The sequence below is a fragment of the Sinohyriopsis cumingii genome, chromosome 9 (genome assembly GCF_028554795.1).
Source record: "Sinohyriopsis cumingii isolate HCF-2022 chromosome 9, ASM2855479v2, whole genome shotgun sequence".
Taxonomy (NCBI): Eukaryota; Metazoa; Mollusca; class Bivalvia; order Unionida; family Unionidae; genus Sinohyriopsis; species Sinohyriopsis cumingii.
Window position 1 is genome coordinate 102,712,746 of NC_142969.1, and position 72,089 is coordinate 102,784,834.

At 36.0% G+C, this 72,089-nt stretch overlaps 1 protein-coding gene across 1 annotated transcript; it reads left to right on the forward strand.

The window, feature by feature from the left end:
* The first annotated feature begins 14,781 nt into the window (after window positions 1-14,781).
* Window positions 14,782-56,355, forward strand: LOC149792359 (mitochondrial glutathione transporter SLC25A40-like). Its single transcript, XM_089970936.1, has 9 exons — window positions 14,782-15,017; window positions 19,516-19,709; window positions 22,533-22,600; window positions 25,953-26,086; window positions 34,785-34,958; window positions 37,401-37,510; window positions 47,569-47,650; window positions 50,482-50,559; window positions 53,332-56,355. Exons 1-9 carry the CDS (start codon window positions 14,912-14,914, stop codon window positions 53,520-53,522), a joined length of 1,137 nt encoding a protein of 378 aa, XP_089827062.1. The 5' UTR covers window positions 14,782-14,911; the 3' UTR covers window positions 53,523-56,355.
* The last annotated feature ends 15,734 nt before the right edge of the window (window positions 56,356-72,089 follow it).

Consider the following 72,089-nt stretch of genomic DNA (forward strand, 5'->3'; position numbering starts at 1 on the left):
TTCAACACGCCCGCAACGGAGGAGGTCTATTCCCACTCGTGTCAGTCTACCACTAAGCTAGCATGAAACATTATGTTTCGCTAAATTATAAGCACTCTTTGGGGGGATGAGGCACTGCAGGAATAAACCAGAGGCACATGCACATTTGTGCGCAAGCCTCTTTAATGTAACTAAGCAAGCAAGCAAGCAAAGATGACCATCATTCGTTCCTCATTTAGCCAGGGAACGTCGTTCAGTGAACATCGCAGAGCAGTGCAGCGGAGCGTCCACGTCCAGGCTATGAAGATACCACTAAGACTGGAGATAATTATGAACACCAGCCAGACACGGACAAGTTGTTAGCATTGGATAGCAAAGGACATTGCCGAATAAACTTCGCTGGAAGACAAATATAAAGTTACAGGGGAAACACTCCGGAGCGCCCGTCACTAAAGAAAAGGAGGGAGGAGAGTGTGGATAAAGCATGCAGCACGTGGGCCGTGACTAACCATTAAAATAGAAGAAAAAAGGATAAAATAGCAGTGAAGACCATTGCCGGACCTACCTGGATCACGTTCAAGATTCGATTTGAACAATTTGTATTTGTTATTGTCTATTAGCATAACTAGACTGGATTTGAAATTAGTACGGGCTGGCGTTTTGGAGAGTACACGACATCCATGGATGGCTTTCCAAGTCCCTTGCTTCCTGTCCTCTCTCGGACATCGTACCTTGACGAAATGTGGGACCATTTCCATCCGTCAAAAAGCCAGGTGTCATAATGTGACGTTATTGCTGCCGACCAATCGTATCCGACTTTACATACTGTTTGGATTGACACCTGGTGCGTTAAGTCGTAACTGAATTCCAGCTTTTAATTATGAGGCCGTGTTGGGTTCATTCGCACTCAAGACGACCCTACATTCAGGTCGTTAGGGTCTAATTAGTTCCACGATCTGATAGCCAAATTAATCAGTGTTCCTTGAATACATAAATGCCTGGAGAATGAGGTACCAATTCCTTCTCCCGCGAGTAATTAAACATCCAGCTATGCTGGAATAAACCGTCGAACATGCCCTAACGGGCGAAATCGACGTTAATTTAACTTACATACCTACCAACCTAGTCTAACCATCCATTGTTGACTCATCCTCCTATGAAGAAGTGCTCAAGACTAGCCCTGCGGCGGTTCGAGTCTAAGATTCAGCCAATGTGGGTATGTGAGAAAGCTTGCCAGTAGCTTCTCGAGGGTCGGTGGTTCTTTCCGGGGTTTTCCCGGGTTCTTCCTCCACCATTAATACTGGCCGCCATGTATAGCCTATCGTGTGCTGAAAAATGGCGTTAAACCCCACAACAACAAAAAAATCAAGACTAGCCAAGCTGAACGAAGCTTACGTGAATTTACATCGTGTCAGGCAAAGCCTGATGCCTGATACCGAAGCCTGAAGAGATAGAGAATGTCAGAATGTTGAAAGTGACTGAAGACCAGATAGAAGAGCTCTTCAGAGAGGAAATCAAGAAAGAAAATGAAGAATGGACTTCAGAAACAGCAGAGAGAGCAGAAACAGCAGCAACCGCAGCAGCAGGAACCAGACAGAGGTTTTAGGTTTTGTCGACTGCCGTGTAGGCACCAAAGAGTGCTCCTTCTCTTTCCGAAGAAGCAGATCCTGACCTGTGGGAAAGCGTGCCGCCAGATGGGGACGCAATCTTAGACAATAAAGATTGCCTTCACTCCTCGTCCACAAAAAATAGCCCTTTTCAGGGCTACCCAATACTCTAGAAAAGAGATACTAATTTAATTGCCAATGGTACGTTAGTAAGTTAAAAAATAGAAGTGTGTCTATAAGCAATTCATTTTTTTATCTTTCTTAGAAGTGTGTCCAAACCACTTTGTTTCCGTTTCTTGTCAAAACATTAGTGAGTTTTTTATATATAATAGTTAGGGTTTGTAAGTAAAAGGTGAATCAGTGTTTATTTTATGTCCGCGCGATCCATGGTATTTGGGGTAATGATATGGGCCACGCTCGTCAGTCTGGCTACCCATTGTCAACGAAACAAAAATAGATGAGCAGACTCACCAAACTTATTGAACTCCAGATGCACCTGGAGCATGCCTGGCGCCTCCTGGATGAGCTTACCATGGAGGCAGTCCAGGAAAAGGATAGGATAGAAGAGGAGGAGGGGAAAAAGAAGAAAGAAGAGCAGAAAGAAAGGAAAAGACTATCCTACCACACCTCATGCTGAGACCTCTATGTGAGGTCAAGCACCAGTACTACAGCTACTGCCACAAAACACAGCCTTTACAACCAGTATCAAGAATCGTAATCCCACAAATGCATGAGCAACCACATCAACAACAACATCATCCCCGTGTCTGACACAGAAGACGACAGAGGGAACAAATCTTCAGAAACTCAGAAACTGAAGATTGGGGTAGTCAGGCCACTAAAGAGGCCTCTGCACTTCCAGCCACAAAAATAAATTGAGACAATGACTGGAGTAGGCGATGTGTGTGTGTGTGTGGGGGGGGGAATCGGCTTGGGAGATGTCACCATTATCCAGGTGCATCTGGAGTTTTAAAAAAAAAAAACCTTCTCACGGACTGCCCCACAGACTATTCAAATTGACAATTTGAGAGAATGAGGAGTAGTGTGATTATAAATACTCACTAATTTACTGATGTGTGTGTGTGTGTGTGTGTGTGTGTGTGTGTGTGTGTGTGTGTGTTTGTATGAGCTCACGTACGTTGGTGTGGATAGTAGTGTGTTTGCATAAGCAAACATAAGCTTGTGTGGATAGTAGATTTTTGGGGTTTATAAGCGTTCGCGTACGTTTGTGTCGATAGATAGTAGAGTGTGTGTTTTTTCCCCTTTCCTTCTGATTGGATGGTATAATTGGGTTGTTTTTTTTTTTCTTCATCGCGTGTGTGGATAGTATATTTTGTGGTGGGTTTTTTTTCTCTCATTCCCGTGTGTGGATGGTAATTTGAGGTTTGGTTTTTTGCTCCTTCCCGTGTGTGGATTGTAATTTGAAGTTTTTTGTTTTGTGCTCCTTCCCGTGTGTGGATAGTAATTTGCGGTTTGTTTTTGTTTTCTCCTCAGCCCGTGTGTGGATAGTATATTTGTGGGGTTTTTTTCTTTCTTTCTTCCTGTGTGTGGATAGTAAATTTGGGGTTTGTTGTTTCTTCTTCCCGTGTGTGGATAGTAAATTTCGGGTTTGTGGATAGTATATAATAGTTTTTATCTTTCCTTCTTAATCATTCAATTAAAGGATTTAAGTCGCCTACGCAGCTGGTGCTTTCGCAACTGGTTAAGTCTCGAAGATCGAGATTTTCAATTGATCGGGACTGTATAAATGGAGCCACTATAATCCCGCTTTTATGGGCGAATGTCGAACTTCTTAATTTATGAACATGTCCGGCCGGGGAAAGGAGGCAAGGGCCACGCGGGACAGGAAAGCTGTACGCCCAGAAACGGCAAAGCTCGTAAGATCAAATCAAGTCCAGCTGTACTAGTGGACAGAAATCTATTCCAATGGTGTGTAAGCCACTCGTGTAATTTTTATAATCCTCTGAGTTGTGTAATTTCATTGCTATTTTTAATTAAAGTTGGAATTTGGTGTACATGGTGTACTTTTGATTTTCCGAAATGTTTTCAATCAGCTGGGTGTCAGGCACCCTTATACTTGTTTGGGTCACGCTATGTTTACTTTCGGTTTTCACTTTTGATGATGGTTTACAAAGGATCGAGTTAGGGTTGTGGGGATAAAGCTTTCATCGAAAGAGATCGTCATAAGCCAAAGGAAGAACCTCATAAATTGGCAATTTTAAGTCGATGTCCGTTTTCTTCTTTACTCCTTCTTCATTCTGTGTTACCCTCTTTCTTTCTTCTTAGTGCTGTTGTAGTGTTGGACTGTTTTGCTTAGAGTTTGTTGTTCTACTTCGACTCGACTTCCATTGCCATGGATATTGATGTATGCGACTGGTCTTTTATTGCCACGATTCTTTGTTTAATAGCTATATTGAATTTGGAAGGTATACTGTGCCCCTTTTTGTTGTATAAATTAATTTGTTTGGTCTGAGTATCAGTGCTGGATTTACATGTCGTGTTAATAATTGGGGATTGTGCTGTTGTTGCTTATTTAGTTCAGCCTTGTGTGTGGGGTCTGATGACTGGGCTTAGGTCACCTTATAGTCTTAAGATGGTTGGGGCCTAAGAACTTTTTGTGCTTATTTATATCTTACCACTCTTGTTGTCGTGTGTATATGGGCCTGATGGCGGAGGTTTGCCACCTTTATAATATGTATACATAGTTATGGGAATATATGTGCTGTTTGTCTCAGACCATGGCGGTTAGTATGGTGTTAGCTGAAAGCCTACATGCGGGGGGAAAAACCACGCACACCACAACAACAGCCATGGGTGTGCGCTTCAGATAACAGTCTTACCTTATTGGTTTAGCCCTTCTATTAATTGTTATTATAATCACTTGTGGTTGTATTTGTATGTTGCCATATTTGTTAATTTGTTTGAGGTACCTTATTATGTTCATTTATGTGGTATCGATGTTTCTGTTGCGTACCTTGTCCAAACATTTAGGGTATGTTGTATGGGAATTAATTTTATTTTGGTAATCTTGGAAACCAACTCGTTGATTATGATATCTGAGACAGGTGTTGAATACGTGGTCCAGTGTTTCTGCAGCAGGGCAATGTGGACAGTTAGTAGTTTGATTCAATTCCTTCCTGAGATGTCTCCCAAAGCTGTTTCGGGGTAAAGTTTTTCCTGTTTTGATCCTATTGATAATTCGGATGTCCACATTTTCCAGGATTTTAGGTGTCTTGATTGCCCTTGTGGCCTCTTTTTGCAGTTGGCATAAATGTCTGCCCTTGTTGGTGTTGTCCCAGAGCTGCTTCCATTTCTTGTTCATTTTGCTTCTTATCTGGCTTTTTATCTCGTACACTCTGTAATTAAGTGTTTCTGTTGCATTGTCTGGGAGATTGTATTTCGCCCTTCGGTCAGCTTTATCGTTGCCAGTCAGATTGATGTGAGAAGGTACCCATAGAAATTCGATGGTTTCTGTTTATCTTCGATCTCCCTGATGGATAACATAGTGTCTTCTAGCATATTTGCTCTACTTTTTAATGTGCCAGTCTCTAAGGATTTGAGTACGCTTAGAGAGTCTGTTATAATGACGTACTGGCTGTGGTTTTTGGTCTTAATCCATCTGAGGGCTTCATTTATTGCCCAGACGTCTGCTGTGTAGATGGAGCGGCCATCCGGAAGTCTTGCACCAAATTCAACTTCTTGTTGCGGCACCACTATTTCATCAGCAGTTCTGTTTAATTATTTCGATTTAGATCCGTCTGTGTAGATTTTAAGAAATCCAGAGTAAGTTTCGTCGATGATTTTCTGGATTTCTGTTAGTATTTTTGGTGGGTTTTGTAGTTTGGATCCTAAGTTCTGGGCAGACAGGTTTATTTTGGGCGATCAGTTTTTCCAAGGGGTAGGATCTTTGATTTTGTATTGTTCTGCTTGAATTCCGGATAGTTGAATTTCATCACAGAGGGTGTGTACGTTCTTACCTGCTTGGTGGTTTAGAGATCGTTTTTGCCTGAACGGAATGTTGTACTTTTTAATCATCATTTTGGTTGGGTTGGTGTCTTGATGTATTGAGTTTCTGGTAGCATATCTCAATATATGCTCTTCTCGTCTGAGGTGCAGCTGTAGATCTCCCGTCAGTATTTGTAGCTCCTCAAGTGAGATGTTAGGTAGAGTCCCCGTACATAGTCTAAATGCTTTATATTGTATGCTGTCCAGTTTCTTAAGCAGGTCCTTGTTTGCCGAGGCATACAACTGACAACCGTAGTCCAGTTTAGCCCTGATTAATGATTTGTACAGCATGAGCATAGTTTGTTGGTCAGCTCCCCACGTTGTCCCCTTGATATTTTTAGGAGGTTGATGTCTTGTTGGCATATTTTTTATTAGGGTTGTTATGTGCGTTTTCCAAATAAGTGTTTCGTTAAGTAGCATTCCCAAAAAAGTATGTTTCTTTTACGAATGGGATTGGTGTATTCTGGATGTAGAGTTGTGGGTATGTAGTAGGTTTCCTGTTTGTTGGTGAAAAAAGCATTCCTACTGTTTTAGTATCATATATTTTGAATCCATAGTTGTCTGCCCATTTGCCGATGGCGTCTAGGCTTTGCTGTAGTTGCTTGATGTGTTTTGGCTGTTGGGGTTGCCTGCCTTCCATATTCCACTATCGTCAGCAAATTGGGACAGTTCGACTAGTTTGTTGGTAATATTGTTGCAGAGGTTGTTGATCATGAGGTTGAACATTGTTGGACTTTATACGCTTCCCTGGGGAGTTCCGTTGTCCAAAGTGTAAGTCGCGGAGAGTGCATCGCCTACTCTGGTTTGGAATTGCCTGCCCGTTAGGAAGTTTGAGCTCCAACGGTGCATTCTTCCTGTTATGTTGAATTGATTGAGCTTTGAAATGAGGCCTTTAGTCCAGACCATATCAAACGCTTTTTCGAGGTCTAGGAATACCGCAATTAAGTATCTTTTTCCGTTTGGCATTGAAGGCAAGTTTAATGCTGGCTTTTAGTCGAATGAGATGATCAATGGTGGAGCGTTTGGTTCTCAATCCACTTTGATTTTCAGTAAGTAGGTGGTTTTGTTCCAGGTGGTGCCTTAGCCGGTTGTTGATCATTGTTTCCATGACTTTGTAGATGGTGTTAGTCAATGAGATGCGTCTATATGATGTTATGTTTTGGGGGTCTTTTTCTGGTTTAGGTATGGCTATGACCACTGCTTGTTTCCATAATGTGGGTATTTTTCCAGGGTGCCATATTGGGTTTATCATGTCAAGTATAAATATTTGCATATTTATCGGGAGATGTTTATATATGTCGTAGCCGAGGTGGTCTTCACCTGGGGATGTGGGTTTTTTGTTAAGTAGTGCTCTTCTCCATTCATCGAGGTTGAATGGGTCATTTAGTGGTGAGTCATTGTTGGTTTGGTTCGTGAATATGTGAGGGAATTCTTCTTCGATTGCCCGTCTTCGCTCCATAAATATTTGGGTATGATTATTATTACTGTTGCAATTAGCAAAATGTCGTACCAGCTGTTCTGCTTTGTTCTGTTGGTGTCGGTTCCTGATATTTTTGGTGATGTTGCTGGGACCTTCCCTTTCATGGCTTTGACTTTTGCCCAGACTTCTTTAGAGGTAGTATGATGGTTGAGTGTGGAATAGTATGCTCGCCATGACTTAGTTTTGCTTCCTTTATTACTGTTCCTGTGTTGTTTTCTTTTTGCTTATATATTATACACTCCGAAGCTAGTTTTGTGTGTTTAAAACGGTTGAGAGCTTACTTTGTTTCCTTGATGGCTATGCGGCAATTGTATCTTTCCTTCCGTATGAATAATAGACGATATGAAAAGTGAGTGTAAGGGATGTTTTCCTTCACGTCCGTGCTTGAAGAATATAAAGGGAAGAGTTCATCATTCTCGTCATAACCATAATAACTACAATAAACCCAATAATAACTAAGCGTTTCAAATCCACACTTGCAAGTACTCCCCTGACCATCAATATAGCAGAAAAAAACTAACACCAACAATGGATAATACAACCAAAAAAGAACTTATAATCTGGCAATGGAAATCTATGGGGTTAATTAAAAAACTCCGAGAGCTACTTTTTTTAAATTAATAAATCAATCAACAAACTGGATATCATTTGCCTCCAAGAAACACACCTATCAGAAAACCTAAAACGTTTACCTAAGATCTCAGGTACTCACCAGGCATATTCAAACACCGTAACAGTGGACAAAGGGGATGATGCCTGGCAATATTTTTATTAGAAACGTTAACAAACTGAGAAACCCTACCAGTTCAAATTGCCAATGAACCCAAGAACAGCCTTGAAATACAATCTATCCTAATAAGTACTGGAACAACTACTATTCAAATTACAAACATATCTGACCCAGGAGGTAATAACCAACAAGTAACCTACCACCAAATCCCCCCAAAACCAACAAACAACTTAATCATCTGTGGTGACTTCAACGCGCACAATGAGCTATGGGAGAAAAGAGGAATGACAAAAGAGAAAAGTTGTTGAAGATTGGATAACAAAATATAATCTAGTCATCCTCAACGACGGATCAAAAACCAGATCAAGTCCTGAGGATGGTTCCCTCCCTCTCTGCCATTGACCTAACCATATGCACACCCAAACTTGCACAAATAACACAACATAACCCCATTGAAGCCCCCCCCCCCCTCATGGAAATATGACAAAGCAGACTGGGATAAATTCAAAAATATTTTGTCAACCATAGACACTAAAGATCTAGAAAACCCAGATGCCAACATCTTCCACGACAAGATAATTAAATCCATCCACAATACAGCTAGTTTATGCATACCAAAAACTGTAAGATACCCAACTAAAAAATCAATACCCTGGTGGAGTGACCTATGCAGCACAGCAAATAAGGAAAAAAACAAGAGCACTCAATAAATATAAACACACAGGAAACTCCTTAGACTTCGCCCAATACAAAGATAGGGGAAAAATTTTAAACACATCATATAATTAGCAAAAGAAAAATCCTTTTTGTTCTAAATTAAACCTAAAATCAAATTCCAAACAAGTATGGGATACAAAGAATATATTAGAGGAAAATCAACGTACTGGACACCCCCCCCCCCCAACTAATAGGTGCTACCACCAATCAATAAAAGGCAGATATGCTTGCTAGTCACTTTTCCGACATGAGCAGCGACAAGAACCATTCAAAAACTTTCTAAGACCAAATAAATAGGGCAGAAAACACCCTTCAACACCTATTTCAAGAAAGGGAAACCAAGATTCGGACTTAAACAGCGAAATCACCTTATGCGAATGGGAAATAGCGTTAGGGTCAAAGAAAGAAATGTCACCTGGAAAAGATCAAATCGGGCATATAATATATATATATATATATATATATATATATATATATATATATATATATATATATATATATATATATATATATATAAATCTCCACAGCAATATAACAACAACCATTATTAACCTACTCAACCAAATCTGGAATAATGGAAAACTACCAATAGCTGCACACAAGCCATCATTTTTCCCATCCCCAAACCAGGCAAAGACCTTACAACATAACATCATATCGATCCATCTCCCTCACCAATAATATATGTGAACTTATGGAAACTATACTCTCAAACAGATTAAAACGTCACCTCGAATGTAACAATTTGCTATCAGAAAACCAATGTGGCTTTCGTAACAAGCGTTCCACCACTGACCAACTACTACGATTAGAAACGGACATTAAACTAGCATTCAAATACATGAGAAAAACAGACCGAAACCTCATAACGGTCTTTCTTGACCTAGAAAAAGTTTTTGACCTAGTCTGGACAAACGGATTGATTGTAAAAGTCAACAACTTCGGAATTACTGGATGCATGTTTAACTGAATTGCAAACTTTCTAGCAGGTCGTAAATTGTAACCAGAGGAGAAAACACCCACTCCAAAAGAATTCTCCCTTGAAAATGGAACACCACAAGGGAGTGTACTCAGCCCAATACTCTTCAACCTTATGATTAACGACCTTGACCTTAACATATCCTCCATTAAAGTTAATATCTCACAATTCGCCGACAACAGTGGCATCTGGAGAGCTGGAAACCCCCCATCAGACATATCATTACAGAAATACAAAAAGTTTAGATAACATAGGGAGATGGGCGGATAAATGGGGTTTTAAAATATCACGAGAAAACTGTAGCAATAATATTTACCCCCGACACGAAATAACAAATTAGCCTACCCTAACCTCTATCTACAAAACCAACTGATCAAATACGTTAAGGTTGTAAGATTTCTAGGAATGTATTTCGACAGCCACCTAACCTGGAAACACCATACAGATATCCTTATACAAAGCTGCAGTAAAGGCTTAAACCTCTTAAGAAACCTCAAAGGTACCACATGGGGATCCAACCAAGAAACCTTACTTACCATCTGCAAAGCCCTTGTAAGATCCAAATTAGACAACGGCTGTGAAGTGCTTAACTCACAAAACAACCACTCCTAAACAAACTAGATGCCATCCAAAGAAAAGCTTTAATCGTTTGCACAAGCACACAGGGGCCCCGAGTGGCCGAGTGGTCTAAAGCGCTCTCCGTTACGGATCACTGCCATCTCACTTCTGTCTGCGGCGGTTCGAGTCTAGGATTCAGCCAATGTGGGTATGTGAGAAAGCTTGCCAGTAACTTCTCGTGCGTCGGTGGTTCTTTCCGGGGTTTTCCCGGGTTCTTCCTCCACCATTAATACTGGCCGCCATGTATAGCCTATCGTGTGCTGAAAAATGGCGTTAAGCCCCAAAACAACAACAACAACACAAGCACACTCCCCTCCACCTCATCGTACGAGCTTCAAGTCTTCGCTGAGGAACTACCGTTAAAACTGAGACGACAAGAAATGTTATTTAGATACTCCATTCGATTAGCCAACCATCCAAACACGCATCCCACTAATATTGCCATTAGCAAATGTAACACCACCTTTAGCCACAAACTAGTTCCAAACAAACTGGATAAAGATACAGGAGAAATTAAGATCGATGGGCCATCCTGACTGGATGCCAGAGACGGAAATGAAGAAGAAGAAAGGAATCATTGAAAAAGTGAGAAAATAGTGGAATACCTGGAGAAAAAAGAAGAACCCAAAGGCCCTTTTCAGGGCCACTCATATGCCTCGAAAAGATTTGCTTTCGTGCCTAAAATAATTTTAGTTGTATAGTTGTTTGTCTGTTGTCTATTCTCTGCTGTCTGTGTTAACTCCGTGTCTGTCCCGCCAGTTCCGTTCCCGCCAAGCGTTCTATGTCCCCCTCCCCCGCTGTTTGGTCAATTGAGGTCAGCTCCTTGCAACATTGTTGCTAATCGTTAGTACCGTGGCGTCACCTTCCCTGTTCCATTCCTCTTGTCCGTATACAGCCCCAATACTTTTGTTCGTATATAGTCCCAAGGTGTTTTTATCCGTGTCCGTATATCGTCCCCGGGGGGGGGGGGGGGCTGTAATGTATTTTCCCATTGTCCGTATATCATCCCCCTTCACTATTTATATTGCACTTTTCCTTATATGATATGATAAGATGCTCGCATAATATTTAAGTTACTCAGAACATGTGGACGCCATTTACCTAATGTACCCACTGTTATTAAAAAAAAAAACGTATTTTTTAAGTAAAGAAAATGAAGAAGAAAAAAAAATCGAACAAAAAATCGAACGAAGTCAAAAGTAATTTCTCAAAGTGTGTGAATCGATTGCAGGGTACTTCGCCCACTACACACTTAATGTTATTTCAAATAGATAAGTTTTAAAGATGTTATTGAAAAACGGGGTGTCTTGCACAATTATAAAAAAGAACATATTCTACGACCCGTAAAAGTCAGCTGACGATAACCTTGTTATTATGCAACATTATTAATAATAAAGGCTGACCCAAACTATAGGAGAACAAAAAGAAGAAATAAAAGAAGAAACAAAACTGTTACAAAAGTTATCGCCCGACGTTCGTCTTGTTCTAATTGAGTACATTTGAAGTTTGCAGGGATTGGCACCTCACGGTATTAAAAAATTATATAAAAAAATAAAATGAAAAATATCAACGTAATCTGCAATTGTAATGGATGGAATATTGCAGCTAATTAAATCACATGAATTCAATACAATTGTCAATAAAGTGAAGAAAACAAATGACGTTTTCTCAGCTCCAAGAAGCATGCATCAAGTTAATAATATTAAAAATACAGAATGGAAAATTAAAGGTTTTCACATTTTACTATGATATGAAACAATATATCAGTAACTGAAAATATGGCAAGCCAGATTCGCGCTTCTTAAAATCATTCAGATGAATGTTGTTAGAACACCCGTTCAAGTCTTATATTAGTAGGAACAGTTGACCGATATTGTCCAGAAAGACATATTTTAGTGGAGCTGAAACATTTAATCTATGCGATATGCACCAGACAATTTACCTCATACAAACAAATGACAGTTGGAAGAGCAAAAACTGGCGGACCATCTTCAGGACCCATTTTCATTCATGATAATAGTTACTTTGAGTCACTTTCTCAGTTCTTCCTGCATCTAAAAATTAAATTGACGTGAACATTAATAATTTGCTATGGTAAGATTTGTTAAGTTAGTATTCATTACGCTTCGCATGTTTTAAGTTCGTGGCATCTGCATTAAAACGCAAAACAAAACCTCACCGACGATGCCGCAGTCAAAAAAAAAAAAAAAAAAAAAAAAATAGGAGGCTTATTCTGAATACGGTATTCGGAGACAACGGACTAATCAATGCAGAAGACAGCGCCTGTTTTGATTTCATGTCTGAATACATCAAGAGTATCAATGAATACAAAAATAAAATATAAATATTAATCATATCGTGAATATACTGAGGATATTTTCTTTTCCAACGTTAATACCAGATACATTTCATCTTGTGGTACCCAAAACGTATTTGAACGAGTCGTTTAATAGACGAGCTAAGATATCGTTTTTGGTACCACAAGATGAAATATATCCGGTATTAAAATGGGGGGGGGGACGTTCGTTTTATTATATACTAGACTTGCTCTATAATCGAAGAATTTTAAACTCACTCTTCGGCACAACACGCTCACCCCCACCCCCTTTTCGTAAATCCACCTCAATTTCACAGCTTGATCATATAAATATACGTGACTTAAGAAAGTAGTTTGATTGGGTTGAGCTAATCTGTTGCAGTCAATTCCATTTTTGTCATTTGTAAAATATTTCACCCTAGGTGGAAACAATACAAGTTCGATTCAGCTTGGCATAGCAGATGGTTTGTCCTTTTTGTCAAGAAAGTAAGGAAAAATAACTTCAGAGAGATGCGAATGGCGTCTGGTCAAACTAATTTATCACACAGTAATTTCCATGTCTGAAATGCAAGGCAGTTTCTATTTATTTGTTCCAGGTCACAAATTACTCATTTTTGTTGTTGCATGTGCGACGTTTGTAGGCACACAAAAGCAAGAGTGGCATGGCGTGATGGGAAATCTTATAGTTTCATATGAGAAAATACAAGGATATATTTTTTTCACGTTTGAACAAATAGGAGTGAAAAAGTGATAATTATTTCGCCATAAGTCTCTATATACCACATTTAAGTCTATAATGAAACTTATTCTTAAATCTTTTATATTGTTACTGCCTTACAACATAATGTTTTTACCCAAATGAATTGACTTTACGCAAGATGATAGATTCCACCATCCAAATCACGTGACATGCCGCCCTGCCAACCTCCGACAAACATGCAGTATTTGTCAAAGAAATATGTTTCAGCTAAAGTGATATGTTTATTGAAAATGATATGTATTATTCTTAAAAATTTAAAATTCGCATAAATTATACTGCAGTAGACAATATTTATATTCGTAGTTCCAGTTTGTTATAGTCATAACCCAAGTGTTTTATTTCAGTAAATAATAAAAATCAATTTCAAAGCTGCTCGAGAACTTATTAATGTACAAGGAAATTCGCTCCAAAAGATGCAGATGTATTTAATATATACTATTATCCTTATTAATTTTATCTGGCTTGCGTTCATGCTGCCTTGGAAGTAAATGAATTAAAAATTAATAATAAAATCGTAAATAATTACTGTTAAGAAGTATACCGTTGTACATGATAATTTTAAAGTGCTACTATATTCGTCAGATGGAATTTTGATCAATGATGTCTGTTAATGTAAGCATATAAATGCATCCTTAATACATCGGACGATATTTATCTAAAATCATTGTTTTTTTTATTAATTTATTATTACATGTTTGTATCACAACCCCTCATTCAGCCCACTGAGAAAGTAAAGAGTCGCTCAAGTGTCTGAAAGATCGAGACGATAAATCATTGTTTTTGGGACAAGCCAACATTAAAGTGTAAGTTTTCAAACTTTAAAATAATGCAGTCTGGGGTACAGTGCTCCCTATTCAAGAAAAATAATATAAATCAAAGCCCGAAAGTTGGGGGGTTCTCCGCCCATATTCTGTACATTTTTAATATTAAATACATTTTTCAGTTTTAATTCCTTTCTTTCCTTCAAGCTTATGATGAGACATGCTTTTCTACATACGTTTATGCAAATAAACATGTCATAATGGCCATCAATTGTTTCTATATTCAGCTGATCGTACACGCGACCACAAAATATCTTTATCCATCCAAGTGTTGTCTATGTTCCGGGAAAGGAATAAATCTAATTCCTCCATTTAGACGATCTGGATATCGACAGTCAGAATTACAAGGCTCCCACTGCTTTCTTTCTACCCTTAAACAAATCACTGCAAATTTTTTTAATACTTATCATAATCAATTCATTATTGCCACAAGCAGCTTGTCTTAGAGAAATGGCGGACGTAAAGAATTCTTGGAGGTGTGTCTAATTTACGCTTGCTGGTTGGTCAATTCATCAGCATGATTGGCACGTGGAGAAAGGTCAATTATATAACCGGGGATTTTCATTAAAGGAGTTAGTCCCCCTTCACCTTGTTCGTTAAAAAGCCAAAAATTCACTAAAAATATAACAACTGTTTATAATTATTATTATTATTATTATTATTATTATTATTATTATTTCCTTTGTTCCCGTAATCTCATCTTTGTTCCGATAATTCTCTTTGTTTTGGTTTATTCCGTTAAATCTTGCTACCCCATACCACGTTATGTATAAACCATCCAAGTCACGTTCAAGGACTGCATGGAAGCGCAAATGAGTTGAAATAGGCCATAAGAAGAAAACCAAGACTTAGACTGGATAGTATAGTTGGACATGTTGAGTCAAAGGTGCACATAAATATGGGGGACAGAAAGAAAGAAATAGATGGACTGTCCACTTTCGCCATTTCTCCTGTACAGCAGATGGCATCGTCATGCTCAGGAGCGATACTGACGTCCCTTTTTGGTAAATCTGCCAACTATGGTGGAAATGTTACGTCATCTGGTTTCATTCGTAAAACATTATCCACACGATTTTAGTGGAAATTTTACATCAACTGAGAGAGAGAGAGAGCATTTTGTAAAACATTATCCACAATATTTTAGTGGAAATGTTACATCAACTGAGAGAGAGAGAGAGAGAGAGCGTTTTGTAAAACATATCCACAAGCTTTTAGTGGAAATGTTACATCATCTCAGAGTGACAGTATCGTGTGACCGTAGTCCTACAATGTAAGACATAGCACATGTTGGTTTTGTTTAAGTGATATGTCTTACTTTCCAAATAACGGCCTTGTATAGCGTGTTCCGATGTCAGTGACATTGGAATGATTAATCCAAGTTTCAGGAATATCTCACACATTTGGCAACATATATCAACACTCTTCCACTAATTTATTTGTAATTAATATACTTAAGATGCTGTCTTTATCCTGACAGAATGAAAATATGACACTAGCAAATGGACGCATCTTCATGTTCCGTTGACATAACATTTGAATTTGTTGCAATACGATGGTAGTTGAGGTATGTCGAAGTATGTTTCAGTAGGTTCATGTGGCAGAAATGTTTCTTGAATGAAACAAACTTTACTTTATAGTTCCAATAGGCATAATATATTTTTATTCATTTCGTACAAAAATCATATTTCAACTTAACCCGATTTCGGCATTCATGGCTTTCATCGCTTTCCAGTCAACTGTGAGAATCTGAATTTATTAGAGAAAGAAATCAAAAGTAAGTAAAGTCTGACTAAAACATTATGACTTTACTTTTTTAGAAAAGCGCCATTATTTTAGTTGCCAGTTTTGTGAAATATTCGTGAAAATTTGACTTTCGTTATGATGTTAGTCGACATCAAAACACACTACACAGTGCTGTTAGTTAGGCAGTAGACCCTGACACTCAAAACATAAATATCAGCATCAAGGTCTTACCTGTAGGACTATATCTGACCGATTTTTCTAGGACTTTAAAACTTATTTTTGGTGGTTGTGTAGACCAACAAGTAGGTCTTTGCTTTTTTTTCTGACAGTGGAGACCAACATTGTTGGGTCGTATTCCCATCAGTTCTGACTTAATAAATTTATTTCGACTGACCTTGGTATGTGGATGCTAAATAAAAACCCTCTTCTTTTGACCCGTGGCATTGAATCCTTCTGAGCACTCACTTTTTAGTAATAATCCCTGCTAGAACAAAACATCTTTATGTACATCTATTATTGACCTTATTTTTAAATTGCTGACACATGTGGAAAACAGCATCACCCCTAAGGCAAGAACGTGTGGAAACATTCTATGGGGAGTATATCACTAGGAACTGACTATTGCTTGGGACAGAACTCTGGTTAGGTCTGGCCGTCACTGCAGAATTTTTGCAAGTAAATGTCTGTCACTGTTGTTGTATACTTATTCTTTGGAGTATGTATCACCACTTTGATGATGTGGTATTGGCTGGCAAACACATGCAACATTTACTCTGAACAACTGTATGAATGACTTTAATCCATTTCGATCACTGATAAATACCATAAGAGGACTTGTGATCAGTTCCACAATGCATATCCCTCAGTAATTGTTTAATAACATTTTGGTAGTTTCAGCAGACTAATCTTTTAGGTAGATATAATGACCTGGACGTAATGTCAGCAATCCAGCATTAATTTTTACTCTTTAACTCTTTATCATTGTTACTGGTATGCATATTTAATTTATATTGTGTGTTTGACATTTTTCTGTGATGGAGGTTTGAAAATGGAGTTTTGTAATACCTGACTTTTGTCATGTTTTTAGTAGTAAGCAAGATATTTATTAGAATTTGAGTTTAAGAGCCTCACTTTGTTTAAGAATTTGATGGAATTTTCCATTAGAATGATACGTTTTCCAGAATATTCTGTTATGTCTTGGGTCAAGAGGGGATGAGTCTAAATAGTGACTTCGTAAATAATTCCTGTTTTAAGATCAGTCTGGAATCATTTAGAGCTGTGTTCATATATAATTTGAGAGGAATTTATTTATTTAAATTATTCATTTGAATTACAAAGGTTTAATTGACTTCTGGATTAAACACAATACTTTAGGATTATTGTGGACTCATTTAAAGATATTGTGGATTGCATCATCATAGTACACAAGGACATTTAAGATAATTAGAATTCAGTCAGAACATTCTGTACTTTTAGGCTTGCGATAGGTCACTGGGGATTATTTGGGATTTAACTCACAAATTTGTAAGTGTTGCTTAAATTTTAAAATTTGTAACTTAGAAAAATTGTTGATTTTACTTAAAATGTTGGTTTCACTCCCTTTCTTTTACATATTTTAAGACCTGGGGTCTTAACACAAATTGGGGGCTCATCCTGGATCTTAATTTCTTTAAAACAATTCAGAGACAATAAAATTTGTCTTTTAAATTTTTTAATTTACTTTGTTTTGGAAATTTCATTATCCATGGTAAAGATTTTAATCTCATTCTTTTGAAAAATCCCTAGTAAAACCAGTGATCTTTGTTTTAAGCCCTAACCCAGGAAGGGTTAGAGTCTATATAAAAGTATAAATTGCTTGAGCTTGCCAGACAGGATCTTCTTAGGCAAATGCATCCTTGAAAAGAAAAAGAAATAAAGAATATTTTGATTCTTTATTTGGTGAGAAATTAAATTTGGGAGATAGTGCTTTGGTTTTGATGGTAAGAGTGTCTCTGCATTTGATAGGAAATTAAAGGAATTACTGTAAAAAAAACAACCACATCTCATATTGGAATTTTTAAAAAAAGCTGCTTCAGAAAACAAATGATTAAAATGCAAATTCAGAAAGAGGAAAAGGAGAGGTTTATACAAATGCAGGGAGAGGAAAGGGAACTAGCAGGCAAGGCACATCCCCCCCCCCCCAATGTTACAGTTAAGTTCATATTTTGATGTTACCAGAAACATTAGATTAGTACCCCATTTTCAGGAAAAAAATAAGTAATAATACTTTCTTCACTTGCTGAAAATTGCTGAAACTTTATATGGCAAAGAAAGCATCAGACTTCATTATTATAAAGTGTACTGATTGACAAACTTGCGAAATCTACACTTCACTGTCGGTACAATAAAAGTGCTGATTATGAAGTATGTATCTGAAGCATATTGACAGGTTTAGAGAATTGCTGAAAAGAAACTAGAAAAATAATGTTGAATTTGCAAGGTTAAGAACAATTATTTGATTGGTGTATGGTGGCGCTTAGCTAGGAAGGTTTATTAAGATTACAGTAACCTCAGACAACTCATTAATTGAAGAGTTCAAGGATTGCATCCATAGCAACATAGTATCCATAGCAACATAGTATCCATAGCATACATAGTGATGTTAAGACTTATCTTGATGAGCAAAACAAGAGGAAACTTTAAAAAATACTGTTTACACAGGTTATGATTATTTCTGGACTTGCAAAGTTTCATTTGGTACTGATCATTCATTCTGAATTTCAACATAACTGTGCATACTTGTTGTAGAAATGTGGTGGAATAACATAAACAAGACAGCCCTTCACTGTAACAAATATGTCAGTCTTCAGCAAAGAAAATCACATGACATCACATCACATGACAACAATACTGATCAGTATGGACAATCATGTAATATTCTAGTTATTTGTTACAGGTGTGTAGGTGTTAAAGAGCATAAATATAAATGGATATTTGCATTATACAGATATTTATTTTTGGGTGATTTGAAGTAAATAAGCTACGGAAAATAACCAAACATATCCATCCAAAGTGGCAACCATATACCCAGTGGGTATAGAATGAAGGAATCACTTGATGGTACCCTTACATTGGAAGCTGTAATGTTGATGACAGTAAATTGAGTAAAATAATCTTAGACAGTGTCTGGTTGTCATTTATTACAAGCCAGCAACCATTCATTCTTTCATTTCTTGAATTCATCTTCTAATTTAGGCCTATGTATGTATGCTGTTTATGTTTACAATTTAAGTTTATGTGCTGGGGATATCAAAGACAGTTTTGATGCTTCAGTTTGCAAACAAGTAACACATGTTTACTCCTTCTCCAGTATTGCAAGTGAATCATTAAAATGTTATAAAGATACATGTATCAACAAGTTTTAGAGGATTAAGGTAGAAGGTAGATGTAGTAAAAAGCATGTGGATTTGTCATAGCAAACCATCAAGGTTTGTTTCATTCAATTTATCATCTAGATTTCTTCGTAAATAAAATTGTCTTGTCTGTTTTCCATGTATTTAATTTGGATTTACTAGGTTATCAAATATATTTAGATGAACACTACCTATTATTTAAAAAGTAACAACCTATTTATGGTATTTGTTGAGCCTGCATTTTATCAATGGCAAAACTTGGGTGTTCCACATATGCAGCAACAGAGTTGCTATCAGGGGCAGTATTTTGTATTGCCTGTTTTGAAAGTCTTCATCAGGCATCATCAGATCATTTGTAATTTTTCAGTGACTCCATTTGATGTGGTGAAGATTCGCATCCAAGCCCAACAGAAGCCCCAAAGTTTTCACAAGGGAGCATGCTTCCTATATTGTAATGGTCTTATGGACCATATCTGTCCTTGCCTCAATGGAAATGGGAATGGTAGCACTACAACAGCTCAACAGTGGTACCGGCGGCCTGGTCATTTCACTGGGATGAAAGTAAGTTTCCATTGAGGTACTGATGATTTAACTTTGTGTGATGAGGTGCAGTGGGAGGGTTTATTTTATATAAAGCTATAATAATTTGTTTTGTTCGTTTCTTATGAAGGTAAAGAAAGGATAATGCCATCTTTGCAGACATTCTCAACATTGTAACATTTATTTCTTTTTGCTTCTGCATACATTTTTGGAAGGTCCATGTCACTGAAAGTGGTTGTGTCAATAATCCCGGTTATGGCCTGCATGGAGAACTGTTATGCACAGAATGGGAGTATAATGTGATGATCAGTGTACTTTTAATATAATTTTTTCAGGGTACCACTTATGTGCATCATTCTGTAAGATGTTTAGGCATTTGGAAAACATCATAAGAAAAACTCCTTTTGTCTATTTACTTGATCTGTAAAAAGGAATACACATCTCTTACCAGCTTAAAACTGCTACTTATTCAGTTCCAGCTCCATTTGATATAATTGTCAGGTAGTAGAGAAAATTTGAGGACTTGTTTCCCCTTTGCTTTTTCTCTCTCTCTCTCTCTCTCTCTCCACAAAAGGTTCAAAGACAAAATACTGAAGTCACGTTAGTCTGTGTCATAAAAGTGCAGTCAGAAGAAACACTCCATGTTAGAGAAATACTTTTGTATACATGACAGAGAGATCTGAAACCTCATTGTAATTTGGAACTAACATGATAATTTTTCTTGAAAATCATAAATCTGTCTTAAATTTAGCCCCAGATTGTGAAACTCAGTTTGATGTGACAGTTTTGAGTTGTACTTCATCCAAATCTCACTTATTGAAAATAATCACAACTAGATGGTGCTCAGTATAGGTAATTGTAAATATAAAAAATGTACTCGTATTAATCAAAAAGTGTATTATTAACCACATAAATATATTTACAGCATAAGAGAGATAAAAAATGTAAGACTTGTAAAGAATAGCCCAACCGAAGGAATTATTTTCTCATTTAAGAAAATTTAAGGGTAGAAGAGTTTTAAAATAATAAATAATGCCTTTTTTATGTGTGTGTTGTGAGGTGATTTGGATTTGTAACGTAGCTTTAACAATGCAGGAGGTCGGAGGTTTTGGGTTTGATCCCCAGCTGAGTCATACCAAAGACTTATAAAAATGGTACTAACATCTGCCTTGCTTGGCGCTCAGCATTAAGAGGTTAGTGTTAGGACTGGTCAGCCTGGTGTCAGGATAATGTGACTGGGTGGGACATCATGCTACATGTCTGGGGCATTATGCCTTAGTGCTAGACATCACTATAAACTGCCACAATGCTGACATCATAGCAATATAACTATTTTTTTAAAAAGCTACATTAAAAATCCAAATCACACACACACACACACATATGTACTGCTTAACTGCATGCTGGGTCAAGGGTCAGAATTATAGGTTAGTCAAAACACTTCAGACAAATCCAGTATGATTAATTAGTAGTGTTTTAAATGGCCTTGTTTTCTTTCCTCAAGGGAGATACTGATGAGCAGGATCACACATTGATTTCAAGCAAGTGAGTCAATGCTATTAAATTAATGAAAGACACTTTATGGAATAGTTCTAGTTACCTTTTATGAACTGATTACATGACAGTAATCATTCTTTAATATTTTAATTGATAATACAGAAGATTAACTTACACTTTTGATATTTTATTTTTCTTAAAGTGAAAACAACAACAGTTACTATGGACCTGTCTCTGTTCATATTTAAATGAAAAAATCTGTTATATTCACTTGAGAAGTGCTTGTCAAGTTTCCTAAATTACTTCTACAAGCAAGGTAACATTTATGATTCAGAGAAGGAGATTTTATATGAAAGTGAAGGAATAAAACTTTAGACTGCCACTGAATCTGAGGTATATGTTGTTCTAAAGAAACATACCAGATTCGGTTGCAAGAAAGAAAGATCAAATATGAGCCAGATATCTATGGCTTGAATTCATTGACTCTAAAGGAGATATGTTTTGCAGTTATATAAGGCAATATCCTAGATTGGCACAGCGTATTTGTCAGTGGAACTGACAAATTCAAGATCAGTCAAATCAAGCCGCGTAAAATTTTTGAACCTCATAAAGCCAGTGCTGCACAGTACATGCATGACACTAGCCAGTACATGCATGACACTAGCCAGCATGTGCATGACACTAGCCAGTACATGCATGACAATAGCCGATATGTGCAGAAAATCACTGACTTTATAGTTGCCGTCACACACTTGGAAAGGTCATTTCAAAGCTAAATAATGACGAAATGAAGAAAAACAAATGAGAACTCTCTTTAATACAGAAACCAATGTAATCTTTAATGGAAAATCATTTTCTGATATTGAAATGTTGTGTGCACTCCAGGAGGATAATGGTATTGAACTTGATGCTTATTATACGAATAGACTCAGGGCAAGAAGCTTGTTCTGTCAGTTGATCAAGTCTTGGGAGAAGAAGTTAAGGATTCCTTTTCCATTCTTGTTGATGGAAGTACTGATTTTACCATTCTAGTCCAGAGCATATGTGACTAGAGAGCAAATAATATCTACCTATGTTATAGAAAATTAAGCCATTTGAAAAAAATGAAGACGTTATACTTTATATTTTTATGTTTTTCTTATGGGTTAAAGAGCATGCATCTCATTGAATCTCAGTAAGTCATTGAAATTTTGAGACAAGTGGAACGTCTGAAACTTTGTTTTGGAAAAGTGGATCAAAAAAATTATTTATCAGCTCTGAGCAGACAAGATCAGTTGTTTTGTCTTGCTATTTTTAAAAGGAAAATTACATGAATGTCAGTGCTAATGTACATGTTTTCCATTTTAGGATGCCTTCCTCCAAATTACAAGAAATGAAGGTATTACCTCCCTTTGGAGTGGTTTACCACCAACACTGTAAGTTCACTTTTGCTTTGTTTTCCACGTTACATGGAGATTTCTTATGTCTATCATATGCAACTAAAAATCTTCTTCACTGCCAAAATCATATGCAGTCTTAGAAATTAATATCAGAACATACCTTAACTGACAAGAAAGTATTTGATTTATTATAATGATAATAATAATTGTTATTATTATGATTATTATTATTATTACTATTAGAACACCAAGCTATAAAGTCAGTTTAACTTTGGTATGACCCATTGTCCATCACCAGCACTTTGTCATCTGTCAGTATCACTTGTTCCCATCCTGGATGCGATATTTCTCATCCATTTGTGATACATCATTGCCTTGATAACTCGCGAACCCACTTATAACGTTGGGTCAGGTGTGGATCCCATTTTTTAAAACCAGAAAATACAAAAATTGATCCCTTCTTCTTAAAACTTGAAGAAAATCGCAATCAAAATTGGTAACTGAAATGTTGATATATTACTTGTTTTATAGTCGAAAACAGTATATAGGATGTGAAAATTTTAATCAACATTTTGAAATTATCGGCTTTTAATAAGAAGTCATATAAGTGGTTACTTTTTCTTTCCAAACGACATTCTTAGTACACTGCAATTAAAGATATTCAAGGAAATTTTGATCAGTGAAAATGTCACGCCTAGTGTAGGCAATACATTAATGCTTAAATACCAATTCAATAATTTTTGTCAAGTGAAGTTTGTGAGCTTATGGTATGTCCCTGCATCTGTCATGCATTGTGTGTTGTCTATCAGCTGTTGCTTGTTAACACTCTGGGGTTCATATTTCTGATCCAATTTCTGTCATACTTGGAACATGGGCTTGTAGCATCAAAACCTTGGAGGAGTTCAGTAATGAGTGAGATCCATGTATATTTGTGAGGTGATCTTTTGCGTTAGTCTGACTGATCTTCTTGCCTCACAGTAGGCCAGGTTTGACAAAACTTGGAATGTTTGCCTAGTTCATGAAGAGCGTGTGCAAATTTGATAATGAAAGAGGTTCAAGCCAAGCTTGTTACCACCGTGGTAGCCATATTTCTATTCCCTTTTTTTTATATCAAATTTGAAATATAGGCTTATATAATGATGACTTTGGCCTGTTTTGATAATGTGCTAAATCAACACATATTAACAAGTGTCATGAGTCTGGTCATAAACTCAGTAACAGGCAAAAGTGAAAACAATCAAATTTAGTAAAATTCAACAGATAATTTATTTCTCTAGAATACAAACAAGTGAAAATTTTAAAAGAACTTACTGCGTTGTGAATTAAATACTAAATAATCCTAAAAGTTCTATCACATGTCCAAAAGTATAGAGTGTTCTGAATGAATTCCTGCGGTGTTCAGAATGAATACTAATCTTGAATGTGATGATATGCCAGCATAGTCTTGAATGTGATGATATGCCAGCATAGTCTTGAATGTGATGATATGCCAGCATAGTCTTGAATGTGATGATATGCCAGCATAGTCTTAAATGTGATGATATGCCAGCATAGTCTTAAATGTGCAGATAATCTTGCTGTATCACTGATATAATCTAGAATGTCCTTGGATGAATTCACATTAATCCCAAAATAGTGATTTAATCAAAAAGTCAATAAGTACTGTATAATTGCAGTGAATAATTTTAATAAATAAATGCTATCAAATGATAACTGAACACAACTAAACACTGATTCCACTAGACAGATGTTAAAATAGGGATATATAATTCTTTTAATCAAGATCTGTATATAAATTCCTGAGACACAATAATATAACCAGGATGTGGGTCATTTTCCCGCCAGATTCATAAAAGCCAAGTTTGTTTACTTAAATTTTAGCAAACTGGCTGGCAAAGGTTAGGTAGACTATGTTTTACCAATGTCTTGAACTCAAATCCAAATAAACATGTTTACAAATATTATCTTTAAGCTTAGTCTACAATCAATTAGTTATGTAATGTTTTTTATTTTACAAAATGACCCTTGCATTCTACAATCATGGACAAAAATTTAGCACACAATATAGCTATACATAACATGAAGTAGTCTTAAATCTGATTGGCTGAGCTTGTTGCCTCTCTGATCTAATTTTGGACAACCTCTGAAACTTGCTTACATTGTAGATCATTAACATCTTGCATGAGTTTGATAATGATTGAAATTCTCGCGTTCTTTGAGTTTATTTTTTACCCGATTTCCAGAGCTTGTTACTGTTCTGACAGTTATAGTACATATCTATTTAGATTGAACTTGGGATATTTATTTATCAAGTTTGATAAAGAGTGAAGTCTGTTCATATTAATGAGGTTATCTTGTTACTGATTGGTCGAGCTTGTTACAATTCTGCAAGCTATATTCCTGATTCGGTTTCAGTCAAACTTGAAATATGGAGTAATTACAATATCATCAAGATCTTGAATGAGTTTGATAATGAGCAAGGTTCATGCATATTAATGAGGTAATCTCACTTTTGATTGGCTGAGCTTGTTACCAATCTTGAAGCCATTTTTCTTATCCCTTTTTAAATAAATTTGAATTAATAAATAAGGTCATGGACACTTTTGAAAATGAATAAAATCCATGCATGTTAATGAGGTAATATTGCATTTGATTGGCTTTTGAAGCAATATTTTTTTTATTGAATTTCATAGCACATCGGATTCACACATTAGTGAGGTGATATTGTACATGAGCAGCGGAACTTGTTAGCACTGGAAGAGTACAGATATGATCAAGGTCCATGCATGTTCATGAGTTGACATTGTATTATGATTGGTTGAGCTTGTCAGCACCTTAGGGTTTCGATCATATTTTTATCAAACTTGTTCAGTAGGTTTATATTATCAAGATACAGACTGTGTTTTATTATCAGGAAGATTGTCATGTAATAATGAGGTACCTTGCATACAATTGGCTAAGCTTGTTACATTTGTAGAATTACAAAACTTGGCAAATGGATTTATATAATCAAGATTTTGGGTGACATGGATTACATAGAGTTCGATCTGCATATTAATTATTCTTTCATTTTAAAATTATTTTTTAGAAATTCAGAATATAGTAAAATAAGTAAACCAACATGATATTAAGTTTGTGAGGTTGTATTATTACATAAGCCTGCTTAGTGAAATGCTCAGCTGGATGTTATTTAAGCCAGGTGAGTAACATTTGGCCCAATTGGGCCTCTTGTTAAAACTGTCTCTCCACTTATCTGAGATACATCTAGACTGTACAGAGCATATGTTGTACATGATTGTAGCCAACTGTATAAGAAAGTAAGATCTTATTCTGTGCTCAGTGGAACCATATCACTATACTTGTATCCAGTTTTTAATTTGTTTTGCAGAGCAATGGCAGTGCCAGCCACAGTGATATACTTTACTTGTTATGAGCAACTGAAACTCTTCTTTGGACATAACTATTCTAAGACCTATTCTAGTCAGTGGTGGATACCAAGTATTGCAGGAGCCATTGCCAGAGGTAGGTCTTCTGTTTCTTTATTGACTGTGTTTGAATTGTATAACTCATAAAGTTATCATTTAGTAACACTGGTCAACAGTGAAATCATTACTGACTTGAAAAGGCCCTAATCTGTAGTATTTTGGTGTGCCGAACACGAATATAACCGTGAAAAATTTGTATTGGCTCTCGTTTTGAAGATATTCATATACCTCATTTTCTATGTTTCACTGTGTAAATTTCTCCAGTAGGACTGCAGCAACATCTGGAATAATGATGTAACATTGCATAATACCATCATGCTCACATCATCCACAGTTGATTGCATCATTTTCTGATGCAATGCAATACTAATGCCATGCGGCTGCTGAAGTAAGTTGACGTCAGCAGTGTACTATACATGTGTAGGCCTATTATACTAATGCCAGGCGGCTGCTGAAGCTGACGTAAGCAGTGTACTATATAAAGCCCAATCAGATAGGTTCAGCATTTAAAATATTTTAGACGTTGTGCGAGACAGTTCAAGCTACTGTTACATAAAACTTATTATTTTATCCATTTACGTACAATAAAGAACAGTAATGCCTCGAAAGTGTGTTAATACCGCGGACAATTTTTGCTATATTTGTGGGGAAGTGACATTTGCCAACCAGAAGAAAAGTATCAATTCTCAAGTGAAGAAGGCATATCATCTTTACTTCGGATGCAAGGTTGGTGACCAAGACAAGCCTTGGGCTCCGCATATATGCTGTGCTACATGTACAACACAGCTTTCACAGTGGTTGAATTGCAAAAGGTCATCAATGCCGTTTGCAGTCCCAATGGTGTGGAGAGAGCCAAGCAACCACCTAAATGACTGTTACTTCTGCTTGGTTCCTCCTCTTTCCGGCGGAATAACGAAGCGAAAGAAGTCGAGAATAGTCTACCCAAACATTCCGTCTGCATTGAGACCAGTTCCACATGGTGAGGGACTTCCTATTCCAGAACCTCCAGCAGAATATTCTCTTGATTCATCTGACGAAGACAAAGGTGAGTCGACCTGTTCTTCTCCTGGTCCATCAGCATGCAGTGATCCAGATTTTCACTGTGGTGCATCATCAACCCCACACAGAATAAGACAGGAAGAACTAAATGACCTGATTCGTGATTTGGACTTATCAAAGAACAAGGCAGAATTGCTAGGATCAAGACTCCAACAATGGAATCTTCTAGAAGAAGATGTCACAATTACTGCATATCGAAAGCGCCACCAGCAATTGGAGCCTTTCTTCAGAAAGGAAAGTAATCTGATATTCTGTTCCGATATTGAGGGCCTCATGAATGCTTTAAAAATCACTCATGACCCACAAGAATGGAGACTATTTGTGGACTCTTCGAAACTGAGTCTCAAGGCTGTGCTTTTGCACAATGGAAACATTCTTCCATCTATTCCAGTAGCGTATGCTGTCCACATGAAAGAGACATACGATAACTTAAGGCAGCTACTGAATTCCATTGAGTATAACAAGTACAGCTGGCACCTCTGTGGTGATTTGAAGGTAGTTGCCCTTTTAATGGGACTGCAGCAAGGATATACAAAATACATGTGTTTCTTATGCGAGTGGGATAGCCGAGCAAGGGAAATGCACTACATGAGGAAGGAATGGACTCACAGGCAGAATGTAGCCATTGGAGAGAAGAATATCCAACACCCAGCTCTGGTTGAGGCTCAGAAAATCTTGCTACCACCCCTTCACATCAAACTAGGTTTGATGAAGAACTTCGTGAAAGCCATTGACCGGACTTTGCCAGCATTCCGATACCTGCATGAAAAATTCCCTCGACTCAGCGAAGCAAAGATTAAAGAGGGAGTTTTTGTGGGTCCTCAGATTCGAGAGCTTTTCAAAGATGACCGGTTCAACAACTTGCTGGAAGGTGACGCGAAACAAGCATGGAATGCTTTTCGCCTAGTTTCTACAAACTTCCTCGGAAATGTTAGGGCAGAAAACTATAAGGAACTAGTAGAAGACATGTTGATGAAGTATAAGAAACTTGGCTGCAATATGTCTCTAAAGATTCACTTCCTTCATTCCCATTTGGATTTCTTTCCTAGCAACTGTGGTATTGTTAGTGATGAACACGGCGAACGTTTTCATCAAGATATCGCAACAGTGGAACAAAGATACCAGGGAAAATGGTCCACTACAATGCTGGCTGACTACTGCTGGACACTCCTCAGAGATGCTCCCGAACAGCTGTACAAGAGACAGGCGAAGAAATCTAAGATGTAGTCAATGACTTGATTTTTTATAGGTAGGCTATTACAGTTGACCTTTTACTATTGGAATGCATTTCGTTATGTAAACATTAATTTCTTGCAGATTACAAAAAAACTAGAGCCAATTTTGCAATTTGACTGTCATATTCGTGTTCAGCACATAAAAATTGATAAGAATTGACTAATTTTATTTCAGTAACATGACTTTTGTAAAAATTTGTTGTCCAGTGTAATCAGTTTACCAACCTTTTCTTGTTTCATTCTTAATTTTTTTTAACCAGTTCTGCTCAGCAAACCACTTAATGCCATTCATTATGTGAAACTTGACTGCTGTAGTCCACTGTAAATCAGCCCATATTATCATTCCAGTTCCATTCCAAACCCACCCCTGCTACCATTTCAGAGCCAGATTTAGTTCCATCTGGGTTATGCAGTGAAATATGTCTTTAAAAGAACTTCAGTAACTTCACATTTTTGTCCTCAATGGAAATATTTCCTTTGTATCGACCCTAAAATATGTAAATGAAACTATAAAAAAAATTTGGTTTATAAATAGCTATTATTGGTTGGTGTCCACTAAGACAAGTTGCATTGAAAATGAAAATTTGACAAGTTCCTTCTTTTGAGCTCAGTTTCTGACAGATACAGCCAGTTTTCAAGAAATACATATACAGTCATTTTTCGATTATATATCTATATTTATTATTTATATATTTTTTTATATTTTAATAACTTTTATGCTCACTATGGAGATAATCTTATAACTGCTTTGTGTCTTGAACCTCAAATTTTTTTAATACCTTGAAAAACAACTCTTAAAAATCCCTCTAATTTAAAATTTTTATTTCATTTCTAACCCTGTGTTGACTCATCATTTGTCAGCTCCCACAAATCAGTATCAGGCACATAATGAGATCAACAACACTTTTATCTCTTAAATATCTTAGGGAATTATGGAATTGGATTCATGAAAATTTAGACATTAAAAAGTGGAAAGTAGAGCCTCAAATAAATTTATAAAAGTCACATCCTGGTTGCTTTAACCTTCAAGAGGAAAACTGAATTGCTGGGATTTACATAGTTAGCTTTGAGAGACTTTGACATTTGATAATGCATTTATATTAACTTGAAACAAGTGCCGACCAGCAACAACTGAAACTTTATTAATCATGGGATCACTGAAATTAAGCACTGAATGTTGGGCCCTGGACCATATGAGAATATTTCCTTATACCGCAATCGGGGTTTGCTACTGAAGTGAGAAAACAGTTCTAAAGCCAAAATCTATAAACTGTGAGATGAAATGAATGCAGTATCTTAACAGAAACTATAAAGAACGAATACAATTTATATACAGTGATTGTTGGTATTGTTTCATCTAAAGCTGTACCAATGCCACTTTTTGCAGATTATGCCGATACCGATTATGAGACCAAATAATTCAAGAAACTGCCTGTTCTACAGTTAGTGAAAGCACTAGCATATGATTGACAAGTAAACCATGCCCTATTTTTTGTTATAACTAACAATGCCTAAAATGGGTGCAGATTTATGTTAACAGTTCAAATATGATCTCAAGCTACCATAAATGTGATAACTATTTCCCACATTGTATATCCCTCCTTATTTCTTATTGTTAATTTGTATATGCAAATAAAACTCTTTACTAAATAACATATTTATTCCAAATTAGTTTTTTGGGGGTACATATGCTCTGTAATATGTTTCTTCATTCCTTTTAATTTAATGATGGTAGTCAATAGTTATATATACGGTACAGTAATGCCAGGTCAAGTTGACTCGTATAAGTTTCATTGGTGGAAATGGAGATCATAATTTGCTTGTCGAGATAAAATGTACAGCATTCAGTGATCATTCCTGGGATTTAGGAAGCAGTTCACTAACAAGTAAAGCATGTAAAGCATGACAAAAATAAATTTCTGAACTCCTGGTTGATGGAGATGTACTTTGTGAAGCTAGCCATTGGAGGGGGGGGGCATTTAATTCCTGAATGTGTGAAATCGACAGTCACATTATACGTCACTTATCTTACATTGCAAAGTATGGTCATAGGGTTTTATTATTAAAATGTCATTATCTAAATAAAATTTCTTACAAAACTATTATTTGGAAAGTAATATACATAATATAGATTTGCTCAATACCTGATGTTTCTATTAAAATAAGAGAGACTGTATGAAAGTAGATATTTTACATTTGATAATGCATTTATTTCAGGTGACAACAGTTATACTTATGCACTAACGGTGCTGCGCAATGCAAAGACTATGGAAGTAGTGCAAAACAGTCATGTAATGATTTATTTTGTAATATTATGGCTGTATTGCTTGTTGTCAATAAAGTAATAACTATCTTTTTCAGTTTTCATTGCCTATTACATTATCAGTCTTGGAAAAATATCACTACTTATTCTGGCAACATTTTTTGAAAATTGGCAACAAAATATTGAGATTGGCTTTTTTTTGGCGATAACTTTTTAAAAGCCAGGACCATCCCTGTAATGTGTATGCTGGAAGTTCAACGGTCACATAAGGCCTCAGTGGCTGGTTGGCTGCTGTGATTGGGATGAGTGCATGCATGGTATTGATAATTTGTTGTGAGCAGACAATCAGTGGTAGTTTACAGCAAGCGTATTAAAAAGTATTTACTTTTAAGAATATACTGTCTTTGAATTAACCCCCAAATCAGATGTTTATTCCTTAATTTCCACTATTTAATTCTGATTTAAAATTCAAGCCATGTCAAGATGAATGTTATGGTTAAATTTATATTTAGGAAATTTGTTTACATCGGCACCGACTATTTCTGTGGATACTGATTATACCGATTGTTCCAACAATCGGTCCGATTATGAGTATGGCCAATTAATCAGTACAGCTTCTGAAGCCACATTGAACTTTGACTTCAAAAACTGATCATCTTGCACAAACCTATCATGAGAGACCACCTGTCTTGAGAGACTGCTTTTTGTGGAAAGAAGTGATGGTCTCTCAAGGCAGGTTTTATTGTATAACAACTTAGTTCTCTATTATAAACATTGTACAAAAAAGTGAAACAGATTTACCATTAAATATGGCTACCAATAGAAATACCCAGAAAGTCCTTTGAATGCCTTCTCAGAAACCACTCAACAGATTTTGAACAAAATCAAAAGAAAGCACCTTGGCATGAATTGTTTTTTAAATTTATATAAATGATGCCAGTGTACCATCAAATATGGCTGCTGCTACAATATATAAGTGTGATCATCCATATCTTTTTCTTTTATGCTTACATGTGTGTTAATCTGTCAAATGTAGACATGTAGTTTATTTATTTTACCAGTTTTCAAAATATATTTTAAAATATTTCATGATTTAACTCTCATCCATTCCCTATTATTATGAACATTGAATAGTCCAGGTTTAATCTTGGCTTCTGTGTTAAATATTTGTGTTGTGGATGCAAGTTGTTTCTACCCCTGTCAGTGAAATTGATTAGCTCAGAATGTTGGGAAACTATTGTAATCGCACTGTTACATACACAAACACACATACACACAGCTTTATCGCTACAGAAAGATTACTTACTTGCGTTACATGCTATGAACTTCATTACATCACTGTCAAGAAGTTTAGAGAATTATTGACAGGAGTAAATACACATGCAACTTCTGAAGCCACATTGAACTTTGACTTCAAAAAGTTTAATAAATAAATAATCCGTTGTAGGTTTTCAAATTAAATAATGTTTTGTAGAAATGGACTATTTTCTTTTTCATGCTGAATGGCAATGCAGGTTGACTGTTGCAAAATGAAAATTGCATGAATTTAAGATGTACTTTCTGGGAGACTTCATCAATTGATTACCATCTCACTAAAGTTTATTGTGCTGCAGTGCTTTAAAATCTTTCTGTTTTTGTGATAAAGGTTTTTTATAAAGAATGATAACTGTTTATCATGGGAAAAGTACTGTCATTCTTTGATAATTTTTAACCAACTCTAATTCTTCCTACTTGGACATATATTTTCATAAAAAGTACCGATATCAATATTGCTTTATTAAATGAAATATTTTACTCATTACAAAGTTTGCTACATGACATGTACATACTTTTATCCAAATTAGTTCCTAAAAACTTCAGCAAAATTACTTTGCTTCTTTTGCAGATAATTAATTCTGTGTTCATTTAAATTACTCTGTAAGAATACTATTAAGTAATAATGTTTTATTTAGTAAATTTATTACTCAGCAATATTTAAAAAAAATAATTACTAAAAATAATAATACATTTATTTAATAATATAATTATGAAGTAGTAATAGAAATTCATGTATTTTACATGTTGACTTTTACTTAAAATTGTTATTTGTAGTTACTAGCAACTACTTATCCATTCAATAATATTTTTGCTTTTTACAGTAGTTTTGAGCAATTGTCAATTTTTGTTTTTGTATGCACATCTAGTAGTTTTTAGGGATTGAATTGTGATATAGGCCCTTGATGTATCGGTGTCCACTGGGGATTGAATTGTGATACAGGCCCTTGATGTATCTGTGTCCGTTCTTGTATGCATATATAGATGATGTAAGAGACTTGGCCTTGTCTGGATATGTGACCTTGACATGTTTATGTATGTTTTTACATGCATATCTAGTGGATGTCAGGAATTGCATCTTGATATGTGGCCTTGACTGTCATTGTCTGTTGGTTGCATATGTATTGGCTGTCAGGGACTGCATCTTGATATATGGCCTTGACTCTCATTGTCTGTTGGATGCATATCTAGTGGATGTCAGGGACTGGATCTTGATATATGGCCTTGACTGTCAATGTATGTTGGTTGCATATCTAGTTGATGTCAGGGACTGGATCTTGATATGTGGCCTTGACTGTCAGTGTCTGTTGGATGCACATCTAGTGGATGTCAGGGACTGGATCTTGATATGTGGCCTTGACTGTCAGTGTCTGTTGGATGCACATCTAGTGGATGTTAGGGACTGCATCTTGATATGTGGCCTTGACAGAAAGCCAAAATCCATGCTTAATAACATTACAGTAACATTGGTACATATCGTGAAACTAACAAACACGTTACTGCATTAAACTTGCAATTTATTTATGGGGAAGGTAAACTCGGTTCTTTATTCAGTATCTCAAAATAAAACCCCAAATTTGATATTTCTTTGAGACTCCATAGTGAGCAGTGCTTCATGGACTCTGTGATTTACTGAGGCAATGTACACTAGCAAAAAGCTTTGATGCACTAAGCACAGGCCCAATGCATTGTGCAGGTAAATTTGCAATTTGCTTTCATTTGTTTGGAAAACAAACTTTGTTCTTCATTTTATTTCTCCTTTTATGTTATTTCTTCTCAACATCATGGTATTTAATACTTTTTTCTGGTTATACACTGACGAGTACATTATGGTGTTTTGAGGTAATCAGCACTGGCAAATTCTTTCATGCACAAAGCAACCAAACAATGTATTGTTGCTGTAAATTTGCAGTCTGCTTTTCCTTTAAAATTAATTTGGTACTTAGTTTTATTTTTCATCTTCAATCACAGTATCTGATACTTTGTCACTGCACAATGATCAGTGCTTCTTTGACTAACTGGTCTTTAAAAAAAGTAATCAGTACTGGTTAAGTTTTGATGTTCCCAGTGTAATTGTAATAAATTGGGCACATTGTTAGCCTTGACACATATTTTACATTCTATCATAGTCCATATAAATATAATATTGGACTTTCACTTGTGCATGAAACAGAATGAATCCAGTCAGACATGATGTCATCCTTGACAGCTTAAGAATCTCCTACCTTGAAAAATGTTTTAAGCACTATCAGAAAAGAATGGAAAACAGTTGGGTACTGTTTCATTGTAAACCAGTCAAACATCATGTAACAAATGATAATGTGTTTCATGATGAAAGCTGAGCAAAACTATTAGGATTTTGAACTGTAAGGTATTACATTATACACTGAAACTAAGCTTTTCACTTCATTCTGTATTGAAAGTCTGGATGCATGTTGTACAATATGTGTGCATTATACACACCAAAATACATTAGTTAATTTCATTAAGCCAGTTATTGTGGCTAATGCTTTGGATTTGTAAACTAAAGCTGCATTTTTAAGGTCAAAATCATTCGCTTAAGCTAAATATGTGTCCTCGGCATTGTGAGAGGCTGTGCATAGTTGAAGGATTGGAAGTGGTTTGACTGGTTGCCAAGGACTGTGGCTTTAGGTGGTTCATAGGTATTGTCATGAGCTGTAGCTAGATGTGGTTCATTAGGTTGCCAAGGGCTGTGGCAGTATTGGTATCCTGTTTAAGTCGAGAGATGAAGTCCTGTGGAGTTCCACAACATGCTTTTTGACATTAAGTTTGATGTGCTTCACAAGTAGTTGAAGTCCAGCACCTAATACATAAAGATGTGCATATTATGTTATAACTTTCAGTATGGGCAGTGACTCTGATTAGTCCCCTAGAGCTTATCAGAACCAAGATGCAGTCGAAGCAGCTGACATACGCTGACTTGGGTAGGGATGTGAAAAATACTGTGAAGCAAAATGGAGTGCTCTCCCTTTGGAGAGGTTTGGGGCCGACCTTACTCAGGGATGTACCATTTTCAGGTATAGTGCCTGTGCATGATTTAAACAAATTTTAAATGTTTGGATGTTCATTGTTCTTTTTTTTTTTTAAATATTGCTGCATGTTCTACATTTTAACCTGTAGTTTCTTATTATTAATTAGAAGAAAGCTCTCCTTCCATGTCCCTTCAGGCTGGCAACATCATTGTGTGACAATCATGTTTGCCGTGCCTACCTCTCCCCCAATTTTGGACAAGTACTTTCTGAGCAGATTCAGTGTGCGCTTGGCACATGTCGATTTTTTTGTTGAATGAAATAATAGAAAAAAGTCAAATCATTCTCATGCATGTTCTGTTGACCATTCACAATTGCTACTTTCAACTTAACAATAACCACAGTTTACGGCACTAGCATTAAGAGGGTTCCAGAGTGGCTGAGTAGTCTAAAGTGGTCACCATTCCGGATCACTGATGTCACCTCTGTTGGTATGGGCTCAGCTGACATGGGTACGTGAAAAAGTTTGCCAGTAATTCTCGTAGGTTATTGGTTCTTCCTTTTCAGATTTATATAAATGGATCTTGTCTCTATCAAGTTTGGCCACCACTACAATAACTAGAAAATTCTTTAAACAACCTCATGAAAACTAATCAACAGAATTTGACAGATAACATCTAGGCATGGAGGGCTTTGAAATTTATAGAAAACGATGCCATTCTGCCATCAGTTATGGCTGCCATTACTAAAAATATTTCAATGACTTCTCAAGAACCACTCAACAAAATTTTACCAAATTTGACACAAAGCATCCTGGCTAAAGACCTTTTCACGTTTGTTCAAATAACTTATAAAAACTTGTAATGATTTCTTAGAAACTGCTTATGTGAATTAAACAGACAGAAAAGTCTGGCATAAAGGGCTTTCAGATTGTACAAAAAAGTGAAACAGATTTACCATTAAAAATGGCTACCAATAAAAAGATGCAGAAAGTCCTTTGAATGGCTTCTCAAAAACCACTCCACAGATTTTGAACAAAATCAACAGAAAGCACCTTGGCATTAATTGTTTTTAAATTTATGTAAATGATGCCAGTGTGCCATCAGATATGGCTGCTGCTACAATCAATATATTGGGCTAATGTGGGTATGTGAGAAAGCTTGCCAGTAGCTTTTCGTGGGTCGGTGGTTCTTTTCGGGGTTTTCCCGGGTTCTTCCTCCACCATTAATACTGGCCGCCATGTATAGCCTATCATGTGCTGAAAAATGGCGTTAAACCCTACAACAACAACAATCAATATATATATATATTTATATATGTAACTTTTTTCAAATGAGCTGCTTAACAGAAGGTGACAAAAGCTTGAGCACTATTCACATGTATCGAAATGATGATCCAACATGAAAAAAAACACTTAATAGAAATTTACCAGCTCAGTAGAAAGCATCCTGGCTTAGAGGCCTGTCACTGTATGTTGTTGTTGTTGTAGGGTTTAATGCCTTTTTTCAGCACATGATAGGCTATACATGGCGGCCAGTATAAATGGTGGAGGAAGAACCAGGGAAAAACCCATAAAGAAACACAGACCCACGAGAAGCTACTGGCAAGCTTTCTCACATACCCAGACTGGCCAAACCCAAGACTCAAACCCACACACAGAGCTGAAAGTCACTATTTGACAAATGATGTTGATTTGCCAGCAGATGTGGAGAAACCATGTTTTCCTGACATGTGCGATCAACAGATATTTTTTTTTACCAACTGCTCTTACTTGTGATTTGTTAGGCATATGGATGTCAGGTTAGTGATTTGTTAGGCAGATGGCTGTCAAGTTAGTGATCTCAGGTCCACATTGGCCTTTTGTTCCAGGAATAATTTTTTAAGTCATGTTATGATTTTGTTTAACATGTCTGTTCTAGAAATTAAAATTTAGTGGGGAAATTCCCTCTTGTTTTTTAGGTAAAGGGGATCAATTTTCTAATAATTGATGGATTCAGTGAGGACATATAAAGGTTAGGCTTGAAAATATGATTAACAACTGTTTGATTTTTCAGTGTGAATTTTGAGAAATTGGGATGAATCCAGCAGTCATACAGCCAGGATATTGACCCAGGCTTGTATCTGAATTATCTAAAGGTGTGAAATTGGTCTTGGTATACATTTCACATTTGCATTAAAATTGTCAGCAAGACAACTTTTACTAAGGCAGAGGAAAATGACGAAGAGTTGTTAAATCACAGCATTGGGAATATAATTTAGTAAATTATATGCTGCACAGAATGCAGCAATTAATTTTGCAGATATGATTTATTTCATTATTTCAGATTGGGGCATAATTATCAGATAAAATTGTGTAGCAATCTGGTATTGTGACTCACCATTAAAAGTCTGTAAACATGTATATATGTCTTGTTGTGACTTGAAATCAAAAGACTCTAAATACATAATCCTTGGCTTAAAAACCAGTAAAATAATTTTTCACTTTTCCAGTAATCTATTGGCTGGGTTACGAGACAGTGAAAATAACGGTGTTGAAACAGAAGAAGTCATCTGAGCTGTCGTTTGTTGAGGCATTTTTAGCTGGAGCTTTTGCTGGGACGGTAAGGGAGATAATTTTTACATGTTGAGCAGTAGAAGAATAATATCCTTTGTCGACTGTTTTTTAATTTTTAGCCGAAATTCTAAAAAATTGAATTTCAGCTGCAATGATATCCTTTATACTGCACAAACTTTTTGTTTTGGGTCACTGGAATGTGTCATTAGCTCCTTAAGGTGATGTCAGTTTGCATTCTTTTCATAGCTTACGGGTGAGCAACACCAGTACTCACACTTGTGGCAATCATAGCCACTCTTATGAGAGTGTTCCTGCATTCTTTCCATCATATTGTTTTTATTTCTCTTATTTTCATGCTGTGCATAGTGTTTGTTGGTCAGGAGTTCTGCAGTTTGCCAAAAACAGTAATCTATCAAAAACAGTATACATTTTACTGATATAACTGGCTTTTAAAAAATTGGAGGTTGTTGGACAAATTTACTGTTGACTCAACCCAGTAGGCGTCCAAAATTTAACCATTTTTTTTTTAACAGTATACATTTTACTGATATATCTGGTTTTAAAAAAATAGGAGGTTGTTGCACAAATTTACTGCTGACTGAACCCAGTAGGCGTACAAAATTTAACCATTTTTTTTTAAAGACAGGTAGACTAAAGAAAATCAGCACCCATTCACTACAAAGCCATCACATCTCTGGCTACATGGGTTTGAGTCTTAGGTTTGGTCAATATGGGTACGTGAGAAAGCTTGCCAGTAGCTTAACATAGTTCAGTTCTTACCAGGGTTTACCTGCGTTCATCTGCCACCATCTATTGCCTGTCATGTGCTGAAAAATGAAGTCAAACCCACAGCAACAGCATCACTTCTTAGCCCATCATAATAACATGGTTCATTTTATAAGTATGATATAGTGAAACTGTATGAATTTGATACTTATTTACAAGGTGATATGATTATAAGGCTGTATTCTTCATGGCTTCTATGGACGTTGCTATAATGAGGGATTGCAGTAACTTGATTTAACCTGTTTAACATTCATTGCAGTCAGTAATTACATGTAATCACTAAGGTGTCAAATTGCCTTTATTACAGATATGACGCCCAGTGTAGACCTGCCAACCCTTACGATTTTGCCTGAAGTCTTAAGGAAATAACACTTAAAATACAGACTTACAGAATAAAAGCACAATTTACAGAAATATAAATTTTTTGCAGTAAAATCTGAATACCAGCTTGTCCACATTTGATTCAGATCCAGGTTTCATATTAGATTCAGTGGAATTGGTCAGGGAACCAGACCAATTAAAGCGGAATACCTCAGATGCTTTTAACTGCACATATTATGTGATGTAAACATCAGCATGATCAAGTTGTGGCTTAGTTCTTTATTTTTAAAATGGTAATAGTACAGAAGAATAAATATTCAGATTCTTGGGAGGAAAATTCAAGAAGGGAAAGAGTCATGTTTAGTGGATATATTGATTTGAATACATCACATGGCAGGAAAGATAATTGCCATCACCACAGCCCATGTGGTTTTGTTTTTGAGGATTATGTTAGGTTTAGAGATATTAAGAAGCCATTGAGCTCCTTAGAATTGCAGTTTGTGAAATTGTACTGCAGTTAATTTTAGGTTTAAGTAAACTTTACAAACATTTGAGTTGAAGACAATGTTTGCCATAATTGCTTCAGTCTTGAATCACACTTTTAGACTTATAAATGCATGTTTTCCAGCTTGATATTATAAGTACATTATATTTTGTTGCACCTTACTTAAAACTGGTCCAGGTTATTGAAAAAATTGACTGCCTTACTGATTAGGTCTTGCTAGGGTTGGCAGGTCTGCCAGTGGGAATTATGCAGTTCTTAAATACATTTTTTGTGGAGACTGTGTTAATGAGACAGAAAAACAAAGCCGTCACTCTTCAGTGCTGGTAGCATCATCAACAATTTCAGGTGTTGGTTAATGCTTTCTGTTGAACTTCTTGATGTATTTTGTTTCATACTTTGAATAAATCATTATGAAACTTAGGCAATTTATTCTGTGACATGCAGGCCATCTTCTTTAGCCATGGTTCAAATGTGTGTTAACCCAATCTACACCTTGGTGGATCATTCAGATATTTCATTGCTTAGGGTCTGTTAATTTCATTGGATGCGATGGCAAGCCACTACATTGAATCAAAATCAAACTGTTCAAATTTGAACACTGTTCCAACATGATCAAAATAAGTAGCACACAAATGGAATGGACTCATAAAGCATTTTTCCACTGCCAATCTGTGTTTGTACAAATGTTTGTACAAATACATCCTTTAACTCAAATAAACCTGTAATGTCTTCTCTCTGGTATGTTGTCATATTCTGATGTTAAACTTGAAAGGTTTCCTTTTGAAGTCAATTGCTTCCATTTTCAGCCCATGTATAATGCATCACCGTTAACATGCATCTGGTTAGTTGGCATTACATACTAAGTGAGACAACTCATGATATTCAATAGAGGTCACTAGGACAAAGCATTTAAATACCTGATCTATCTGCCAAGGTGTAGGTAGGGTTAACATATTGTAACCTTGGCTAGTAAAGATGCATGCGGGCATGCCACATTTTTTTTAAAAAGGTGAGTGAGTGTGATCATAGTCTTTTTATTTTTACTGACAAAAATGAATGCCTCTGTCTGCAACAGCTGTTTCAGATGAATTCTTAATTTAAAGAATAACAAGACAAACAGCTAGTAATTATTTATTACTGCTTAAGACTAAACTAATTTGCATACTGTAAGTATCATTGTGTATCAATTCACCACCTGCTGAGTGTATCAATGTGCATTGATACAGCAAAAGTATTCGTACAAAAATATATTGATGAATCGTTTCATCTTACATCTTCCTGCATAAATTTGCCAATTTTCTGGAGCAATTGTAACGTGTTTTTTCTTTTTTAAATATGAACTACTCTAATTTTCATATTTGATTGTTATACCTAGTATAAAATTGATCTGATGTAATATCATCACAAATTTTCCAGTTTAACCCAGTACGAAATATCGACCTCTCTTATCGGAAAATGAAAAAACTGTTCCCATGTTACCAAGATTTATAATTCATCATTAGCTAATTAAAAGCATGAAACTGCTTGTATTGTTCATTTGCCCCCACTACTTCCAAAGGGAGATGGGGTCAGGGATAGTCTTCCTTTGGCCCAGTCAATCCAACAGTACACCTGTACAGAAAACTTGTTAAAAGGATTATGGAAAAGCCATTCATCGCAGACGAATGAAGAAATTTACATAGAAATTTTTTATGTATATGTTGATGACTTGATCACAGTTTTGGGCCATTGGCATGGGTGTGTTTTTTTTTTTTTTTTAATATACTGTATACACATTGAACTTGACCTGAGGTGAACAAAAACAGGAGATAGAAAAATTAAATTTGGTAGATCATATGTAGATGACTTATTAGATTTTCACGCCATTGCAGCTTATCATTTACACACTTTTAAACTTGTAAACAAAAACTCTTGGAAGCATAAATAAGCAAAGATCAAATGCTCTTTAGTCTTTTGTGCAAGTTTTAATATTACCAGCAATAGCATTATTACTATCACCAATATTAGTATTAATAACATCAATAGCATTATTGTTACCAGCAGTTGTATTATTAGTATTACCATGTTTATAGAACTATTTTTACCCTTGAGTATACACTCATTGTAGCTTTAATATTAATAATTATGAAAGCTATGTTGCAAATCCAAATCACACATACAAACACACAGACACTTAATTACCAGCAATAACATTTTTATCAGCAATTGTAGTGTTATTACCATCAATACCATATCAATATTTTTACCAGCTATAGTATTCTTGTTGCCATAAATAGCATAGCAATATTTTTACCAGCTATAGTAGTGTTAAACGCTCCAGTGGCCTAGTGGTGAGAGCGTCCGCCTTGGATGTGGTAGGTCGTGGGTTTGATCCCCGACCAAGTCAAACCAAAGACTTACAAAAATGCCTTGCTTGGCGCTCAGCATTAAGAGGTTAGTGTTTGGACTGGTTGGCTTGGTGTCAGAATAATGTGACAGGGTGTGACATTACGCTACATGTCTGTGGCATGATGCCTAGTGCTAGACATCACTATAAACTGCCACATTGCAGACATCGTAGTGATATGACTGAAAAATTGTTAAAGCTACATTAAAAATCCAAATCACATCACATATAGTAGTGTTATTACCATCAATAGCATAGCAATATTATTACCAGGAATTGCATTATTATTACCATGCATATATCAAACTATTTTTACCCTTGAGTATACACTCATTGCAGCTTTAATATGAAGCTGTGATATTTAAGCCAAGGGAGATAAATTCATGAAGTTTAAGACCTCTTACTCCAAGTCATCAATGGCTGTGGGGTTCAGAAACCTTCATACAGTAACAGTGACGTTTAGTAATAAGAGTATGCCTGTTATACACATGTTTGTATGCATCTATGTAGATGTTATGAATAGATTTTAATCCCATCATAGGTATTTCTCATACATGTACTATGAGTTGGGGAATTTCTGGACTATGGTATGAATATAGTGTTTTCTTACCAATGTTACAAGTCTATGCTCTTAAAATAAGTAACAGAAAAGAGTAAAGACAACAAGCTTTGTCAAATTTAACAAATAATTTATTTCCCTAGAATACAAAGTAAAAAATAAGATAAAAAGAACATATGGTATTGTGAATTAAATCTAAAATAAATCCAAGAATTAAAGACACAAGTCTTAGTAATAAAAACTCCTGAATAAAACTCATTTCAAGTCCCAAAGAGATCCAGAATTGGAGGTGATGACGTGTCTGTTATGGGCAGTGAAGTGCCGATGTGTCAACAATCTCTTGTTGAATTGCAGAAATACTATTCCAGGATTGAATTCATTTTAAAATACAATAAATTTCTATAACCAAGAATTTTGTCAGAGCACTTTTGTATTTCCAGAGAAAATAATCACTTAAATTAAATAATTTGAAGAAAATAAAATTCAGCCCAAACTGATCATAACATAATACAACTTAAAGTGCTGGATGTTAAAAGCACAACTGGTAAAATCTTCATAGTCACAAGATAACATATTTCTCTGCTTGACCTCAGGTCACATTAGCATTTTCTAATGACAACCATTACCTAATGGAAAATAACCTTCTAGAACAGAGGTGGGCAAACTTTCCAGTGCAAGTACCACATACACAAATTTGCACCTTATTGCGGGCCGCGTAGTTCATTAAGTAAAATAATTAATATTTGAGATAGCAAAAACAAAAGGTTTTTCTAAATAACATCTAACTAATTTCATTTGTTAATATGTTGTTAATATTTAAGAACTTAAACTTCAAAAGAAGCACATTTATTTGATAAACAGAGTAACATAAACAGATTCAGTGCGAATGATGACTTGTTCCTAGGCCGCATGAAAACCCTTGGTGGGCCGTAGTTTTCCCACCCCTGTTCTAGAATGTTCTAATGAGCCTTGTTTACCTACAACACGGTAACCTATAAAATTCATTTGGGGATCTCCAAAACCCTGACCCTGATTAACATATTTAGCACTTCTTGTTTACCTGAATAATAATTCAGTTAATAAGCTCATACACATAGAGAATAATGAAGGTATTATTAGTCGTTTACATAAATGAAAGAAGAAAAAAAGTAAATCAGCTGAAGTACTAATGAACTCAGTTTGGACAAGGTCAGGTCCAGCAAACAATGTTACATTACAATAACATGTAACAAAATAACACAAAAAATTTAAAACTAACAGACAAACAATTCAATTAAATATACATAACATTAAAAATGTAATATTTCTTTGTTTTGCTCATGCATTATGGCTATCCCATTTTAAGTTAACACAAGTGGGAACTCCTGGTAATTGGCATGAAGTACAACTGACACATATGGTAACTACTTGTTTTTGTCATGTATTAGGGCTATTCCATTTAAATTAAACACATGGGCAGACCAAATGTTTAGAGACGCATTAGGATTGTTCCATTTAAAATTGACCCATAGGATCTCCCTTGTTTTTAGCATGCATTAGGACTATCTGTTTTAAACTTGTGTGTTGATACCACTTTTTTGGCATGTATTAAGGCTGTTTCTTCAAAATTAACATCTTGGAGTTTGTTTGAACAGCTACACAGATAGAAAGAATTTAAAAGTATGAATGTTTGAAAAAATAATATACTGTATAGTTAGTCATACAAATATGACATACATATTTGCTAATGAAATGATTACCTTCCCCCCCCCAACTGACAAGATAAAATAAGTTGCTAATGTTCCTTACCACATTCATCTGTTTATATATACACAATAGCATGCAGTAATTTTATCAGCAAAACATTTGCCATGGCAAATTGGACTTCTCATTTATAGATGCTATTTAGTCTTTTGTGCAATATTTTCATTATTACCAGCAATATCATTATTATCCATTATAAAATTATTACCCCCATTATTATTATTATTATAATTATTACCAACAAAACAAATTATTATTACCATGCATTTATATTTTACCCTTGTGATACACTCATTGCAGTTTTAAAATGAAGCTGTGATATTTGAACCAAGGGAGATAAATCCATGAAGTTTAAGACCTCTTACTCCAAGTCATCAATGGCTATGGGGTTCAGACACCTTCATACAGTAACAGTGACTTTTAGTAATTTATGTCTGTTTTGTCACATAGTCGGTACACATTACATATAGGTTTGTAGTTTCCTATATTTGATAGGATAACATGTTAACATATTACTTGATATGATTCTGATTGATCTATGTGAATCCATGAAATTCTTGCACAGTATTCTCTTGATGATAGGCTGTGAACATGAGAATTTTCCTTAACTTGCCTTTTGAAACTTTTTTGGTGCTATTTCTATCAACATTTGGCAGCCACTTTTTTAATTGACTGACCATGGGGCATTGGGAAAAAGGTTACATCTGTTGGAATATGGCAGTTTACCTCATGGGCCCATTACAAATAAAACTAAAGGTTTCATTCAGTGCGTAGAAGGCATGGTGTGGGGGAGGGAGTGCTTGTAACATGAACCCCACCCTATGACAGGTATTTTTTAAATGATAACTTCTAGGGGTAAATAATTTCACCTCTCTTTAGAAAAGCAGGTGGACATATTCCACTCATCCAAATGACAGAATCTTATCTAACCACAGCATTTTTTTAAAATGGTAAAATAACTCCAACAAGCCAGTGTTTCTTATTATGTGATGTGATTTTGACTCAGAATAAAAATTTCCATGTCCACTGTACTGTTCGAAATCAAATAATGTAAATATCCCATCACAAATATACTACAATAACTCTAGAATATCTGCTTGCATTAATCATGCTCTTCCATGAATATCCAACAACTGTGATGCTTAGTAGTGGAATTGACACATGTAAGGTGCAAACATTTTAAACATGTCATCAAAATAGGGGTATGCTGTCTAAGACTTTGTGAGATGTTTTGTTGATTTGGAAATATATTTGTTCTTTGAGTTATAATTGGTAAACAAATATCCACTTATAAATATTATTGGTTCATGAATTGTGCATTATGAATTCAGGCCAATATTGCTTCTTTTTAATCACTTTAAAACTTTTTGTATGTTTTAAAAATAAAAACCGTTGTTAGCATAAATATGCAAAGATCAGAAAAGGTAAATTCTGAAATTTTTAATGGATTTTTGTTTGCATCTATGTAAATGGCATGAATAGATTTTAATCCCATCATAGGTATTTCCCAAAGTATAATTTTGGGAACTTCTTGCGTGGATTTCATGGTCTACAGGATGAATGCAGTGCTGTTTACCAACAAAAATGTATTTTTGCATGCGTTATGGCTATCTGATTTAAAATTGACACAGGTAGGAACAAAATGTGATTGGCATGAAATACAACTGACACATGTGGGAACTCTATGTCATGCATTGGGGCCTTTCTATTGAAAATGAACACATGCAAGCCCCTTGTTTTAGTGATGCATCATGTTATTCCATTTAAAAAGAACGTGGGAACTGCTTAATTTTAGGATGCATTAGAGTTATTTAGTTTAAAATTAAAGACGTGGGAAAGCCTTGGTTTTGGCATGTATTATGGCTATTCCATTTAAAATTAACATATATTGAAATTTGTTTGAGCAGCGATTCTCATAGAAAGAATTTAAAAGTATCAAGTTTATGAGGTGAATATATTGTATAGTTAGGCACAAAAAAGCAGGTATATTTGCATATGAAATGATTACGTCACTGCACCAATTATCCCACCGCATCCACCCTCCTAACTGGCAAGAGAAGATAAGTTGTTTATGTGTCTTAGCACTTTATCAGTTTACATGACAGCATCCAGTATTTTTATCAGCAAATAATTTGCAGGAGCAATTGGGCCATTATTTATTGATGCTCTCTTGTCTTTCGTGCAGTAGTTTTATTATTACCATCAGTAGTTTACTACTTTCAGCTATAAGAGTACATGTATTACTACCATCAATAGCATCATTATTACCAGCAATTGCATTATTATTACCATGTATACCGATATGTAGAACTATTTTTACCCTTGAGTATACACTCATTGCAGCTTTAAAATGAAGCTGCGATATTTAAGCCAAGGGAGATAAATCCACGAAGTAAAAGACCTCTTACTCCAAGCCATCAATGGCTGTGGGGTTCAGACTCCTTCACACAGTAACAATGACTTTTAGTAATAACAATATGCCTGTTTGTCATATAGTCTGTACACTTTCCATATAGTGTGTGCAGTTTCATATTTTTGATAGGATAACATGTTAACAAATCACTTTATGGGATTCTGATTGGACCAAGTGAGTCTTCAAATTTTTGGTGCATTATTCTCATTATTGATTGTTGACAACTATATGAATTTTGCATTTCACACCTTCTGGAACTTCTTTTTTTTTACAATTACTTTCAATATATTGGAAGCCATTTTTTTAAATGACTGCCAAAGGGGCATTGGGAGAAAAGGTTACATCCATTGGAATGTGGCCAAATTATGCCATAGGGGCTCATTATAAATAAAATTAAGGGTATCAGTCAATGGATAGAGGGCTGTTGGGAGTAGACCATACCATGAACCCCACCCTATGACAAGTATAGTTTAAATGTTAACTTATAGGAGTGAATAAAGTCAACTCTATTTAGAAAATAATGTGGACATATGCTGGTCTCCCAAATGATAGAATGGTATCCAACTACAACAATTTTTAATTGGTAAAATAGCTCCAACAAGCTAATGTTTCTTATTATGTGATGTAAACATTGTCTGTGTCTATAGTACTGTTCCAAATCAAATAATGTAAATATCCTTGAAATCAAATAATGTAAATATCTGGACACAAATACATTACAGTCTGGATTTTATGCATACAATAATCATACCCTCACACGAATATCCAACAACTGGAATGCTTATTAGTGGATTTGACACACTTTAGGTGGAAACATTGTAAACAATCTGTTCACAAAAGAGGTATATAAGTCAATTATTCTATTGATTTGTGCAGTACATTTGCTTTTTGAATTATAATATGTAAGAAAAATCTTTAATAACTAAAGATATTTCCATCATCTGGTCAATTGTAGCCATTCCTGTTCCCACCTTCAGAGGTGGTTGATTGTAGCTAGATGGGTAGCACAACTATTTTGGTTATATTACGGCATTCAGTACTAAGGCCAGACATCAGGTTAAGCAGATTATACCATATCAACACCATGTTAGGGTGGTTTGTCAATATGAACAAAGGATTTGTATATGTTACAATGGATCCCATTGCAATTTTATATCGAAGTTTGCAGCTTCCTGTCATGGTGCCTTTATATTTCTCCACTCCAAATCCATGATTGTATATACAGTTTTAATAGCTGAAAATGTTGTTGCCCAAAAACTTGCCAGATGATATGTTTTGTTGCCACTAAAGAAAAAAATCACAATTTGGTGAAGCCCAGCTTGCTCCCTGACTGTATAAATTTTGTTACTGTTGCTACAAACTATGCTTGTTTTAACTTTCTTTTTAAACAGATAGCTGCTGTGATAACACTGCCCTTTGATGTCATCAAGACACACAGACAGATTGAGCTAGGGCAGATAGTCTTTTCAAAAGGTAAATATCAATAGTCTATGTAATTCTTTGCTAACAGAATACAGCAGGTATCTGTGTTTAGCAGATTCTGTACTGTGTGTAAGAAATCAAGTTGATATATAGGGTCCATGGGTGAAAGATGCAGCATTCTGTGAAACCATATTTTATATCAAAAACATTTTTGTTGTTGTCCAACATCATGACATGATTGCAAAACATGGAGTAAAGTAAAGAATTTTATTGAGATAGAATACAGCAAAGGTTAACATTTATATTATGACCACTGAGGGAACCATTTAAAAGTGGTCTTTATAAGCAGGTTTTCTTTGTATTCAGGTATATTTGTCAGGACCTGTGTTAGAATTTTGGTGGTAAGACATTTTCAACTTGGTCTGTGTTTTATGGTGAAAACCTGCCAAGTTTCTTAAACACACTGTTTCGCTGTCTGACAGATTTAACAAAGTAAAATTATGTAATTGTTCTCGTGTGAGAAAATGAATTGGCAGCCCAAATGAATATCAAATACTCTGTGATTTTCTAACATATCATTTCATTTAGAAGGTTACAGTTGGAAGCTATTTCTTCCTGTTCTCTTTAATTATTCATCATGCATCTGATGGAGATTTTTTATGTAAAATCTAAGACTTTGATCATGTCTTTTATGACCTTTAGTATGCATCATATACTATGAACCAATAAATGTAGAGAATTTATGGAAGGTGATTCTTCTGGTAAATCATTTAGGTATCTGTCAGTCCGAGGCTAATAAAGTATTTCATGTGATGTTTGTTTAGGTATCTGTCAAGCCAATGCTAATAAAATATTTCATGTGATGCTCGTTTAGGTATCTGTCAAAGCGATGCTAATAAAGTATTTCATGTGATGTCATTTAAGTGTCTGTCAACCCAATGCTAATAAAGTATTTCGTGTGATGCTCGTTTAGGTATCTGTCAAACCGATGCTAATAAAGTATTTTGTTTGTTGCTCATTTTGGTATCTGTCAACCCGATGCTAATAAAGTATTTGAATTTCACATGATGCTTATTTAGGTATCTGTCAGCCCGAGACTAATAAAGTATTTCATGTGATGCTCTTTCTCTAGATTATCGAAATGTTGCATTCATCGGGTCTGTAGTAGCTGTAAATACCAAAACCGTAGAGTAATGTTGTTTTAATTAAAATACCAAAACCTATAGAATGATGTTATTTTAATTATAATATCAGACTATAGAATAATGTTTTAATCAAAGTAATAAAACTACAGAATAATGTTATTTTAATTAAAATACCAAACTTTAAAATGATGTAATTTTAATTAACATACCAAAACAATAGAATAATGTTACTTTAAATCAAAATTGTCAAACTTTGATCCAGGATTCTAAAAATAGGTTTTATGTAGACATTTTCAGGGTTTGAAACTAGCATTAGTTCGTTAGACAGAGACTAGTAGATTTCACTACAGACTAAAATATGTACATTGGTATTAGTCTAGTGGGACTAAGGAAAATTTTATTTTAAATTTAAGTTTGACAAATGGGGGTTGGTGCTACCATCAGAATCTGGAAGTATAGTGGATGTTTTTCCACTGATTGTAATTAAACTTTATTTAAACTACTTACCCCTAAACATGCTATGTTAGCTAAACTGTATATACATCTAAACATGATTTGACAAATATTATTAAAACTTAAAAAGAATTTGCCAAAATTGGTTTAGTGCAAAAAAATAAGATAAATTACATTTCAAAAGAAACTTTTAGCAAAAAGCCAATTTCTGAGAGATATTTTTCCATTGCTTGGATGTGTTATTTTTTTTGTGTGTAAAAAAACATTGGGGAATGGGTTGATTACTATTAGTAGTAGTAGTATAGATGTATGTATTCTGAATGCTTATATTTGTTTATCAACACTATAAGTACATGACATCTCCACTTTCTTACATGAAGATCTGACAGCGACCACTTAGGAGTCTTGTTTTGGTGATCTATGATGTTACCAGTCTCTAATTTTAGCAGCCAATGAGATGAAGTCTTATATCTTAACATTTGGGAAACTGAGTGGCATGGCTAAAGAGCATCATTGTGTGCAAAACTTTCAGATTTCACTTTCAGATTTCAGAAAGCTGCTTTTCCATTGGCTAATTCAAAAGTCACCAGAACATGAACCTTTAGCTGTTGCTGTCAGATCTTCATGTAGGACAGTGGAGATCAGATTTTAGTCAGATTAATGTACATGATGTTATATTAATAAGACTTTTCAAAACAAATCTCCACTTCCAAGTCAATAAAGAACATGAACCCAGCAGTGATTGCCTCGCTTTGATTTCTAGTGATTGATATCAGAAGCAGCAACTTGTCAGAAATGTTTATTGTCAATAGAGCATATTGCATCATCATTATAGAGTCTGTAATGTCTTGTTGTACTATTAAACTCTAGTTTTTTTATGAGTCTTTCAGCTCGTTTACACTATAGTAACAGATAAAATTTGCAAACCTTTTTTGTGCCTTATTTTGGTATACTAAAACAAGTCACTAGATGTTTGTGTGACACAGTATTTGTTTGCAAATGTTTCACTTGATACAGTGGCTACTCCTTTTTTAGTTGCAATAGCAGCTAGTCATTTTGTCCTGTTCAACGATGACATACATTCAGGCAAACATATATTACTGTCACCTTCATGTTGCATCACTGTATATATTAAATTTAAGTTAGTAAGCACCTAAATCCTGCCACTAACGGTAGTATAGTTAATTTTATTCGATAAATATTGTCATAACTTTGTAATTACCTGTCATACGTCATGGAAATATGTTTAAGAATTTTCTGCACAAACTAATTTTGTTGCTGTAGATAAGAAGGAAGTGTCTTCAACATGGGTGCTGATTCAGCGTCTTTACAGATCTCAAGGAATGCATGGTCTCTTGGCTGGTAAGCACTTTACACTGTATTGAGTTGGTAATTCACATTAGACTAGCTAGTATGGAACTATAAGCACTTTACACTGTATTGAGTTGGTAATTCACATTAGACTAGCTAGTAGGGAACTATAGACTACATCTAAATGGCAGCTCGCATTAGACTAGCTAGTAAGGAACTATGAACTGCATCTAACTGGTAACTCACATTAGACTAGCTAGTAGGGAACTATAGACTGCATCTAACTGGTAATTCACATTAGACTAGCTAGTAGGGAACTATAGACTGCAGCTAACTGGTAATTCACATTAGACTAGCTAGTAGGAAACTATAGACTGCATCTAACTGGTAATTCACATTAGACTAGCTAGTAGGGAACTATAGACTGCAGCTAACTGGTAACTCACATTAGACTAGCTAGTAGGGAACTATAGATTGCAGCTAACTGGTAACTCACATTAGCTAGTAAGGAAATTTAGACTGCATCTAACTGGTAATTCACATCAGATTAGCTAGTAAGAAACTATGAACTGCATCTAACTGGTAACTCACATTAGACTAGCTACTAAGGAACTATGAACTGCATCTAACTGGTAACTCACATTAGACTAGCTAGTAGGGAACTATAGACTGCATCTAACTGATAACTAACATTAGACTAGCTAGTAAGGAAATTTAGACTGTATCTAACTGGTAATTCTCATTAGACTAGTTACTAAGGAACTATGAACTGTATCTAACTGGTAACTCACATTAGACTAGCTAGTAAGGAACTGTGAACTGCATCTAACTGGCAATTCACATTAGACTAGCTAGTAGGGAACTATAGACTGCATCTAACTGGTAACTCACATTAGACTAGCTAGTAAGTAAATATAGACTATGTTGGACATTTTACCTCACATCAGACTAGCTAGTAAGGAACTTTGCATTTGACTGGTAATATGCATTAGACTATCTGTTAAGAAACTAAATGCTGCATCTATTTGATTATAGAATGTAGTATTATTTTTTATTCAGTTAAAATCTGTGAAGAAATATGAACTAGTACAAAATGTTAGATTGCCATGATCTGACAACGCTGCTGAAATTGTCAATGCATTTGACTTTACCTCTAAAGTTCCCACCATTAGCATAACTAGGAATGTATAGTTATGTCAACCTACACTAGAGCATTCAGTGGAAGTGCCCTTGAAGTCCCACAGCAAGAGCGAAAAGCATAAAATGAATGAAATACTGACAAACGGGATGAATTTAGAATGTTTTGCTTAAAATTGATAAACTCAAGGAGATGAAAACCTAGGCAGATATGACTTCTAACATGAAGCTGATGTGTATAAGATTTCTATGTCTCTGCCCACATATCCCAAAGTCCATTGAACATCAGTGGCATTTCGTAGGTCTAGGTTTTAAAAAAAATAATTCCAGAATTGTTGACTTTATTCTGAAACTCTGTGGACTCTATGTACCATTGTTAGCATTCTTTCTAAGTTGTGTGCAGTTATATTGCTTAAAAATAAATGTTTTGACCATGAAAAGTCTTTGACTCTATGTTGCAAGGGCCATTATGGCTGATAAAGAAGTACTCTGCTATTTACAAGCATTACTTTCTCGGTTTTCAGTGGGTATTCCCCATCACAACTTGGTATATTTTCAGTGACATAAAAAGTATAATGACATTCTTTGCCAACACTGCTTTGTATGTTTTGTTATGACTCTGTGGTCTTAAACTAAGTAAAAGAAAAGAGTGAAAACCAGCAAGTCTAGTTAGATTCAACAAATTATTCATTTTCCTTGAAAACAGATTGAAAATTTAGAACAAAGAACTTAAAAGGACTGTGAATTAATTCTAAATAGCCCATAAAGTTATATTAGAAATCCAAATGTGGAGTTCTGAATGAATTGCAGTCATGAATGTATGACGATGTACCAGTAGCCTGGAACTGTTGACATGCTAACAGTATTGATGTATCATAATGATATACATTGTAATCCAAAATATCCTTGAATGAATTCTTAATCCAAGATAGTGATTTAGTCTGAAAGTGTTATTGAACACTTTTTTTAATTCCAATGAATACTTAACAAAATGAATCCTCTCAAATTATAACTGATTACAACTAAAATTGATTCCACTGAGACAGATGGTAAGATATGGAATGAGTAATTCTGTTTAATATGTTAAAATCTTAGACTCCATAACAGAACCAGGATAATCTTCATTTTCCCATCAAATTCATTTTCAGAATATTCTAAGCTGTAAACAAGGTCAGGTCTCTTGCAAGAAATTTTGTAAAGAATGTGTAGAACATTAGGTAGACCAGATTCTTCCCAATGGAAATACCATTGTCCTGAACTCAAATTCAAGTAAACATGTTTACCCCCAGGTAATAATGATTTTATAATATAATCTAAAATCGTAGAAAAAGAATTAGCTATGAAATATGTTGTTTACAAAACAAAAAGACATCAGTCATGTAGGCCCAAACTTCTACCCTTAAGTATGGACAAAGGTCAATCGCAAGTTAGATATACACAAGTTTTCAGTGGTGTAAATATTATCCAGACATTTATTCCCAGTCACTACTTTCAATATTTTTAGTGGTATAAATATTATCCACAAGTTTATTCCCTAGCACTATTAGCTATATTTTTGTGGCATGAATGGTATAATGACATTTATTTTACAAAACTATGTGATTATTTCACTTATATAAATAGTATATTGACATTTAATATAGTTTAATGCACATCAGTTTATTTGCGCATTTTTTCTTTTGGCAGGTTTGGCTCCTCGGATATTGAAAGTGGCTCCTGCCTGTGCCATTATGATAAGCTCGTATGAATTCTTCAAATCTTTCTTCAAAAAATTGAACTCAGAACAGGAGGGCCTTCCTGTCCATAGAACTTCTTTGACAACCAGAGACAATGTAATTTCAAACATTGACAGTGTAATTCCAGACACTAATTCTTAGACATGAAAGAAATGACATGGCTTGAGGATGAAGTGTAAAATCATTATTATTTCAGTGCATTTGTTGGCTTAAACCAGAATATTTTTCTGCCATCTTTATTATTTGCTGCATCAGTGTTGCACAGCATCACCACTGTATGGACACAGTTTTATTTTTCTGTTGTAAATGGAGTTTGCTTCACAAAAAAATATTGTAAATCATGTTACATGATCATGAAAAAATGTGTTATCAATGTATGTCGTCAACAGAACAGTTAATTTATATTTCTTGGGGAAAACAGTATTACAAACCTCGGTAAGCAGTATAAGTTAAGAAGATTACAGTGAATGTATTACCATTTGTCCATTTATGTCAGCGTAGTTGCCACTGATTTACACCTTCCTACACTGTCTTACCCTGATGAGGAGTACTGTTTTCAGGGATCGTACACTTTGATTGAAAGAATTTGAGTTACCACTTACTGTGAGTCCTTGAGGAACAATACAAGCAACAATCCATGATCTTGTATTAGACCTCTTATTTTGCCTTTGATTTTAAGTGGAATTCAGTAAATTCCCTTGCCCATTGAGTGTATTACAGTCCTTTGTGGAATAGAGCAGTGTATAATTTGTCAACTAGAAAGGGCAACATAGCATAATCATAGCATGGTAAATGCATTGTATTTTGGATTTCAAAATCTTAACTAGCACAGTTTTCCTATGTTATTGACATATCTTAACCAATACACTCTTAAGCAGAACCATGATGGATATTTTGTATCCGAGTTCACTTTAAACAGCAAACATCAGATTATATCACCAGATCTGACCCCCAAATTAAGAAATTGATTGAGCACCCCAAAAATTGACTCCAAATATTAAAATTAATACTTGGAGTGCAAGATACAAGTTATGTGTCATAAGTTTTCAGACCTGGTGACATTTAGTTGTTCTCTGAGATTTTTGTGCCTACAGGGTCAGGTTCTGAAAAATTAACAAACAATATCATGGCTATGGGGCTAGACCCAGAAGGCACAAAATTGGGTGACTATAGAGCCACGTCCAAATGATACAAAACTGACTGAAAAGTTTAAGACAATGGAGACAAGACCTGAAGTCACAGGACTGACTGAGCACAGTGATTATGGGTTCAGGTTCTGAAGTCATCATTCTTGTTGAGAATTTCATGTCCATGAAGACAAGTACTGAAGTAAAAAAAAAACTGACAGAATTTCATGACTACAGGCCATTTCCTGAAGTCACAATACTGACTTAGAATTTTATGATTAATGGGCCAGGTCAGGATGTCACAGAGCTGACTGAATGTAGTGACTGTGGAGTCAAGTTCTGAAATCACAAGTCTGACTAAGCTTAGTGACTATGGATCCAGGTCAGTGTCACAAAACTGACTGAGTATAGTGACTGTGGGACCTGGTCCTGAAGCAAATCAAAAAAACAAAAAACCAAACAGACTGAGCACAAGAACTGAATTCAGACTCAAAACTAAAACCTTTAAGTCAGACTGATTCATAGTTGTAGAAATTCAACATCTACATATAGATAGTAACAATAAGATAATGCTAACATTATTTTTGTTTATTCTAACCTCAATGCAGGTGGAGCTTTAGAAGATCAAAGTTTTGGAATTAAAGATTGTATTCACGTTTTGTGTTCAAAAAGTTTCATGACTATGGGACACAGTCTATATTGACTATGTGGTCTGGTCATTGTTGACTGCTGGGTCTTGATTATGTTGACAAAAGGATCTGGTAGATGCTGATTATGTGGTCATCTGTGTTGACAAAAGGATCTGGTAGATGCTGATGTATGTGGTCATATATGTTGACTGTGGAACCTGGTTTATATTGACTATAAGGTCTCTATGTTGACTACAAGGCCTGTTCTATTGTCTTTAAATCGTAAAAAATAAATAGAAAAAAATGTAATGGAGGATCTCGATATAATACTGTTTGCATTTGTGTATACAGTATGCACATACGGATAAACAACTAGTTATTTGCTGCATGTTTTATACAGACTGTTATTTCATACATATATGCGAACTTCATTTTGAGAGAACAGGAAGTGTACTATTGCTCTTTGAAATATTGCTTCAGTAGTAAAGAGTTCTTTAGGACCAATTTTGGTGCAAAATCCTGCACCACATGTGTCAGTCAATTACCAGTTACAGGATTTATTTACCAAAGTTGAAGATCTTAGACTTTTGAGTATCTCTTTTGTCTGAATCAAGGTTAAGGTCTTTAAAAAATTTAAAATAAAGAATAAAAGTAACTGAATTAGGTGAAGAAACTAATTGTAGTTCTCTTATGCTTTGTTTTGTATCATGTCTCAACAAAATTAAATATGTACTGATTATTTGGATGTAACTTGCAGAAGCCATGGCTGCTTAGTTGGTATAGCTTCAGACATGTTATCTAAGGGTCATGGCTATCATACTTACCCTGGCCAGTCCTGGTCAGCAGTGTCCCTTGTGGGAGCGACTTAATTCCCATTGGCATGATATAGCTAGTGTTATGTTAAGTGTACCATTTAACCATAAGAGCTCAGTTTTATGAGTTCTCATTCATTTCTTTAATATGCATACAGCAAAATGAAATTTATCGCGAATACTTTTTAATTATAATTTCTTGTAATTATCGTATTGATTGTTTATTTATGCATGGAAAAGATTGAATCCATAATTTTTTTTTTGTATGGAAAAAATAAATTTTGTATGGATTGTTGTATGGATAATAATGAGTACGTTGTGGTTTGTTGTATGGAAAATGAGTCCAGTATAATGTTTTGTATGGAAAATAACATTTTAAATATAATAAAGAAATTATGCTACAGAATGTTCTGTTGTTAGTTTGGAATGAAAATATAATTGATAGAAAGAAGGGAGTGTTAAATGAAACTCAGGTAGACATTGGGTGTAGACTAAAACTTTCTTGGAGCAAGGTCTGGAGCAGAATATTTATTAGTACAGCCTTCTTCAGGCAAATCAGATAATTTAAATACCAAATATCCTCTTAAGTTGAGCCCAATTACAAACAGCATAGACCCTGATCTTCCTGTGTATTATGCAACAGCAGGTATTGGTCTCTGCAGTTTACAGATGGATTAAATTTGTATATGCAGTAAACAGTGTTAGAGGGGTATAATTAGATGACTACATGGAAAATTATATCACTGACCTTGATTACAATGGAATTAACTTATAAAAGACCTCCAATAACCATTGAAATTTGGTTATTAAACCAATACATGTTGAAGAGAATCGTAATGATCTTGGGAATATAAAATAATTCTCAGGTCTGTCTGCCCATTCACCCTTCTGTACATCAGTCTGTCCATCCTTACATCTAGCAATCATTGGCACAGCTGATTCTGCAGTTTATAAAGTTTTTCCACTTGATTGATATTATGGTCATAACCAGAAGATGTGACAGATTACTTTGGTTGGCGCATTTGTGAAGGTTTTGGCTCTTTCATCTTGTAGCCATGTACGAAACAAGTTTGTTAGTGCAAAATGTCCTGCATTTTTTAATGAATTGCCACCAAACTTTGTGATAATTGAGATTGTGTTTTGCTTAAATTTAGCTTGCATTTGTGCACTTATAGATGAATGCAATGTCTGACTGTGTTGTTATTACAACTAGTCCAGCATTGATAGATTGCCATGAAACTTCAGATATATTATATTCAGTACCTGAAGATTTGCCCATTAGGAAATCACTTTAATCCCTAAATTTTTGTTAGAGCTATTGCCCTTATTGTTTCATAGCTTAACATCATATATGACATGATCTTGTTATCACAACTAGCCTTGCAGTATTTACAAATTTCCATGAAACTTGATAAATATTATTGGCCCTGCCTTGTACAAATCATCAAATCACTTTGCACCCACAATTTGTTTTGGGGTTACTATCCCTTCTGTTTTGTAGTTTAGTGCAGTGTATGACACAATCTTATTAGTCCAGTTAGACTGTGTTTAGTCTTGTGATGTTTTATGGATGGCTGTGGTACTTGGCATATATTATGGCTATCATTGAAAGTTGCACATATAGTGGTCCCATTATGGAACTTTACCCTTCTGACCAGTGGCTATTGCTTTTTATGGCCAGAATCATTTGGCACCAACAGTTTTGTGTTAAGATCTACCTCTGGTGTGGACACCCCTCTAACATGGCCAGAAATTATTACAACCCATGAGAAGATGCATGTTGGGTTTTAAAGACAGCAATCTCACGAATCTGTTCATTTCTAAATTCAATTTTGACATTTGCTCCAGCATGCCAATCAAGTATCTTAACTTTAATCCATAGAAAGAGAAGAAAGAGGTCAAATTATGTTTAGTTCTGTGTTCCTTAGATGTACAGTTTGTCTCTTGGATAATTACCGATTATTTGTACTGCTGATTATTATCAAGATGAAAGAATTTAATTGCTGAGAAGCACATTATTGTTCACCTCAAGTCAGCTTAACATCTTCTTATGATAAAGTAAAACTCCTATATTTGTCATCAAGGTTTGTTTCTTAGAAAAACAAAATAGGTTTGAAAGGGTACCAGACTATAATCAATCAGTCACATGACATTCTCACTTTCTGATTGTACAGTTGCTAATGAAGGAACAAGTTATTACAAGAAATGCAAACTGTCCTTAAAAATGCTCAGTTTTGAGGGAAAAGTGAAAGCACCTCAACTAATGAGAGAAGAATAGTTGTATGATTATTGCCAAGAAACTTGACTGCAGAATGACTAAAATAAACAACAATTATACATTAGCAGCAGTAGAAAAATGGAATCAATGGAGAAAGAGAAATGTTGTGCCCTGATTTTATCGTCAATGGCCTTTGACTGTGATTGATGATTATTCATATGCTAGATAGCATTAATAGAAGTTTTATTGTTTTGATTCAATAACGTGCATCTTGAGTTCTGACAAAAATGTTAAAGATTTGAAAACTGACTTTTTATCTATGATAAGAACCTCCGTTATATATTATGAGATGTTAACATGGCAAGCTAACATTTTCATATTACTCCTGGTGGAGGCTGAATGTGTAATCTCAAGAGGTCTCCAGGTGGCTGAGTGGTCTAAAGCACTCACCTGTACTTTTCACTTTCATCTCATCTATTTGTGGGTTTGAGTCTCTGGCTTGGCCTTTGTGGGTATATGCAAAAGCTTGCCGGTATCTTCCTGTCAGTAGTTCTTACGAGGGTTTTCCTGGTTTCTTCCTCCACCAGTTATACCTGCCACGATGCATAGCCTATATTTAGCTAAGAAATGGCATTAAAACAACACAATCTCAAGAGAGCTAATCAGAAAATTAATTTATATCATGTGATTTCTCTCATATTTGTGTCAACAGTGTGTGTTTTAATAGCAATAATATATTGTCTACTACTAATGCCTTGCTGTATCTTTTTATGGCGTTAGTCACAAGTCCAAGGACATTATTCCCTCTAATTTGTAACTGTAAGTCCAGAATGGAATACCTTAATCTGCTTACGATGTACTGAAATAGCATCCTTCATTTCTGTGGATTTCGTGCACCTATACACTTGGGTGATCAAAATTTCATCATTTCTGTCATCTTTTGCCATTTCTTGTGTCAGCCATATCCTATTTTATGTTGTATTTATTATCACCACATTTCTTGTATACTTTTGGTGTATTTGAGTCCCAAATTCAATGAATTTTATGGTTCTAAGTACCTTAGTAGTGAAGTTGTGTGTTGCTTTTTTATTCCTGTATTAGTAATCAATATTAGAGTAAGTGTTATCTACTGAATTCTTATTCCAGTTCAGTTTTTAATTTCGTGTATTCCCATAAGGTGTAGGTAAATGAAGTCATAAAATGCTGTGTGAGTCACACACCCAACCTGCTTGGCATGGCTGCATGTGTATCAACAGACATTTGTCATACTTATAGGACCAGAAATGAAGGGATCTCTTCTTTTGCATTGTCACTGAAAGACCCCACCCATTCCCGAGAGATGTCCATGGCTTGATTTAGAAAAGTCACCAGCTCCCAGAAGGGAGGAGTCCATGGCTATTCATTATGGGATTAAATGCTTCAGCAAGGTGAGATCACTGACACAATGACAGAAGTTGTTAGCTTCATCAGGGAGAGATCCTTATCCCGTCCCTCTTTAGAGAAAAAAGACACCAGTCACATCTTCCTGATGTGGGGGAGGCATGGATTTCTCTCTCTAGAAGAACTGTATTTACATCAAAGGTATCTTGTTGGTCCGAGTCAAATTCTGGAACAGAGACTCACTAATAAAATCTTAATCATTTGACCAATCGTGGCCTCGTGACCAGTCACTGGGTCACTGAGTCTCGGTCACCATGTAGTGTATCAAATGAGTGTCTTTGAGAGTTTGTCACCAGGCACCAGGTTATTTGTTGAGTGATAGTCATCGATGGTGTCTTACTGAATACTGCCAGGTAATTGGTAAGGTTATTGGTACTGATCTACCACGAGAGGAGATAGGAGAATGAACCCCCAATCATCAAATCCCCTTCTTAAAACAGGGATAGATGAGATAATCCTGCTTTGCTTCGAGAGTGAAGACATTGACTCAGTTTTGCTTTACACAGATAAGTTCTCAGTCTCATGGGCTCTCCATATTCATCCCATCATATAGGTCACCAAATGAAGGATGCGAAAGTGGACCTTTGACAAGGCAGTAAATAAGTTTTACCATCGCCTTATCATATCTGCGTCCAAAACCTGAAGGGTCGTCAGACATCATGATCTCTCCAGTTTGGAGAGTCTCTCGGACACAGCTTAAATCGGACCCGTTATTGCTCCCTCACTCGACGATGGTGAAGGAGATAACTGAGAAGTTGTCAAAATACCAACAGATGGCCATGCAGCAGAAAGTGTGGTCTGTCTGTTATATGCTTTGGCCCCAGGATTCAAGCTGCAGGATCCATTTACCCTCTTGACCCCTTAAATCCCCCGCTTTGGATTCCGGAGCTTCCCATATAGGGATTTTGGCAGAAATCTGGGCGGTCTACGACTCAAGTCAAGTCTCAGGGCTTTATCACTGAATGCTCGAACGCTGGTTACCATAGCCTGGCATGTCGATCTTTTATCAATTGTCTTGAATCGTCTGTTAAAAGAGGAATCCTTATCTCTGGCTATATTACAGATTTTGTTGGATGTCATTGCGAAGACATCGAGACACAGGCTCTAAATGCCTGAAGTTCTCTCAGCAGAGCTGCTTCTCCTCCATAGATGTGTCACCTTGGAGACATCAAAGGCTTTGCTGGAGAACAGCATTTTTTTAGGCTGTACTTCTTGATGCGGAAATTTAAAGATGGATAATCCCTACAGTGGCCTTGCAAGACTTGAGGAGTCATCACCAAAGAAATGGCCATGATCCATGACATCCCGTCCATAACGTTTTAAGCAGAGGAATCAACTGACCAGCATAACCATTTAAATCTCCTTTCTACTCAAATATTTTTTACCTCGAAGTGTCGGCTGGGCCAGAGGTATGAAGTTTACGGACCCGATCCCAGTCCCTAAGGAGAGAGGCAAATGATCTTATGGATTCGCACCCTATCCTGCCAAGTCTCCCGTTTTTTGAACGTTACAGTAGGTGACATTTTGAGATTTTATTGAAAGGCTTGTCCTCAGAGGATGTGTGGGTCATTTCCATAATAAAGGAAGATTACAGGCTTCGTGTCCGAGAACTTCCACCTCTATAACTATTCTAGTTTCACCATTCTCAACTTTTATCTCTTTGGAAGACGTGTTCATCCTTATAATGAAGTACATAGTGACGCAGGTGGTTAACATCCAAAGTCCGAGATTTTATTCTTGGATCTAGTTTGAAGGAAAATGGGAGAATTTCGACTTCTCATAGATCCTTCCCCTCAGGACAAAAGATCTGAAAAGATCAAGTAATGCGATTAGACTAAGTATCATGTAATTAAAATTAGTTTACCCCTCCCCTTACAATTTTAGTTCACTGAAAATAAACGGTATTTGACTTATGACATTATGTATGATATTAAAGATGAATCGAGGAATACATGGGAAATATGTGGTGAGAGTTCATATTTCGTCAGCATTCAATACATGTATAATGATTCGGGTATCATGTTTACTGTATATCCCACAGAGTTCTAATAAGAAATTTAGCACTCGAAAGGAATAAGTAGTTTTCCAAACCTTAACTGTATATTAAATATTTTAGACCTAATTTGAAAGTGTAGCATGTGAGATTTTATTTAAATTCCACCTACAAAAAGGGAATTAAGGAACTTAAATTTACATACTAATATGAGTCGTAGAAAATTCACTTGTCAGAACAGAATCGGGAGGTGGGTGGGATATCAATCGTTTGCTCATTAGGAATAATTTTTGCCTGGAATTAAACACCGCGTGTAGAGAAATTTCTACTTAAAAAAGTTTAATAGAACGAGCTAGACTTGGATATTTGTTTCCTTAAAAAGAGAAAACGTGTCTTTACTTTTCACCAAACATTTGTCTCCGGAAGCAGAAAACGTGTGATGAAGTGAATTGCATGAAAATTTTTGTAACCTCTAGTCCTAGACATAAGAGACAGACAGAGCCTGAGATGAGATGTTCCGAAAATTTTGTGTAATCATTTTAGATCAGATTTGTAATTATTTCAGTAGCACAGTTAATTTAACGAATGAAAACTCAGAAGCTCGTCAGACTGGCCGCTTGCTTTTGCCCTATGGAAACGTATTATATTTGACCACAAATGTTGCACAGTTTTGAAAGCTGTGCAAATAAACGGGGGGGGGGGTCATCTTTTTGAGAATATTGTGTTCAGGAATAGCAGCATTGGGTTCATGTATTTTGTTTTTGTTCTTCATCCTATCTGAGTTATTTATATTCTGGACCCTGAAATAAAATGCAAAATTATTACAGTCACAGAGTATACTCAGTAAGCTGCATCAAACATTTTCACTGTATGCCACTCATACAGTGGCCATATATGAAAATGGAAAAAGAGGGATAGAAAAAAGAAAGTAAGAATAATGGAAAAACCACGATGGGATATATCAAATTTACCATTGGAACCCAAATATGGTTCTTGTTAATCCAGTACTAACTTTGCAAGTACACTGCTACTTAATGCAAACATAGTTACAGAACCCATTAACATTAACATCATCTGTTGAAGTAATGAACAAAAATCATAATTTGTGAATTAAGTGCTTGTATCTTTTGTATAAATTATGTTAAATGAAACAAAATGTAATATTGAATTGTAAAAAGATAGCTGTACCCTATCTTTGGGATCGGGGCAAATGGTAACAATGCTGTGAGATATGAGAGACCCTTGCAGGTAATTATGTTTATATATACCATGTATTTCAAAATTGTGACTTCGGATAGTGGAGTTAAAACTCGTGTCAAAAAGCCGTAAAGGGAAATGATTGTCTCTCCAAAACTCAAAATGAACAAAGCAAGTGGTCAAATTAATCCAATAAGATGGGGGGTTTTCTGCGTGATTAAACAAATAATGACCTGAAAAAGTCTAAGGTTGCGTCGGTGGTCAGAGAACAGTTTATGTAATTTATATAGAATTAGAAGGATACAAAGGGCTATATCAAGTAATGCCCTGTTCCCTCCAGGATGAAATTGCACCATATACATTATTTTGTATTCCAAGATATGATCGATACCATTGTTACTGGTATATTTTATGGCATATTCCGAATTCACCTCAATGAACCATTTGCTCAAAAAAATCGGCTCTCTATAACTATTCTGGTTTTGGTGTGCGACAGAAACGGCGTGTCAGTTGCCATCCATCCTGGCCATTTGTTTCCTTCGTCGATTGTCGAGGCTAAATTTCTGGAAGGTTCCCTTTTATTGGATTCTCTTTTGGTCTAAAACATGTGTATGCTGTGTTTCTTCAGACTCTTCCTCTTACTCGTCTTCAATATGACAGATTCATCACCTGACCATTTATCCCCACTACTCTGCTCTGGCGCTGTTTTCTCCATGGATCCATCACTGGCAATAGGACCCAGTGAGATAGCAGCCTTGTCATTAACTTTCGAATGATCAGCATTACAGTCTGTGGTGTCTGTCGCAGCCAGGTCATTGGAATGGAGGAAGAGAGTCAGAAAGTCTAAGTCACCGATCTCGTTGGAGATGGATGGAGTCTCCTCTTGCCTGTTCTGTCAATGTTCTCATTGACAGTTTGACAAAGCCATGATCAGGGTATGGATTTTAGTAACTCCAATTCAGAAACATCTATCATTAACACTCCTATGGAAAACAATAGATTACGATGAGGGGTTGTTTTTTTAAACCTTTTCGATCTGTTTTTAAACTACATACACAGCAATATCAGGATTAGGTTGGGGCAAAACTTTGTAAGGATCTTACCTCCCCCCCCCATCTTATCCGCAATGTAATGTTTCCCGTCATGTGCTGCAATTTTTATCAAAACCCTGTCTTCCTCATGAATGGTTGGTCCTCAGGTCAGAAGGTTTTATATTTCTTTTTATACTTATTGTGTGCTTTATTTTCAGCGGATAGTGGTGATTCATAAGGTTGCTGTAGACACTTTTTCAGCTTTTCTAAACATTTTGTGATACCAATGGCTTGTCGTTCTTTAATGGTTCCAAACATCAAACTCATTGGGAGTCTAATTTCCAATGAAACATTAGCAAAATGCTAGTGGCACTGTCAGGTGCATCAGCAAAGGGGCAACCATTGCTCTTCCAGTCATTTTAATGGTTAGAGTCCAGAATCCATAACATATCCAAGAGTATTTTTCTGAAATGTCCCATTACACATAGAGTGGTAAGGAGTTATTTTTGCAATGTTACAAAGCTTTCGAATCAACTTGCCCTTAAAATCTGCGACATTGGCTGAATGGGTTATTTTTGGAAACATATAGCGCACCATTAACTGATAGAAAAAGGCCTGACCTGTTGTTAAGGCTGTTATTATCCACATAAGGGTACCGGCATGAGGTGTGTGAAATGGTCTGTTATGACTGGCATGTGATGATAATCTCCCTTTGATGGTTCGAAGGTCAAAATATCTAACAAGCATCAGGGGTTGTGTTGTAGTAGCACTGACCAGTAGTGCACTGACATTTGTTGGAAATTTCTGGCACAGGCATCATACCGCATATAAGAATTCTCTCCATATCTTTAGTCATACCCGGCTTATAAAACCTTTCTCTGAAAAGGGATAATATCCTGTCGACCTACATCATCGTTTACACTCATCTCAGAACCTTTACCACAATGTCGACGTGAAGAAGTAACCAGTGGCAGCGCGATGGGATGGGGAAGGAGATTCCCCCCCCCCCGACGTCAGGCGAAGGGGGCCATCAGGAACGTTTTTCTTGCCCAGCTGAAATTTTCATAGTATTTCACCTTGACTTGAGTTCAACGGAGGACACTTCTTTACAAGTCTTATATTGGGGTGGGGGGTGGGCAACTGACAAAAGTGGCATCTCTTGCAAAATAAGGGCGCCACTAAAGAACATTTCCATGGACGCCTCGAATTCTCGCGACGACATTGAAGGTAGCTACTTCAGAGTAAGGCCTTTTAACTCCTGGAATCGATAGAGGAATCCATCAACCAACCGTAGCTGGTCAAAGGAAGGTCTTACAGCGGGCTTTGTTCACCGAACAGTAAAGCAGCTGCTGTCTTGAAGGGCGTTTTTGACTTCTCATTCTATCTTGCTACTCCTTCGGCATTGAGTACGACATCTATGCCACTTCCAGATATTCCTTGCACACGGAATCATCTGTGGACCCCGCATTCCACATCCGAAGAAATGTATAGGTACTCGACATAAGGCGGAGACTGTACGAAGCAACTCACTACTTTTACAGAATCTGCACTCCTATTTTAGTACCTGGTAGTTCTTAACGGTGAAATCATATGAAACTATGTCAGCCACCTATCTCATGTGGCAGTTAATTTGGCTGCAGTAAATATATTGTTCAAAGAGTTTATTGTCTGTGAGAACTGCGAACGAATGGCCATATAAATAATCTTGAAATTTTTATGTAACTTCCCATGTCAGAACTAAACACTCCAGCAAGAGAACAACTCCAAGCACCGTAATAGTTACATCTGCGTAGAGTTAAAATGGCAACGAAAATGAGCATACCCTAACATGTATGGGGATGAGATCAACTCCTTGAAGTCACTGGGGCTTTTTCTTTCTCGATTTCCCATTTGCAGACCCTATCCTCATAGATTTGCTTTTCTGTTCTTTTAGCCTTCATCCGAGCCGTAGGTGTTAGGTCGAAAATTAGTTTATCTATTTGGGAAAATTCTTCACAAACCAATGGTAATATACGGCAAAAATGAGAAACTGTCTCGCTTCATCTGCGTCAGCGATGGACCAATAATTTATGATTTTATGGCTTGAATTTCATGATCTCAAACAACGTGGCCGACAAAATGGAATCTCTGTTACAGGGATCTACACTTATTCGATGCTAATTTTGTTCCACGTTGTCGAAGACGATCGTAGACCATTCTGAGACGCCCCTAATGTTCACCATACATACATGAGAATACGATACGATCAAGGAAATAGATGAAACGTCTTGTCGTGATTCGTTGCTAAATAGCTGGTGAAGTAGCTAAACCAAGCGTGTAGTGTAATGCTCTGTTTCTTCGTCTTGATCACCATCTACCACTTATGTTGCATTCGATGTCAGAATCACATTTTCCCTTAGCACTTCGGACTAAACCAATGCAGTTTTTCTTGCCTAATTCCTGTTCGTGTACATTCAAGCAATGAAATGCTAGGTATCAAGGTAAAAATAAGAGGGCAGTTTGTAGAAACCTTTCTAAATATTGACCATTGCACAACTCAATGTAGTACTGAGGTAAATTGGTATCTGACAAAAGTGGTACAACGCATTACGCATCATGTTGCGAATACCAAGTAATAAACAGTTACTGACTTGCTGATGGGTACACCATGAGGGGCTGTGATCCATATGTGCAACCGAAGTAGGATCAAGATTGTCTCTCTGTACTTTCGTTGTTAATGATATTGCTTCCAGGTTGAAGAGGCGAATATGACCAAACAAATTCTCATACATTTATTGACTGTACATCCAGGATTGGGTAGAGCTTTTGTTTTGGTACCACTGAGCTCAATATCCACCAAACGTTCACAAGTCAAAAATGACAATTCGGAACAGGTCTCTTGTGAAATACATGAGTCTAACACAAAAATAAAGGCTTCAAAGGACATAAATGGTAGAAAATTCCATCAATTTATAATAAGGAGAACGGATATGTGGAACCCACCCTTGGCAGTTGATGCTAGCTCACTTCTTGTATCGCTTCGCAATAACATATACATCTAATATTGTATGATAGGTATTACTGGATATATATTTAAAATAGGTCAAAGAGCAGCAGCAGCATTGCTTGGCATAACTGTTTAGCTGGTAGTGTAATAAACTGCTTTTTCCAGGAGAAGACAAAATAATTATTTCTTTATTAGCTGACAGTAACATTTGCTTAATTATTTTGTCATGTTTACTAAGCGCCAGCTATAAAGTCATGGATAAGCTATAACCTATTTCTTGGAAATATTACTGCGACCATGTGTTTGGCGTCAAAATATTGAGGCAGGCTAGTATAAAAATCTTACGCAATGTTACTGTGAAAACTTGAGTTGGCGAAGGCGTCCGCTCACATAATTTGACAAAGGCTTTCCCTATCACACATGTGTTACAGCTTTGCCCTAAGATCGGAAGTAATACCGCTGGGTAAACAAGGCGTGTTCTTATCCGTACAAACATGGACAGACAGCAAGAGATAAATTGTCCTCTAAGTTCGACTGGATCGGTTCACAGCGATATCCAATCGGAACTGAGATAGAGGGTGTGATTACAATTCCGATCCGAAGAATAACTTTCCGAACTTGTAAACGAGAAGTTAGTATTCGCCTGGGAAGATTGATAAGCAATAAGGTTACTCCGAGAGAGCCACTCGTAATTTGGTGGCAAAACTTAGAGGGAGATTCTAAGAAAAGGAAAAGCTTCGAAACGGCCATTAAGTTATTTGCTTAATTTTTGCGGAATATTATGACATCAAAATTGTAATTATTTGTAGTATGTATACTTAATTACTAGCAGCGTTTAGTATGTAGAATTATATTTGTAGTGTTTCCTTTACGTGCGTATTTGACAAATGGGCTTGAGCCTACATAGAGAATTATTAGATGCGAGGCGGAATTATGGAGATCGATCAATTGTGGCCAAAATTATTTGTGTAATTCGCTATTAGGTTGCTTCATAGTATGCTAGTGCATTTATTAATGCGTTATAGTTGACGTATGTAAGATTAGTTACTATGGATGTATGTATGTATCAGATCATGGTTATTTGAATGTTTTTGTACTTTGTGTGAGATGTAATGTAAAGAAATGCATCTGATTGTTGTGATATTGTTTAGTATAATGGAATCAGGAATATGTATTTATGTGACAGAATTTATTGATGTGTGTATAAGAAGTAATTGATACCGTGCAGCATTATGATGTTTGTTTTACCAGAAAAGAACGTATGGGCATTTCGATATGAATAAATGCATGACAGAAGAAAGTTAATAGCCGTAATCTGATGATAGGCTGTGTGTAGCGTGAGATGAGAGGGCAAAGTTAAAATATTGTACCGTCCTTGTGTTTTCACAGGAAGCTTTTTAGGGGACACAGAACTTCGCGTTCAATTGAGTCCCGAGTCTTCAAGAGTTGGAGAAAGAAGTGAGACTAGCTGAAACAATCGAAGTCAACGGAAGTCTAGTCTGAGGAGACAAGGTGGAGGAGGAGGAAAAGGAGTCTGGAGGAGAAAGTGGAGGAGGAAGATGAGTATAGAGAAGTCGAGGAGGAGGAGAAGGAAATAGGAGAAAGTCGATAAGGAAGAGAATAAGGAATTGGGAGAAATATGAAGTGATGCAACAGGTTATTAAAGGGTCGAGCTGAGCGGAAGGACTGTAATTGGGAATTTGAAGCACTTTTCATTGAATTTCAAACATTTTGTATATTTAACAATTTAGCCGTCGGCATTGCTGACTGGGGGCTTTGAACTTTACATCTATCATTCACTAATTTAACTTCCAACCAAAATCGAGCCTGGGTGCATCTTTTATAATAGTTTAATAAAATATTGGGAGCACCACCACCCCCAACCATAGCAACCTCCACATCTTGTATTACTTAATGTTTTGTGGTAAGATGTTTATATGTAGCAACCGAAGGTGTAGAGATTACTTTTTGTTTTTAATATAAGGTAAGGTATGCCAGGTTTTGCAAGCGTAGATATAATTATAAATACCTGTTTATGTGTTGAATGGTTTATGTTATCATACATATCAGTTGCAGATAAATTTTTATATGTATTATCATCCATTATGTGTTGCCCGCTGACGAATTATTACTGGTGAGTCATACTCCTAGTGATTTCCAGTGACTTTCATGCATCAATATTAAATCATTCTTTAAATAATATTTTCGTGAACATTATCAATGTGTGTTACAATTACGCCGACGCAACCAACTGCATAGTTCAGTCTAACTTGTAAGTTTGAAATAGACTGGTGAATTTTTTTTTTTTTAACTCTTTTCATATGAATCATAAAAGTAACTTCTGAAACAATTAAAGAAATATATTTTACTGTCCCATGAACAATATTGTTACAAATCTGTGGTTTTAAACTAGGTAAGAGAAAATGCAAAGCGAACAAGTTCTGTAAAATCAACAAATAATTTATTTATCTAAGTTTTAAAATGAAAATAAAATTTAGGAGGAACCTGCAATATTATTAATGAAATCCTAAATAATCATAAACATTCTATCACAAGTCCAAAAGTATAACATTCTGAACGAATTCCAAGAATCGTGAATGTGTTGATGTACCAATAATTGTGATGCATCACATTGATATTATCCAGAATGTCTTTGATTGGATTCACAACAACAATGTTAAGATAGGAATGCATAATTATGTTAATCAGAACCTTTTAAAACACTTACGACACAATAAGATCAGGATGTTCGCTTTCAGATCTTTGCAAGGTCAAAAAGCCATGTCAGCATATTAATAAATATTATCTTAAAGTACAACCCACAAACAAGGACAACAATTAGTTATCCAAACATTTGTTTACAAATAACCATTAGCTTAAAATACAACATACAATCATGGATAAAAGTTAATAACACAATGTAGATATACATAACAGTATATTCAGACTCCACTCCGTTACACAATTTTTATTTGCACTTTGCCGCTTAAAGTAGAAATCACATATGATCTAATAGTCTGATTCAGACATGTTATTCCTTCATTTGTTAGTCAGTTACTATTTTGAAGCGTGGGGTTAGTCAATATTATTTCTTCTTCTGGTGTTATTTCAGAATTATATTGCTCTGTCTTGTATCGAATCCACCATCGTGTATTCCACCATTTGACTAGTTCATATGTTTCTTGTCTTCCTGTCTTATCTTTAGCTATCTCATTCTTTATCAACTTTTACAATAAACTGGGTTGCAGGACAGGGGTATGGTGAAGGTGAACAATTTGCTAGACTTCTAAACCTGAATTCCATGATTAATTTACACATACATGTATCATATTTGTATGGATGGATTGCACAGTTAATAGGATTTAAAAAGTTTGAAATAATAAAAGTTTGGGTATTTGCGCTGACATTTAAAAAAAAATAGTTTTAAGTGTGGGAGGGACAGGACCTAGACTAGCGGTTAAATGTATCAGGAGTTGTGGAAATGTGACGTCATTTGGCTAGGTTTTTGAAGACTAGTAGCTAAGGTAAATGCTAGAGGTTAAGTGGCTCAAAAGTGGACAGAGGTTAAGTTGTCAAGGTCAGATAGTCAGTGGTACAGATTTTATCATAAAATGTGTACGATAGAAAGAGGCTGACGTTAACTTATTCAGAGAAGGTTGAAGGTAACTTACCATGGGTTTGTCATTCGATTTTAAAACCATTACAGCTGGTGAACTGATTCAAACTGGTTAAGTGGCCTACAACATCATATTACCGTAGTGATTTTTTATATATCAGTATGATGCCATTCATAAATAATGTGCCCATGTAAAGAAAGTTATAGTGAGTACATAATTGGAAAAGTAAATTTGGAAATGTCCGTCCACCTCTTTTAGGTGTTCATGTCTCACTGGATGGTTTCTTATTTTGCCACCACCTCCGATTTGAATACGTATGAGCCCTGAGTTTACAAATTCACACAGACACTAAATCTGCAGTTTTGTTTACATTTACGTGTAGTTAGGCTCGAAAATGGATTGGTTTATTTAGTGACCAGCTTCGACAGTTAGGCTAGCATACGAGATCAAATGCATAACTTGGGTTTCAAATGAACTGCCAACATTATTGTGTGTGTGTGTGTGTGTGTGTGTGTACCTATGTATGTAATACAAAGCATGCCACTTTGTTATACTCACAATGAACATAAATAATATATAAGGGCCAATATTATTTGTATAAGCCACCTTGTTGGAGGAAAAATAGCCCCACGAGCATCGGAAATAATAACACTCTAACACTCAGGGGTCGGAGGTAGTGTTCAGTGTGAAAGCTATCTGTACCGTTTGCGTCGCGGGGGAGGGGGTGAGAACAGTTGCCTCACTCCTGATATTGGGGTTGTCTAGATGGTAGGTCAGGATAAATAGTATCCTATCAGCCTTTTCCTCCTTTCCATATTTTAGTAAGTGATCGCGGTTTGTGTAATTAAGACCACCCTAGTCAATCCGGCCCCTGTGGCGATAAAAGGTGGAAAACCTGTCAACATATGATAGAGACCAGGACATTTTCTAGTACAGTGATTCGAGAAAAACTAAACATACATGGTCCAAACAAAACGTGCAAAACAGAGAATGTGATTTATATCATCATCACATGTAAGATCTGTAGCATCCAGTATATCGGAGAAACTGAAAAGCTACACAAAAGGATGAACCTTCATAGATCTGATTGGATGACAAAGAAGCTGTACAGAAGCCCGGTCGCAGAAGACTTCTCCTCCCGTGGCCACACTTTAAGTGATATAACACTTATTGCAATTGCTCATAACCCCAGCTGGAGTTCCCAAACCAGGAAAGAAAAGGAATCTGGTGGATACGCCGCCTTAGAACATTGAAACCAAGCGGTTTAAACCAAGAAGATTAAACAAAGACAGCCATGCACAAATAAAATTATCTTTTGCAGCCGACACATTTTCTTTTAAATAATTCTCTAAATTTGCTTAATAGCCTATAATGACTACTATCAGTGGCGTCGCTAGGGGGGTGCGGACCGCACCGGGTGACACCATCTCAGAGGGGTGACACCAAAATGAAAAATTGCGAATTTTACAGAGCACACACTGCTCGGTCTAGTCGGATTTCATAAGCGGATAACCGATCATAGTTAAATACATGACTAGCAGGCATAGCATTGGCGTCGCTAGGGGGATGCTTGGGGGTGGGGGTGGGGGTGCGGACTGCACCGGGTGACACCAAAATGACATTACTAAGGATACTGTATGGTCTGTTACGGAAGGAGG

Bases quoted from the DNA above. Each gene is read 5' to 3' on its own strand.
- LOC149792359 (XM_089970936.1), top strand. From the start codon at position 14,912: ATGGGGGACAGAAAGAAAGAAATAGATGGACTGTCCACTTTCGCCATT. The intron at 15,018-19,515 runs GTAAATCTGCCA...GTAATTTTTCAG, and splicing joins GATACTGACGTCCCTTTTTG to TGACTCCATTTGATGTGGTG. The intron at 34,959-37,400 runs GTATAGTGCCTG...TCACTTTTCCAG, and splicing joins CAGGGATGTACCATTTTCAG to TAATCTATTGGCTGGGTTAC.